The sequence below is a fragment of the Maniola jurtina genome, chromosome 18, assembly GCF_905333055.1.
Source record: "Maniola jurtina chromosome 18, ilManJurt1.1, whole genome shotgun sequence".
In the NCBI taxonomy this organism is placed as follows: Eukaryota; Metazoa; Arthropoda; class Insecta; order Lepidoptera; family Nymphalidae; genus Maniola; species Maniola jurtina.
Window position 1 is genome coordinate 12105918 of NC_060046.1, and position 71270 is coordinate 12177187.

General features: G+C 38.2%; 7 protein-coding genes across 12 annotated transcripts in view; 4 read left to right on the plus strand and 3 right to left on the minus strand.

The window, feature by feature from the left end:
• LOC123874295 (adipokinetic hormone/corazonin-related peptide receptor variant I-like) overlaps positions 1–646 on the plus strand; it is a 34631-nt gene extending 33985 nt beyond the window's left edge. Inside the window, exon 8 of the mRNA XM_045919543.1 lies at positions 444–646. Within this exon, the coding sequence (XP_045775499.1) occupies positions 444–545 (102 nt within the window). The 3' untranslated portion in view covers positions 546–646. The remainder of the gene's footprint in view (positions 1–443) is intronic.
• An 18625-nt stretch (positions 647–19271) lies between these two features.
• Positions 19272–26386, plus strand: LOC123874644. Its single transcript, XM_045920135.1, has 4 exons — positions 19272–19520; positions 23814–24071; positions 24164–24527; positions 24949–26386. The coding sequence occupies exons 1-4, from the start codon at positions 19272–19274 to the stop codon at positions 25146–25148; spliced, it is 1071 nt and encodes a 356-aa protein (XP_045776091.1). The 3' UTR covers positions 25149–26386.
• A 225-nt stretch (positions 26387–26611) lies between these two features.
• On the minus strand, positions 26612–28607 carry LOC123874300 (putative nuclease HARBI1). Its single transcript, XM_045919552.1, has 5 exons — positions 28050–28607; positions 27698–27966; positions 27454–27609; positions 27202–27358; positions 26612–26958 (listed from the first exon to the last, which is right to left on the minus strand). Exons 1-5 carry the CDS (start codon positions 28298–28300, stop codon positions 26715–26717), a joined length of 1077 nt encoding a protein of 358 aa, XP_045775508.1. The 5' UTR covers positions 28301–28607; the 3' UTR covers positions 26612–26714.
• Positions 28608–31394: 2787 nt separating this feature from the next.
• Positions 31395–57752, plus strand: LOC123874299 (alpha-(1,3)-fucosyltransferase C-like). Of its 5 annotated transcripts, none has more exons than XM_045919551.1 (3): positions 31395–31524; positions 54943–56058; positions 57223–57752. In XM_045919551.1, the coding sequence occupies exons 2-3, from the start codon at positions 55136–55138 to the stop codon at positions 57488–57490; spliced, it is 1191 nt and encodes a 396-aa protein (XP_045775507.1). In that variant the 5' UTR covers positions 31395–31524; positions 54943–55135; the 3' UTR covers positions 57491–57752. The 5 variants fall into 5 exon arrangements, with proteins under 5 accessions (XP_045775507.1, XP_045775503.1, XP_045775502.1 ...); XM_045919547.1 differs by lacking the exon at positions 31395–31524 and adding an exon at positions 46331–46648; XM_045919546.1 differs by lacking the exon at positions 31395–31524 and adding an exon at positions 46331–46576.
• A 5109-nt stretch (positions 57753–62861) lies between these two features.
• On the minus strand, positions 62862–67125 carry LOC123874298 (alpha-(1,3)-fucosyltransferase C-like). The gene is made up of 3 exons (XM_045919545.1): positions 66078–67125; positions 62935–63201; positions 62862–62897 (listed from the first exon to the last, which is right to left on the minus strand). The coding sequence occupies exons 1-3, from the start codon at positions 66998–67000 to the stop codon at positions 62894–62896; spliced, it is 1194 nt and encodes a 397-aa protein (XP_045775501.1). The 5' UTR covers positions 67001–67125; the 3' UTR covers positions 62862–62893.
• A 6-nt stretch (positions 67126–67131) lies between these two features.
• Positions 67132–69476, plus strand: LOC123874303. The gene is made up of 3 exons (XM_045919560.1): positions 67132–67602; positions 67768–67871; positions 68778–69476. The coding sequence occupies exons 1-3, from the start codon at positions 67320–67322 to the stop codon at positions 69393–69395; spliced, it is 1005 nt and encodes a 334-aa protein (XP_045775516.1). The 5' UTR covers positions 67132–67319; the 3' UTR covers positions 69396–69476.
• On the minus strand, positions 67870–70128 carry LOC123874296 (protein ALP1-like). 2 transcript variants are annotated; one of them, XR_006797883.1, is made up of 3 exons: positions 69518–70128; positions 69225–69350; positions 67870–68694 (listed from the first exon to the last, which is right to left on the minus strand). XR_006797883.1 is itself a non-coding variant. In XM_045919544.1 (2 exons), exons 1-2 carry the CDS (start codon positions 69953–69955, stop codon positions 67885–67887), a joined length of 1248 nt encoding a protein of 415 aa, XP_045775500.1. In that variant the 5' UTR covers positions 69956–70128; the 3' UTR covers positions 67870–67884. The 2 variants fall into 2 exon arrangements, 1 of the variants encoding a protein (XP_045775500.1); XM_045919544.1 differs by lacking the exon at positions 69225–69350.
• Between the last annotated feature and the right edge of the window lie 1142 nt (positions 70129–71270).

A 71270-nucleotide genomic window follows, 5' to 3' on the forward strand; every position in this document is an offset into this window, starting at 1 on the left:
ATGTCCGTCTGTCCGTCGGTCGTGTCTGTCAAGAAAACTTATAGGGTACTTCTCTTTGACCTAGAATCATTTTGGTAGGTAGGTCTTATAGCAAAAGTAAAGGAATAAATTCGAAAACCGTAAGTTTGTGGTTACAGCACAAAAAAAAATGACGTGTTCATCAACAAATAATTAGTATTTTCAATTTTCAGAGTAAGATCTATACCAAGTGGGGCGTCATATAAAAGGGGGTTATCTATATATTCTAAAACAGGATTTTATTTATTATTATTTGCATAATAGTTTTTGATTTATCTTACAAAATGTCGGAAAAAACCTGAGTACAGAAACCTCGGTGCATGAGTCTGACTCGCACTTGGCCGATTTTTCACATCGTATTTTCATGAATCATGAAAAAGAACCGAATACAAATGAGTGCACAAACACCCTTACTTGTTTTGTAGAATGCACGCGTAAGACCGCGCCGTGGTGTGCGGTTTGCGGAGACGTCGCTAACTGCGGTTCCTGAGCGCGTGGACGTGCAGAAACCGCGCGGGCCCGCCTGACATCCGCCCGCCCGTCTGCACTGCGCGCACCACGAGCGATGCCGAGTGCTGCACGAGTATTACAAAACCAAGTCTACCGCTGTTTAGATTGAACTGGCCTATTGATATGTGACTGGACTTTATTGGTTTTCGTCTGGACTCATCATCCTGTCTGGACTGAAATAGTGATAGTAAAAGACATAAAAATTTGTTTAAATCTTTTTAAAAGTTTACTGTTAGTGCTTAAGAAAATGTGACATAAATATTTAAAAAAAAATCAATCAATGACATTTTTTATTGTAATGTGTTGTACTTGTGTTATGGATAAACGTAACCTGCATTGTATTTTGTATTTAAACTTTTAACAACGCGTGGGCCCACCCGACATCCACCCGCCCGTCTGCACCACGAGCGATGTTGAGTGCTGCACTAGTATTACAAAACCAAGTCTACCGCTGTTTAGATTGAACTGGACTATTGATATGTGACTGGACTTTATTGGATTTAGACTGGACTCATCATCCTGACTGGACTGAAATAGTGATAGTAGGTAATAAGAACTGGAAAATGGTTCAAATCTTTTTAAAGCATACTCTAAGAAATATGGCATAATAATATATCAGCAGCTAATTTTATAAACTTATATGTACTTACTAGCTGATGACCGCGACTTCGTCCGCCTGGATTTAGGTTTTTAATTTTTTACGAATAAAAAGTCGATTTAAAAGTAAACTATATTGGCGTTAAGGTGGGACTTTTAATTTTTTATATTATAAATAGATCGTTTTGTGCGATATATTATATACTTATAAGGAAATGATACATGAAATTTATGTATTTGTATCCATATAAGTAAGTGTAGTTATAAAAAAACTGGGAAAGTATTATTTGTATTTTAAGACAATTAATATTGATAAAGAGAATTACTTACTGAATGTTTATGCTTGTGTTTAGAATTAATTTAAAGTTTAATAAAAATCGTTCCAGAAACAGGTATTTTTATTTTAAATGAAATTAAATGAATTTAGTTATTTCATATCGGGTGGCATGTGCCATGATTTTATGTATACTATGATAAATTAAGACTCTACAACCGGTTCGGAAACTAGATTCTACTGAGAAGAGTTGATTTATACTCCACGAGACAAAGCCCCAGCCCAAATGGTCCAACACGAGGCTTCGCGACAGAATTAATCTAATTATGGTAATTAGCCAGGTAATTAATTATTCAGTTATCAGTGATTACACTTAACTAGGCCCAACATAATGGTAATTATTCTCATTTGATTATAGAACGATTGCTGATTGATTTATGCCCGCCCGACGTTAAATAAAATTAGTTTTAGGGGTCCGTACATCAAAAGGAAAAACGGAACCCTTACAGGATCCCTTTGTGGTCTGTCTGTCTGTCCGTCTGTCGTGTCTGTCAAGAAAACCTATAGGGTACTTCCCGTTGACCTAGAATAATGAAATTTCGCGCTACATCATAGGCTGCATGACACTTACCAGCAGGTCTTATTGCAGGCAAGCGCTAGTCTATAAAAAACCTACAATATCAATTTACCATCAACAGCTCCAAATCCCCACAGGTTAGGGTGCAATTCTCTGAATCATCAGGATTGAGAGTTGGGACTTGGAGTTTAATCATAAAGTCGTTGCTTGGCACCGAATTGAGAACCTTTCCACCTTCCTTATTAAAAGTCGGTTAAAAATATGTAAGCCCCTATTCCCCTATTCTGTGGGTACTAATAATATGATTATAAATATTTCCATTCCATCGCTTTTTCCTGTTTTTACTAACGTAACTTTATACACGGTGTAACCAGAACGCTAGCAAAAACGAAGACAAGTGATGGTACTAATGATTATATTTTATAAGATACCATAACACACACTACGAAAAAAAATTAAAAATAAAATATCTGACTGACGCTAGAGATCAACGAATAGGTCACTCGAAGTAAATGCCGCATCGTAGGTGGGGCATTGTACAGAGTTTTGCACGCTAAACAATGCGGGTTTGAAAAAAAAAATCACTAAAACTACAAGATAAGGCAAATGGTTATTGGCATTGGATTGATTTATCACATCACACTTCACACTTCACACTATTATCACATCACACTAATATTATGAAGGCGAAAGTTTGTGTGTGTGTGTGTTTGTTTGTTACTCCTTCACGCAAAAATTATTGGACGGATTTGGCTGAAATTTGGAATGGAGATAGATAATATCCTGGATTAGCACATAGGCTACTTTTAATCCCGGAAAATCAAAGAGTTCCCACGGAATTTCGAAAAACCTAAATCTACGCGGGCGAAGTCGCGGGCATCGGCTAGTGTAGTTTAATAATATCGCTAAGTTTTTGCTAGTGTTCTAGTTACACCTGTATATGACAAGCATGTTGCGTGACTTGGTTACTATCCGGAGATGTGTTAGACAACTTGCCGCCTACAAGTATAAATTTCGAAAAAGTAATTTCCGGTAACTTCTGATTCAACACCCGAAAACTATTCGTTTCCATGAAAACATACTTCAACGATGAAGGGAAAGATCAATACTTGCTGGTGACAGTTAACAGGGCTCCCTCCGTCACTTACTCCATACAATCGTAGTTCCAATTTCATTTGAATTTAAGCAACCAAAGTCCATGAAATTTTGCAGACATATTCTAGAAACTAATATTTGTGCCTGTGGTGTTTTGGATTTTTCTAAAAATATGTAGTTTTAAAATTACAGGGGCTCAAAGATTTGTGTGTAAATTTTTAAGACCGCGTAACTTTGAAACCGAATATTTTAACAGAAATCGGGAAAACTAATTAAAGATAAAAGAAATAAAGGCATAATTAAAGATATTTTTATAGAATAATCTGAAAACCGTGAATTTGTGGTTACATCACAGAAAAAAATATTAAAATGTGTTTTAATTTTCAAAGTAAGATAACTACCTATACTAAGTGGGGTATCATGAAAGGGCTTGTATACCTGTATATTCTAAAACAGATTTTTATTTATTTTTATGCATAACAGTTTTTGATTTATCGTGCAAAATGTCGGAAAAAGTACCCGACTACGGAACCCTCGATGCGCGAGTCTGACTCGCACTTGGCCGCGTTTTTTTTTTTTTCAGTAACTTTAAGAATATTGTTACTAAAACTGTTATAGTTACAATACCTCAAATTTACAAAGAAATATATGTACTTCGCCTCTAAATAAAAAAATAAATACCCGCAACACCTTTTAATTTGGAAGAATAAGGTCTTCACAATCTAACTTTTATTATTCTGATGAAAGATAATCTGTATGGATGATACCTAACTTTATCTTGGTTTCTTTGTCTATGAATAGTTTCATTAGATAGTTGCAACCTTACTTGACGACGGATTCACACTTTTTGTGAATAATAGAAAAAAGCGGAAGCTACGTAATAGCAACAAATGTGGCACTGCGACCGATCCTAGTAAACTAAAAGTAGCACAGTTACCCGAGGCCATCTATTTGTCGAGACTGGAGACTACGTGTACTGTTGAGCACGTCAAGGAGCACATAGAATCTAAGGGAGCACAAGCTATTGACGTTTTGATGCTACCCCAAAGGAAAGAATTAGATTTTAGGTCCTTTAAGATCATCGTTGCGAAACAGAACCTAGATACATTTTTAAGCACGGAGTTCTGGCCTGCAGACTTGGTTTTTAGGAAGTTTAGAGAACGTTTTTCTAACGTAATTAAAACAAATTAATATGGATAGTACACCAAATAAGATAAAAATGATTACGTTTAATTGTAAGAATATCAAGACGTCGATGCAACAAATACGGGATTTGTGTGGTGAGGCGGATCTAGTCGCCCTACAGGAGACCTGGCTTTTGCCGCATGACCTCGGCATGTTGGATAGCATTGATAAGGATTTTAGCTGTGTGGCAAGGTCTTCGGTGGACCTCTCTGCGGGAGTCCTGAGGGGCCGTCCCTACGGCGGTCTCGCGCTGCTCTGGAGAAAGTCTAAGTTCCCTAACGTGTCTATTGTGAACTGCTCTAGTGATAGGGTGATAGCTATTCGAGTGGCCAATGGTGCACAGCCATTTATGGTGTTTAGTGTATACCTACCAACTGATAAGCAGGATAACGTTCCCGAATTTACAGACTGCCTGGCGCGGGTGAGTGCCATAATCGAGGAAAATGACATTCCACTAGTTTATATTTTAGGTGATTATAATGCTCACCCTAGTGCCAACTTTGGAATTCAATTATTGACTTTTTGTGAAGAGCAAGAACTTTTATGTGCGGACATTGACGTGTTAGGTATAAACTCGGACACACATACGTTTGTTAGTGACGCGCACGGCTCTCGTAGGTGGTTGGACCATTGCGTTACGACTCAGGCGGCGCGCGACACTATTGTGTCTGTCGAAGTTATGTACGGAGTGTACACGTCCGACCACCTGCCATTGTGCGTAGAGTGTAAGATCGACCTCAGTGGTGGTCTAAACCCAAGCGAGAGCCGGGCACTGACTCATTATTATAAGATACGTTGGGGGAGCAGAAATGCTAGTCAAATTGATGGTTATTACGAATACTGTAAGTGTGAACTTGAGAAGGTGAATATGTATGAATGTATACGTTGTATAAATATGTGTAGTAGTTGTGTAAGTTGCGATAGTGACGACTGTTTTAAAAATATTGACGAATATTATGATAGGATTATTAATGTTTTACAAGTATGTGCCGTTAAATGTTCAAATGTGCGTCCTTCCATAAATAAAAATCGTAAGCCTGTAACCGGATGGAACCTCCATGTCAGGGAGAGTCACCGAGTGGCTCGCCTTGATTATAAATGCTGGTTAGTGACTGGCAAGCCGTCCACGGGGTATATATATGACAGAATGGTGGGCAGTAGAAAAGTATTTAAAAATAAAGTGAAATGGTGTGTTCGTAATGAGGAAATGATTAAGATGGACATACTAGCTATGTATAGAAGAGAGAAAAATTTTCCGAAATTTTGGACTGCAACAAAAAAATTGCAGCACAAACAAAGCCTGCCTGTATCCGTGGATGGCTTGCAGGAGCCCAGAGAAATAGCAGAATTATTCGCCTCGAAGTTCAAAATACACTCGATGTCAGCTCAAAGCCCGCGGACGCCAACTCGCCCTGTCGTTGCTGCGCAACCAGTGGTGCAGTTCACAGTCGACGATGTAGCCAAGGCAGTACGTGGAATGAAGCGAGGCAAGTCTCCTGGCCATGACGATCTTAGTATAGAGCACATTCTATATGCGGGTGAAGTCCTATGGTCCAAGCTATGTGTGCTTTACAATTTATGTGTGAAGCATGCATACCTTCCTGATCCTCTCATGAAAACAGTAGTCGTGCCCATCGTCAAGTGCAAAACAGGAGACTTGGGCTCGTCTAACAACTATAGGCCTATTTCTCTGGGCACCATAGTGGGCAAGGTGTTTGAGCGCCTGTTGCAGCCCGAACTGCTGCAGAAGGTGTGTATAGATGACGCACAGTTTGGCTTCCGTCCCGGTGTCTCAACAGACTCTGCCATCGTCAGCCTCAAGCACACGGTTGACTATTATGTCAGCCGTAACACGTCAGTTTACGCTTGCTTTTTGGATCTGAGCCGCGCTTTTGATCTAGTGAATTATGAAATCCTCTGGAGCAAATTGCGCGGCTCAGGTGTCCCTAAATCAGTGGTAGAGGTGTTGAGATACTGGTACGGGGGACAAACAAATCACGTAAGGTGGGGCGACACGACCTCTGATGCCTACAGATCAGAGTGCGGGGTTCGTCAGGGCGGACTGACCTCTCCGGATCTTTTTAATGTGTACGTCAATGACCTGATCGGCGGCCTGAGGAGCACTGGAGTCGGCTGCCATATCGATGGTGTTTGTTTTAACAACCTGAGCTATGCGGACGACATGGTGCTCCTTAGCCCGTCGGTCAAAGGTCTCAGAAAGTTACTGTCAGTCTGTGAGAATTATGCTAAATCTCACGGACTGAAGTACAATGTCTTGAAGACTGAAATGATGATTTTTAAAGCAGGGAAGGGTCCGGAGAGGATTCCCGAAGTGTTTTTGGACGGGACAGCGGTTCGGGTTGTTAGGCAGTTCAAATATCTTGGCCACATCGTCACTGACGATTGTAAGGACGATCTTGACATGGAGCGAGAAAGGCGGGCATTGTCGGTTCGGTGCAACATGCTCGCGCGCAGATTTTCTAAATGCAGTAAAGAAGTAAAGGGCACCCTCATCAGGGCTTACTGCCAGTGTTTTTATACCTGTCAGTTATGGTACCGGTACAAGAGGGCGTCCTTTAGCACCATAAGGGTGCAATATAATGATGCATACCGCATCCTTATGAAGCTTCCAAGATACTGCAGCGCATCGAGCATGTTCGCCGAGGCGGGAATGCCCGATTTCTTTGCTGTTATCAGGACGCGGATATCTTCCTTCTGGGCAAGATTGCGTGGCTCTGATAACAGCATCCTCCAGGTGGTAGGCCAGGACCTACGCAGTCCAATAATAGCTCATTGGAGGTTGATGCATCGAGATTCAAACAGAAAATAGCTCAAAATTGCTCACCTTCAGTGTGCTATTTTGAATTTAATTTAAATAATATTATTATTATTATGTAATATTATTTCATTTTTGTACATTTTTGTTTTTGGGTTTTTACCCTAATAAAGAAACTTATTATTATTATTATTATTATTTCCAAGGCAGTTCAGGCCGTAGCCAAGGTCCTAACTACTCCCACACGTAGGAAAACTGTGTATTTTAGCTTAAAATAACATCAATATCAACCCGGGCTCTGAGTATGTTATTCTAGTACACTGGACAGCAAATAAACCGGGCCACCCGCTACCTCAAAACTCTGATTCGATTTTCTCAAAAGTATAAAACCTACAACTACCAAAATTATACCTTTTTTTTTTTTGTTGACGCTGGGGAATGCATTTACGCATCCCTCCGGAAGCTAGCCAGCCAGCCGTGAGGCAGCCAGCCAGCTGAGGGAGGGTATGTGGGACTCGCCGGCCGAGAGGCGACCGGAATACCCACTAAACCTGGGGTTTAGTGGGTATTCCGGCGCTACTGCGCGTCGCCTGGCGACTGGGTCACGGGAACGCCGAAGCAAACAACCGCGACCCAGCCAGCGACGTCTGCCGAGGCAGACCCTGCACCGGGGACCTACTCGGTCCCCACCACCGCACCTCCGGGACGCACCAACGAAGTGCGTCCCCCGACCCCGGGACACGCACGTCGCCCGCATCCCATCCTACGCTTCGTCCACTGTGCCCTCTGACCAAAATTATACCTGCAGAAAGTACGTTTTATGGTGATTAAAATGAATATAAAATTGGGATTAATCAATTGATTAAGGGTTTATTAAGTGTTTTACATAAAAGAGTCGTTTTTCTGCCGTGTTAATCGTTAGTAATCATGGAATGGAAAAAATTTTGAATGTCAAAGTCATGGTCAAAGTCATAATGGTCACTAAACATATAGGCAGGTGGTCTATTATAGAGATACATCCTAAATTACCAGGGCGTTCAATTCGGTAGCACTCTCACTCTAAACAACTTTGTATCTAGGTTTTGAATGTCAAAGTCAAATGGTTCTAAATGAACAGGCGAGCGGTTCATTACAGATATATCCCTATTCCCAGGAGAGTTCAGTCCTTAGCAGAGTAGATTGCAAATTGCGATTAATTTAACGTCCCTCACACTGGGCAAATGTGTGTCATAATATCAACATATATCAATGTCAAATGGCTCAGTCTATAAACAAGCGGGCTGTTTATTAAAGAGATACATACATCCTTATTCCCAGGAGAGTTCGGTCCGTTAGCAGAGTCTACTGCAATTAATTTAACGTCTCTCGCACTGAGTAAATGTGTGTCTAGGTTCATAATATCAATGTCAAATGGGTCAGTCTAAAGTCTAAACTCTAAATACACAGGCGGGCCGTCCTTATTCCCAGGGTAACGTAGCGTGGTTCCCGGGTAACGCGAGGCTAGTTTTTTAAGCGACTGAAATAATATACTAGATAGCAAGATACTGAAGGTAAGCGCTGCTAGTTAACCCGATCATATATCTGAATATGTCGGAACTTTGCTTAATTCAGACTTATTTTCTGATGCAAATACCTAACTTTTCCCCAGAGTATGCGCCAAAGAATATTGAATCAAATGATAGAAATGGTATCAACGGGCCTTTTCCGTAGTTAAGTGATTAGAGCCCGATAGCTCAACGGTTGAGGAGCGGACTGAATTCCGAAAGGTCGGCGGTTCAAACCCCACCCGTTGCACTATCGTTGTAACTCGTACCCACTCCTGGCACAAGCTTCACGCTTAATTGGGGTATTAGTTATGATAAGCATGGCTAATATTCTTCCAAAAAGAAATTGTACTCATACTAGAATTCATCTGTGTGAATCGCGCCTATAATAACACCGAATGCTACTTTAAGCTCATTTTTGACTATGGTATATATTATATTACATTATATAGTCCGGTCAAAATAGACATTATCTTAGTGCAAAGAAATTTTTACGAGACATTTCACCGCGTTTAATAGCCTCATCGGGTGACAGGAGGGCTGGCTCATTTTTTGCGCAACGGATCAGCCTGGCTGTCCAACGCGGAAATGCAGCCAGTATTCTTGGCACCATTCCACGCGGGCATGATTTGTATAGTAATTAGATAAGGCTAGCTTTAAGTTTTATTGTAATATTTTCATTAACAAAAACAATAGACATTCAAGTTCACAAAAATGGGTGTTTAACAGGGCTCTCTCCGTCACTCGTTTCCACTCGTTTCATACAATCGTACTTCCAATTTCATTTGCATATTAAGCAACCAAAGTCCATGAAATTTTGCAGACATATTCTAGAAACTAATATCTGTGTCTGTGGTGTTTTAGATTTTTCTAAAAATATGTAGTTTTAAAATTACAGGGGCTCCAAGATTTGTATGAAAATTTTAAGACCGCGTAACTTTGAAACCGAATATTTTAACAGAAATCTGGAAAACCACAGACACAGATATTAGTTTCTAGAATATGTCTGCAAAATTTCATGGACTTCATGAAATTTTGCCCAAAGCCCAATCAGCTTTACAGGTAGGTACAGAAAGCTGGGTAAGATATTTTCGCTCCTTTCAAAAATAAGATTTCTGCGGCAGGTGGGCACGGTACTTACCTATATTTTATTATCGCTGAAGAGAAGTGAGAAATATGCTATAATATTTCCCATTTTACATTGCCTCTCGGATTTCGCATTTCTCTTACACCTATACGGTTTCCACGTGCACAGTGCACACATAACATTGCCTGTTACCTATCAATGAATATGCTCAAAGTTGAGAGCAATTCAAACCCACCGCACACGACAGCAAGACAAAGGTGTTGTACGATTGTATGAGCAGAGGTCATAATATAAGTACCTACACATATTATAAGAAACCGGTCAAGTGCGAGTCGAGCCTCACTCTATTAGGGTGGCATCGTAGCTCCTGAACTAATGAATCAATTGTAATAGTTTAGTTTGTTTGAAAGGTGGCTTGATCGAGAGTGTTCTTAGCTGTAATCCAAGAAAATCGGTTCAGCCGTTTGCAAGTTATCAGCTCTTTTCTAGTTACCGTAACCTTCACTTGTCGAGGGTGTTATAAATTTTTAATTTACACTAGTCTTTATTGTTCTGAAAGTGTTATTGCGCCTCGGCACGTGCACGGCGATAAGTCCAGTGGAGCATAGTTGTAATTAGTTCGAGCGTACACAATTGGAGCAAGTAGCAATACGCCTAGGAGCAGACTTTGTCTCACAGTGATATCTGCACGCTGTAATGGTTGTCTTCCCGCGGCAGAACGAGTCACCCTCAGTAATACTATTGAAACATAGAGTTGACAATGAAAATGAAAATAAAATTATCTATACTAATAAATAAAATTGAAGTGTTTTTTTGAACGGGCTAATCTTCGGAATGGCTAAACCTATTTTAACGGGACTTTCACAGACAAGTAGAGAATTAACCGAGGAGTAACATGAACTACTTTTTTAACCCACTTTGAAAAATGGAGGAGTTGTGTTTTTCTACCTAAGTAACACTGGTATCTCCGAGATTTCTGAACCGATTTGTGTAAATTTTTTTTTAATCGATTAAGGAACTTTGTAACATTGTTCCATAAAATGCTGCCCTGATGCTGCAGGGGATCTGACCAATCCACGCGGGCAAAGCTGCGGGCATCATCTAGTTAATGTTAAACTTAATAAATAGAAATGTTTTGAAATGATTAAAAAAAAATCATCAACTGGAAACCGTGATAAAAAATACTAATTAACTGGACATGCGTAAATAGTTGATACAGTAGCGTAAATAGTAAGTAAATCCACTCTGCCGATAAATTGAAAATGTTTAGAGCAAAACCGTATGAAAATTTAGACAAATTTACTGCCATGCTTAAATTTGTTGTCAATGCGAACCAGCCCTTACCTCATTTGCGGACCCAATGGTCATACTTTATACCTAACAGATAGAGAAATAAATGTAAAGCGTCTCCCTCTACAAGAAGGTTCGTGTTGCTTTTTGCATCGCGTTCGCGCCGTTTATTCTGAACATCCATTGAAAAATATTAAAGAATTTCATTTCCTGTTAATCAGTAGATTTCCCTGTTGTCTTTTTTATACATTTTCAATCGTTTTAACTTTTTTAAAACAAGAGACGCTTAAGTTTCATCCAGTCCGTCTGTTTGACTGTTTGTCACAACCATTATAATAATAAACTAAGGAGGTATAAGAGCTGTAAAGCTGTTTTCTTCTTCTCTCTTCTTTAGAGTCGTATTCTTTATTGAGGGATCACTATCCCTTTCCAATGATGACAACGGTTTGCTGCACGTTGGAGGGAGAAGCGAGAGATTAGGTATTGGTTTCGTTAAATTAAAAAAAAAAAAGATTCCGACGAACTGAGAACCTCCTCCTTTTTTGGAAGTCGGTTAAAAATAAACGTGTTAAATCAAAAAATCAATTTTTCATGAATTCGGAAACCAATAAACCGGAATTTTATTAGCCTTATAAAATCACGTGACAGATTGTCGTGGATACAAATTTCATTTCCCTATTTTACGCTACGGAAAAGATTTCTTTCTGTAGGGGCAGGTTGGGTTCTGGTTCCGTACCTTTTATTTAACGCTGGGAAATGCTTTTACGCATCCCAACCGGAAGCAGCGCTGGTTCCGTTCCTACCCGAAGGGTGGCCAACGGATTTTTTTTTAATTCCAAAAATTCAAAACGGCTGCCATAAAATCCTGGCGCTATGTGAGAGTCCCGAGTTCAATTCCTAGTATTTAGATTCGCTAGATATAGATTTGGGAATAAGTAATTTCTAAATTGATATAGAACACCGACAAAGGTTTTGATCCACCAATTTAAAACTAAATTAGAGTTCTGTAGTGGTTAAACTAAAATATAAACCATATTCCTTCCAAGTTAGCCCGCTTCCATCTAAATTGCATCACCGTTCGTCACTTAATACCATATTTGACATTGGTCGCTTCTACATCACTGAGTGATATTAATTTATTATTATTCGCAATAATGCGGAAAAGGGTCGCCTCAATTAAAAGCAGGCTGGAGAGAAGTCCCAACATTATCCTGAAGGTGATAGCAGACAGACAAGACAGCGCTCTCAAAGCGCACTGGATGTCTGCATTATTAATTATATTAACTAACATAGAATAAGTTTCTTACTAACATACATTATATTATAATTTAGTTACTAACATAGGTTAAGATGGTTACTAACATAATATTGTGGGCCTTTGTTGCTTGAGAAAATAAAGATATTATTATTATTATTAAAAAAACCTTCAACTGATTTAAAATAGATTTCAAATGAGCCCTAGTGGCTATCATTCAGTGTTTAACACTGAATTAGCGATTGTTAACTGTGTCATTGTTACTTGTAGTAAAACGTAAGTACGGACAAAGTGTCGTCCGCTGGTTTATGTATGTACATGCTCTCAGTGGTGATTGCAATTTGCATACATATTACCTACCGCCCACCTACAAGCACAATACATACATGATTGTACTGACTCGCGTAGTCACGCTCAACTTGACAATACCTATAATCCTGGAGTGCCTGCTCAACAGGTACGAGAATATCGCAGCAATCAAACTATTGCTATATGAAGTCGAGCATCTTACTTACTTTTGGTACTTTTTAACCCTCGACCCAAAAAGAGGGGTGTTATAAGTTTGACGTGTGTATCTGTGTATCGGTGTATCTGTGTATCTGTCTGTGGCATCGTAGCTCCTAAACTAATGAACCGATTTTAATATAGTTTTTTTTGTTTGAAAGGTGGCTTGATCGAGAGTGTTCTTAAGTATAATTCAAGAAAATCAGTTCAGCCGTTTGAAAGTTACCAGCTCTTTTCTAGTTATTTCTGTAACCTTTGCTTGTCGGGGGTGTCATAAATTTTTAATTTACACTTGTTATATAGATTGATAGAACAAAGCCGCCATTTAATACTATGGATTAGAAGACATTAGACTAGTCGTTCATTTTGGTAGAATCAAGAATGATGGTCTGAGGCATATGTTAAGAGGGCTCTCTCCGTCACTCGTTTCATACCATTTCATACAATCGTAGTTCCAATTTCATTTGAATACTAAGCAACCAAAGTCCATGAAATTTTGCAGACATATTCTAGAAACTAATATCTATGTCTGTGGTTTTCCAGATTTCTGTTAAAATATTCGGTTTCAAAGTTACGCGGTCTTTAAAATTTTCATACAAATCTTTGAGCCCCTGTAATTTTAAAACTACATATTTTTAGAAAAATCTAAAACACCACAGACACAGATATTAGTTTTTAGAATATGTCTGCAAAATTTCATGGATGTTGGTTGCTTAATATTCAAATGAAATTGGAACTACGATTGTATGAAACGAGTGACGGAGAGAGCCCTGTTAATGCCAGTGAAAACAAACAATCGAGAGCGGAGAACTTTTAATCGATGAATATTGATATCGATGGAAATGGAATATCTAAAGTTTAGACTTTAGATATTAAATTTTCATCGATATTCATTATGCATCGATGAAGCATCGAAAATGATAGCCAAAATGTTAAATGAACCATCTAATTTCGTGTTTAAAGTCTAAACTCGTTTATTGCACAAATGAATGCTTTTGGTGAGCCGTTTTGGCAATTATTCTACCAATTTACTGTGGCCATGCAGAGTTAATATGGTTTCAAACTACGGTTTTCAAACTGAAAATACGCACACAAGCCCCTATTCGGAAGGTCGGGTACACACTTTTTCTAATTTCTCGAAATTATGTGCATTTTAAGCAACTAGTTATTAGACAAGTGTAAATTAAAATTTATAACACCCCCGACAAGTGAAGGTTACAGTAACTAGAAAAGAGCTGATAACTTTCAAACGGTTGGACCGATTTTCCTGGATTATAGCTAACAACACTCTCGATCAAGCCACCTATCAAACAAAAAAAAAAACTAAATTAAAATCGGGTCATTAGTTTAGGAGCTACGATGCCACAGACAGATACACAGATACACACGTCAAACTTATAACACCCCCCTTTTTGGGTCGGGGGTAAATAAATATCACTTGCTATAACGATGAAGGAGGAAACCTGCATACCTAAGAGTTCTTCATAATGTTCTCAAAGGTGTGTGAAGTCTGTCGATCCGCACTTAGCTACCCATGCTCTGTAGTGAACCGGTGATGGGTTTTGATGATGATGATGATGATAATTCCTATTTGTAGTTCGGGCGTGGTGATATTTTTAACAGTAGGCACATAATTCATTGTTGCCCATTGAAGCTAATATTGTTAGGCTCAGTTGATTGGGGCGAAACTATGAGTGTTCATGGTCATATTTATAGGGACGCGGACGCTGTGGGCGGCGCACGTGTGGGGTTTATAAAGTACTGTTCCACTAATCCGTCTTTTGTTTCCGAACTAATCCTAGAGTCAAAGCTCAAAAATCAGAATAGGTACATAATGTCAGGTGTGAACTAGAGAACTCTGTTTTGATCCTGAATCGAGATCTGTTAATAATAGGCTAGGGGTGACGTGAAATCAAAGATACCCAGTCGTTTCATAGGCTATACCTAGCGTCAAATGTAGGTAACATTTGACGCCTGCCAGCGTAGGTGAAGTCTCGACGTATTGTTACAGACCTAACTGTCGTGGACTGTGGTAGGTGGTAGAGAACAGCGTTATGGGTACGAAAAATACGATACTTTTTGGATCCTGCACCTTTGCAACTTCAGTCTTATTTTCGAACCTTTATAAAAGGCTTGTGATTGGCTGAATTTATGTTGTGGTTGCAACAATGCATTGTAACCAATAGTCAGCGAGCGTCACCCAATCAGAGGTGGTTGCGAACGTTACACTGCAGGAGCTGTCATTTTACCGTAATAAAGCTGCAGGGCTCTTGTTGGCTGACTGTGGGATTAGTGAAAACGACCTGTAATAGTCAATCAAGTTGCAGAACTATCGGGCGAGTGCGATAGACGCTTCGATCACAGTTCTGTCAGAGTGAACGAGTTCCGTGATCGAAGGATAGACGGACGGTGTTGTATTGCATTCGGTGATAGTTTAGACCAGTTTAGATCATTTCACAATGGACAGTTGGATTGGTGTCTTGGCACCGGCCACCGACATACTACATAGCCAATGTAGGCACCTATTTATTTATATATATTATTTAGGTATTCAAACATCTTTAGAATAAAAAAAAAGATTCCTCCTTTTTGAAGTCGGTTAAAAAAACCGGCCAAGTGCGAGTCAGACTCGCGCACCGAGGGATCCGTAGTACAGTCGTAATTTTTTCGACATTTTGCACAAAAAATAATGTTACTCGTATGTATAAAAATCCGTTTTAGAATGTAGATACAGATAAAGCCTTATCATATGACACCCCACTTGCTATATTAATCTTACTTTGAAATCAACCAACCTTCGGCTCCGACCAAAACTTCGGCCCATTGACGGAAGTCGAAGGCATAGACGAAGGTGTGTTTTTCGACCGAAGGTACGGTCGGACACTAGTTCAATTTTCTTTTAAGGTTTGTGTACCCGAACGATGCCAACGGGACCTTATTACGGACGGACAGCCAAGGCTTAGTACCAAATAGGATCCCTATTACTAAGCATCGGCTGTTTATCCGTCTGTCTGTTTCTCAGCGGGCTGTATCTTATGAACTCGGGACAACCCTGCACTTTCCATGGCTCCATCAACCTCTCGGTTATATGGGCTGAATTGTGGGAGTTCGCCCGATTGTTTGTATTGTTTGTATGAAATTTGGTACCGAGGTAGCTTACGTCCCTATAATTAACATAGACAACTTTTTATCCCGGAAAATCAAACAGTTCCCACGGGATCTTTAAAAACCTAAATCCACGCGGACGAAGTCGCGGGCATCCTCTAGTAGTTTTATATCTTGTACCTATGATGGTTCATGTTACGGAACCCTTCGTGTACGAATCCGACTCGCCCTTGCCCGGTTTTTATGGCCGGTATGTGGGCGGCGGGCACCGCTTTCCCGGGAAGCTGTTATTACTTATTACTGAAGTTAGCCAGTGAGTTAAATTGGAGTTTAACTGTTATGTAATATTATATTGTAAGTTGTAACTAAGTACCTACCTACTCGTTCCAAAGTCCAAACTCTGAAGTTCTATGAAAGTCTAGCTGGACGGCATCGAGGCACTGATTTTGAAAGGACAACTTAGACAGTGTGGGCACAGTGGGCGAGGAGTGGCGCTTGGTTCGCAATGGATTTTGTTACAAGTAAGTTATAGGTGATCCACTTTTTATTTTCGATTCAACGGCTAGCTTGAATGTGTGTCCCAGGTGTATGTATGTATAGCCTGGGAGACACATTCCACTATAATTTTCGTCCACAATTTCCAGTGCATGCTCGAGAATAGAATAGGTACATTTTTATTTAAAACTTTTACAAGTGCTTTTGGATCGTCAAAATAATTTACCACTGGGTCGGAATGCCGTTCCTACCGAGAAGATCCAGCAAGAAACTCCGCGGTTGCTCTCTCCAAGTGTTCAATTTACATTAATATTGTGCCATACTATCACAGCATTGGGATAGGATTTCTGTGCATACTATAAGCAATTGCAGCCCCGCGCATTGCTGGAGCGAGTCAAATCCATTCTTTTTAGGGTTCCGTACCTCAAAAGGAAAAACGGAACCTGTCTGTCTGTCTGTCTGTCCGTCCGTCCGTCCGTCTGTCCGTCTGTCCGTCCGTCTATCTGTCTTTCAGATTTTTATTTATTTTTATGCATAATAGTTTTTGATTTATCGTGCAACGTGTTGGAAAAAATACGGTACGAAACCCTCAGTGCGCGAGTCTGAGTAGCCCTTAGCCGGTTTTTATCATTTACATAATCTTCGATTGTATAACATGCATTTTTCAGGAGCATACTTTTAACGAGGATCATTGTCAACGATCCCCCGTCGATTTCCTACGTATGATATTATTGTTCTCATCTCTATCTGCCCTGGTTCGTGTATTCTCGGTTCCTAGATCGGTGCATTTGTGATAACCAATTCTAATTGCTGTGATTGGCTGAATTTACCATGTTCTTGCTGCGACAGTGAGTTTGAGCCACTAGCGGAACAATGTTAGCCGGTCAGAAATGATTGCAATTAGTCAACCTGTATGACGTCCGTGTTCTGTTTTTGATTACAAAAAAGAAAAAATTGTTGTTGCAATCATCAATTTTAGCAAATAGTGAAAGAGAGTCGACCAATCAGAGGTCACAACTACCGTCACACTTTCTATGAAACTATGGCAGTAGGCTTACCGAGTAATGAAAACAATTTTTCATTCTGTAATGTCATGTGGCAAGTAGGGTTGCCACCTGCCTCTTTTTGATTTACAGGCTACCACCATCAAAAATACGGGGTTTAGATTTGAAGAAATTTAAAAATTTGAAGTATTTGAAGAAATAGGCGGTGGTTCTCTCTGAAATGCATGGAAAGCCTATTTAGATATTTCAGTTTATTTGTAAGTTTTGTATTTTTTCTCTGTATGTTGCCGTGTCTTGATTGGTGAACTGTGTTTGCAATGTGATTTTAAATAAAAGATTTATTTATTTAAATAGCTTTTAAAAACTCTAGTTTTGTAAAGCAAAATGTTATACATTTCATGCATACAATCTTTGCATTTTAACTTAAATTTACATTTAACTTGTAATTCCACCTTCACAGTATCAATACTATGGCCGTAGCCAGGAATCGATTTCGGGAGAGGTTTTATCAGGGCCGGAACTGAATCCTGTCATGAGGAAAAAAACATTCGCTCAACTTTATGGGCTAATTACCTGGTTAGTGGAATTTCGCCTTTCAATTTGACAGTGAGATAAAATACAACAATAAAAAAGCGCGAGCGCAGTGAGCGTAAGTGTTTTTGGTTCAATTACAGAAAGAATTAAAGTGAAAGGGAAACGAGTTTAGCCATAGCAAGATTTTATTTTTAAAGCTCCCTATCCATACTAATATTACAAATACGACAGTATATCTATTTGCCTATCTATTTGTTACCCTTTCACGGCCCATCTTCTTTACCAAAATTTTGGTACTTACTATTCAGAGGTAACTTGCATCCGAATGCAATAAAAAGTATGTATTACGTGACAATCTTGTTCATGAAAAATTAGATAATTACGATTGGACTGAACTTCTGGGTATACGTTGCCCAGTGTTATTATTTAGCAAAATTTACAATGTTTTTACGAGTGTTTATAGTGATAGCACTATACAAAAAACTGTAAGACCGTTTCGAATAACACAACCATGGGTAGATGAAAAGTTATACAGCATGATTCTAAAGAGGGATAGATTGTTCCGGGCATGGAAATCGTCACCTGATTGTATGTGTAAACGCTTAGAGTATACCAAATTTAGAAATAAAGTAAACAAGTTGATAAATAACGCTAAAAATAATTATAGAAGGCAAGAAGTTAAAAATTGTGAAGGGGATTATAGAAAAGTGTGGTTAACTATTAATAGCTGGTTAGGAAGGTGCAAGCCGAATGTAGATAGTGTCATTAAGAGATATTTAGGTAAAATAAATAGTATACATTGTATTTGTAATGAGTTTTCTAAAACATTTACTCAAGAAATAGAGAAAATAAAACATAATTGCAGTGTTAAATTTTTAGAGAGAAACACATATGTCAAAAACAGTGAGGTCTCGTTTAGATATATAAAAGTTAATGATAAAGATATAAAAAAAATAATTAGGAAGTTAAGTAGTGAAAAATCTCCAGGCTTTGATAAAATTAGGGTACAAGATGTAAAGGCTATGTCAGACCGGTTGAGCCCAATATTGGCTTATTTTGTGAATTTGTGTGTTCAAAATGGCTTATATCCTCAAGAGTTAAAAAAAGCAATCATACGACCTATTTATAAAGGTGGTAGCCATCTTGAATACACAAACTATAGACCGATAGCCATACTATCTATAATTAATAAAATAGTTGAGAAAGTAATTGTGGGCCAGATATCAAGGTTCTTAGAAAAATATAACATATTGACAGACGCACAACACGGTTTCAGGAGAGGCAGGAGTACAGTTACAGCCCTCACTCAGTTTGCAGACGAAGTAAATGCCAATTTAAATAGTGGTAGGCAAATTTTAGCTCTTTTTATTGATTATAAGAAGGCTTTCGATACGCTGGAAAAAGAAGTGCTACTCTTGGCCATGCAGGAGTGTGGCATTGCAGGTCCCACCAATGAGTGGTTCCGCAATTATTTGTCGGAAAGAACCATACGCACCGATATTGATGGGACTCAGGGCGACGAGTGGCACGTAACCCTGGGAGTACCGACTGGCTCAATATACGGGCCAGTGGGTTACCTGATGCTCGTTAATAGTGTAGTCAATGTGATTAAAAAATGTCGAGTATATATGTATGCTGACGACATGTGTCTGCTGTACGCGTCAAAGGACGTGAGGGAGGCGCGCGATCATATCCAGTCAGACTTTGAAAATGTGATTAAATGGGCGCATGATAATGGTATAATTATTAATATGGAAAAGACGAAATGCATGCATATATACTCGCCATACAACAGACGGGCTAAAATGGTTCAGTATAAAGATATAGGTATAGTTGGCCACAGCTATGACTGCTTGCATGGTGCTAAAGACTCGTGTGTATGTCCACAGCTACAATATGTAGATAATTATAAGTACCTAGGTTTGATCATAGATCAAAATTTTAATTGGAAATCTCACATAGGAGCTGTGTGCAACAAGCTAAGGTCAATATTGGGAAAATTTTATCACCTAGACCGAGTTTTAAGTAAACATACAAAACTAGTAGTATACTATGCGTTAGCAGACTCAGTAATTAGTTATGGCTTGAGTATTTATGGCAGAACATTTAGTACCTATCTCACAGAAATTAAAAAAATACAAATTAGACTTTTAAAACATATTTTAGGAAAAAAAGAGAAAAAAAAATACAAAGGACAATATGACAGTATTTTTAAAGACTTACAAATTTTACCTATCAACAAAAAAGTAGAATATTTAATAGTAAAAAATAATTTTTTCTCAACTATTTATAAAAAAAAGGTTAAAATGGGGGATAATCCTAGAATAAATAGGAAGGTGAGATTCTCAATGCCAAAAACCTATAACTACTATGGCAAAAGAATAAACGCATATATAGTACCCAAATTATATAATGTAATCGGCTGGGCTGAGGAGGACAGCGATGGGCTCAGTGAGGGAGTCCTTAAGAAGAGGTTAAAGGAACACCTACTTAGGGACTCCCTAACGGAGTAGGTAGGTTTAAATAAATATTTAGTCGTAGTATAGTTTATTATAAGTATAGATTAAGGTGTAATGTAATGTGTAAGTTAGTTATATAAGTTAAAATAAGAGCGCCACCTCGCCAACAAACTGGCACACCAGTTTGGCGAGCGATAATATTATAGTTTCTTGTGAATTTTTTTTGATTAAATAAATTAAAAAAAAAAAAAAAAAGACATAAACTTTTTAGCCCGGAAAATCCCCCACGGAATTTTTAAAACTCTAAATTCATGCAAACGAAATTGCGGGGCTTACACCAAGTAATACAAATTCAAAGCGCGAAATGTTTGATATATTTCCAAAAAAAAATTGGTAAGCAAATGCAAGAAATAGTGTAAGTATTATTTTAGGCTTAGGTTTTTGACGGCTTCCCAGGCGCAGTCGCCATTTCTAAATTACTGGTCTGGTGGGAGGCTTCGGTCATGGCTAGTTATATGGTTAGTATGGCCCTAACGGCCAAGAAATTAGACTGCATCATCACTTACCACTAGAAAAGATTAAAGTCACGGGCTAACTTGTATAAAAAAAGGCTAACATCCTCAAACCAAGCCCCGCCGCCTTGGCTACGACCATGATCAATATCGAGTGGGTTTCGGCTACGCATTGCCGCAAAAGGAAAATATTCTTTCTACTGGACATAACGTCAGTGTTCGGTTTCGCCAGCCAAGTGCGAGTCAGACTCACGCACCGAGGGTTCCGATTCGGGTATTTTTTTCGACATTTTACACGAGAAATCAAAAACTGTTATGCATTAAAAAAAATATGCATAAAAATAAATAAAAATCTGTTTTAGAATGAACAGGTAAAGCCCTTTCATATGATAACCCACTTGATATATGTAGTTATCTTACTTTGAAAATTGAAAATACTAATATTTGTTCATGAACACATGACAGACGGATAGAAGGACAGATGGACAGACGGACAGACGGAAAGACAGACAGACTGATAGACAACGAAGTGATCCTATAAGAGTTTTTTTTGCTTTTGAGTTACGGAACCCTAAAAATATTTAGTTTTATTTGCCCCGTATTTTATTTTCATAATTACCGGTTTCTCTATCCTAACATACGGGGTAACCAGTAAAATACGGGGCCTCTGGCAACCCTATTCGGAAAACACTGTCACATTCAAGTTAATGTCAAATATTTTGTTTTCAATTACAGAAAGCTGCATCAATCATTATTACAATATTTTCTTTGTTGTGATTGGCTGAATTTTTGAGTTTCAGCCAATAAACAGACTGTTTGCCAATTAAACGTCATAACAATATAAATGCCAGAAAGTTTAACCAAATAAAACAAACTTAATGAGAACCTAGTGAGAATGCAAACGGCACACAATTTATAATACATATTATGTTAGTCGTATATAATAGATATTATAGTAGTCGTTCACTTTGGTAATAGTCAGATTGTCATCAGTAAAATTGATATTGGTCGATGTATCGTAAATTATTGTTTCGGTGACAAATATTTTTATTATCTACTAGCTGTGCCCGCGACGACGTTCGCGTGGAATAGTGACTTTTCGCGCTTTATATAGCCACGGACGCTCAGGCGCGAGGCGCCGTGATTCTTTAAATTGACATAACTTTTTTATTTATGAACCGATTGACATGAAATAAACACTAAATCCTAAGTGAAGCTTACTACAATATATTAGTGAAAACTATATCTAAATCGAATAAGCCGTTTCTGAGATTAGCGTGCACAAACACACAGACAAACAGACAAACAGACAAACAGACAAACAGACAAAAAAAAAATTAATTACAATTTCGGGTTCGGCATCGATATAATAACAACCCCTGCTACTTTTTTTTTATATATTTCCATTGTACAGACACCACTTTTCTACAATTTTATTATATGTATAGATTTATCTTTGAACAGAATGGAATAGAATGAAATGGAATGGAATACAATGATAAATTTTTATTCCTGTAAACTTTTAGGTAAACTTCAAAGTGTTTTTGGATGGTCAGAAAAATTTACCACTGGTTCGGAATGCCGTTCCTACGTTTTCTAGGGTTTCGTACCTCAAAATGAAAAACGGAACTCTTATAGGATCACTTTGTTGTCTATCTCTCTGTCTGTCGTGTGTGTCAAGAAAACCTCTAGGGTACTTCCCGTTGACTCAAAACCATGAAATTTGGCAGGTAACCTAACTGCGTAATTTTGGGTAGTTTTTTTAATCGATAAAGAAAGTTTGCGACATTGTTCAATAAAAAATTTGGATTCCAACTCCTCAATCCTGATGTTGCAGGGGACCTGACTACTAAAGTTTAGTAAAGTTACTGTCGAATTTTTCTAACAGTGTAAGCAGCAGAGCTGAGTTTACCATCAAGTGTTGATATGTGGGTGTTCCATAGAAGCTTTGCATCTAACATTATACCGAGAAACACGGGGTTCTCCTTTATTTTCAACATATGATTATTTATCAATGAATTTATGTCATTTAAGGTCCTGGTATTGGGCAGTGTGAATTCAACACACTTAGATTTCTTTGCATTTGGAAGTAAATTGTTAGCAATAAATCAGAGAGTGACCTGTGATATGGCATTACATATAGTATACATTGTCAAAAATTATAATATTAAAGCTGTGCGTATTGCGTGAGGAATAGGTTGCAAGAGAGTTGCAACTTGCAGGGTTTGATGCATGCGCTATTGCCAGCAAACGTGAGACATATTTTTATCTACAGGCAACGTCTGAGTAGGTAACGCATACGTCTAACGCAAGTTGAAATGTATTTAGTTAGACCTATCGACAAGTTTGGAGTCGGGTGCAGTCTAACGCCCAAAATTAATAATGAATCTTCTATCCAAGATTAGGATCGATCTTGGATCATTGCGTGTCGCTCGATCGATCTCTGATCCGCATGCCAATAACAAATTTTTACAATCCAGTTTTTTTTTGACGCCGGATCACTAGCGATCTTTTCCCTCTTGGACGTTCCGTTCTCAGTACTATGTTTGATTTATGCAATATATTTGACTCTTCGTTTTATAAAAACAAAACACTCTTAAAAGAATATAATTAATACTCAAAATATTTTCCATACAAAACCAAGTAATTGCATGTCTTGAAACGTGTAATAATAATACTGGAAATAATATTTTATGAATTAGGTATTACAGTATTAAGTAAACATACTTTAGGCGAAATGGAACGTATCTTGGCCTACTACTAGACTGCTGCGGCATTGTATACATTGCAAACGGGAGACAGGAGCCAAGTTATTACTTTGATAATTAATAACCAATTTTGTATAAATTTTAACAAATACAATCTTAAAGTTAAAACAATGGATTCTGAAATCGTAAGTATCTATCATGTACCTATTTGTTATTTCATAAAGTGACGCTGTTCATTGGAAGGAACGCATAATTTCGCGCCTAAACTTTATTTTTATTTCTAGGCAAAAGGCAAGCCTCTTACAAAAGAGGAGTCTAAGTTTTTATTAGACCTTATAGAAGGCAGCAAGATAATTACATCTAAAACCACAAACGCCTTCAACAACAAGATGAAAAACGATGAATGGGTTAGGTTAACCGAGAGGTTTAATTCATCAGCTACAAATTGCCCAAGGACACCGCAGCAGCTACGTCTAAAATGGGAGAATTTGAAAAAGAATTCACGCAAACGTAGCACTAAAATAAGGATGAACCAAATTAAGGTTAGCTAGTAGTTATTCATGCCTACTTATATTTTAATCGAACCTCAATACCTATGTAGTGACTTACTTACCTACACTAATTATTTTTTTAGACTGGTGGTGGTCCTGCTGATTATATACCCCCAGATGATATATTGGACAGAGTATCGGGCATGCTCGGAAGCACGGGCAGTGGGTTCACTGTCCCATTTGGGGGTGACAAAGAATCAGGGGTGTATACTGCTGGCCCGAGTGGTGATGGCAGCAACAGTTGTGATGGCAGTATTGGTGACAACGCAACAGTATCAGCGGAACTTGCCAAGGAACCTGATCTGTTGCCAACATCAATTATTAACAATGATATTGAGGTTGTGGTCTGCAGTGGTGATGGTGGTAGTATTATCACTGATTGCCCAGGGTTACAAAATGTAACACCAAATAAGCCACAAAGACTTACACTCGCTACACCTAGGACAGGTAATAGTTACTGTAAATTTGGTTTGTTTTTTGATAAAGTAATATCATATATTCTGAACTGGTTCTTGTGACTTCATTTGCATAGATTTATGATTTTTAAGATCATTCTGTTTCAAATTTTTCACTCCCCTACCTACTCATTTGTCTATAGGTCCACCATTTGTCCAGTGTTTTGTCTGTCAGTCATAAAATTATTTTATAAAAGTACTTATTTTTGAAATAGCATAACACAAATTAAAGAATAAGCCAATAGCTAAAATCTTGTGATTTTAAATATAAGTGTATATATCTCTATAGTTAAGATTCAGCTAACTCCACTCTTTACATTTCAAGTAGGTAGGTACTTATTAAGATTAAAATAGGTCTTAAAAAATATTGACATATTATGTGCCCATCAATGTAACATTTGATCATTTTTCAGTGAGAAAGAAACGAAGACCTGACGACAGCAAGACTGCCAAGAATAATGCAATAGCCGAATATTTTGCAGTCAAAAAGCAGTGCTTGGATGCAAAATTAAATAACATTTTATTAGAAAATGAAAATTATAAGCTAAAAAATGCCCAGCTCCAGTTGGGAATCCAAAAACTAGAGTTAGAAATAGAAAAATTAAAGAAATAGTATAGTAGTAACCCACTTCGGCTTCCATGCACCTACAATTTTCATAAGAATCTCAAATTTTTTGAAATTGAATTAATATAGCCTCATATTGTAGATTTATACTGGTTAAAGAATTTTCAAAATCAGTTCAGAAGTTCCAGAGATTAGCCCCTTCAAACAAACTTACAAACTTTACCTCTATAATATTAGTGTAGATTGATTTGTTTTGGTAGACATAGTTTTTTTAAAATAATTAAAGCCTTATTATATTATTAGCCTAAATAGACATCTAACATTGCATCTAAGTACCTACTGTAATATAGCTATCTTGAAAACTGGGAAGTTTAGTGCATAAAAGTAGTAGTTTACACTTATTTAATTTGATAACAAATACCCTTAATATTGCCAAAAAAATAATACTTTATTGTAAATCATTGATTTCCTAATAAAAATAGTTACATTATTTCACGATAATCATCACATGTATAAATACTTAAAATATGTAAATTTATGATATTTTAATCTTAAGTTTTACTTAATATTAATGTACATATAATTATATGTAGTTATTATAGTGGTTAGGACTGGTCTCCTATTTTGGGGTCACAGGTTCAATCTGGGGTATGCACAGATGACTTTTGCAGTTATGTGTTTTAAGCCATTGTATATCACTTTCTTTAATGGCGAAGGAAAAACGTCATGAGGAAACCTGCATATTTAGAGTTTTCTATAATGTTCTCAAAGGTGTGTGAAGTCTACCAATCCACACTTGGTCAGTGTAGTGGCCTATGGCCTAAACCCTTTTTACTGTGAGGGAAGACTTATCTGTGCGATGGGTTGTTAATGATGATGTATGTATGTAGTATTTAAAATATTGCCTTTTCATGATAGACATTTAGTAGGTAGCAAGTAGTTCTTTTAATAGGTAATAAGTAATGTTTGTACTATAATGTTTAGAATAATAAGTGACTCATTTTCTAACAATTCATTATAAATTATATATAGTAGTTATTAGTTATTTCAGAATTTAATTTTTAAAATTTTGATTCCTGTTTAATCTCTTTCTGTTTGTTTTTGAAGTTTCATAATATTTTAATCTTAAGTTTTACACAATAGGAAGCAGATGAAAGGAGTAATAATCTTACAGCAATATCCTCTTTTTTAATATCAAATACTGTGTATCATACTGTTATCAACCAATCAATGATTCAAAATTTCTTTTGTTAATGCTAAATATGTTACGTTAAATGTAATTATTATATTGATAAATATTGATATTAGCAATTGAAATAAAATATGTGAATCAAAATACAATTCTTTATTATTTATTAAAGTTACTGTTTACTAAGCTATTACACTGATCGCGAGCAATTCGCTCTTATCCATTGAGGAGTTCTGTTCTCCATCTCCGAAGATATTCATCAGATCTTCAACAAATTTATATGGGACCACCTGCACAGTATACCCTTTCAAACAAAAAAAATAATTGTCCAAATCGGTTCAGGGGTCTTTGAGTAATCGACGAATTGAGAACCTCCTCCTTTTTTTGAAGTTGGTTAAAAATAAATAGGTTCACTTCAAAATATGCTACTGAAAATAATTACTAATAAGGACAGCTCTTTCTTGGACATTTGTAACTTCACTATTTAAATCCTCAAAAATTCTATCTTCCGGTGGTAAATCTACTTCTGCAGGAAGCTCCTGTAAGTTATTGTTTCTGCAAATATTGTGTAATACAGAAGTGGCAATTATAACCGCTTGGGCTTTTGGTAAAGATAAGCGCAATGTCAGTGCCACAACAGGAAATCGTCGCTTCCAAACACCAAAAGTTCTGAAATAGCAGAAATAAAACAAATACATTCCACAATAATTAAGGTGGCTTCACTACATAATATTATATTCATTTATATTATATATATAATATGATGTTATGTTGCCCCCTAGCCTTACTGGCCCAGGCAGGTATTACAATAGTATTGGAGACAAATTGTAAATAAATTAACCTTAGTTACTGTTTGGGTAAGGAATACACTCCTTAGGGTAGGATTTTAGATTTAAGGTTTTAAAAAATTACCTTTCAATGGTATTCCGGGTTTTAATGTGTGCTTCATTGTATCGCTGTTCCGCTTCAGTAACAGGATTTAAAACTGGTGTTAATAAATAAGATCTATTTGGATAAGCACTGTCACCAAGCATCCAGCGGTTACCAAACAGACCTGCTTCACATTGAGCTGTAGACAAGTACATCATATTATGTGTAATGTATGTATATTTAAAAAGATTCATAATACAGCAAATTAAAACATTCTACAGCATAATTAGCTACCTCTAAGAACAGAATTGTTGAAAATTGTGGCATCATGTGTTGAACCTGGCCATCGAGCAACTACATTCATGAATCTTAAATCAGCATCACATATTGCTTGGACATTCAAGGAAAAGTAACCCTTGCGGTTTCTAAATTCTTCTCCAATAACATGACCTGCAAGAAAAAAAAGGTAATTTAAGTACTTACCTAGTTAATTTAATATTATGAAACTCAACCGTATATTATGCTATCAAACACTCACATGGTGACTGGATACGTATATGAGTGCAATCAATTGCAGCAAGAACACGAGGAAACCGTGCAATACGGTAGAATTTTTCAGCACTTTGTTGGTGAACAACAACATATTCATCATACAAGCTAGCGATTGCTATGGATATATCGCGTACAATTCGGCCTGCTGTTGATGCAGAGACTCCAACAAAGTCGGCCACAGATATCAACATAGTACCTAATGCGTAAAACCTTAAAGTTAGCAACAATTGATGCAGTGGTGCAACGCCGTGATTCCTTTAAAATAAAAACATTAGTTTTAAGTTAACAGTAACATTATAAGTCATACATAAGATTATACATAGTTTGGTACAGCCTACCTTGTGGAGGTTACACGAACTAATGGCATCAATTGTGTTAATAGCGTATTCACTGCAGATTTAGGTAGCCGAAACCTGAAGGTGAACTCGGCATCATCCAGACTTTGCATATAGTTCACTCTTTTAATTCTCCGAACACTAGCGCGTTGTCTGCCTTCAGACTCGCTGTCGGTTTCAGTATCCGAGTCCGATAACAAAGCTAGTAGCTCCATATCACTATCGTCACTATCGCTAAATAATAACATTGCCATTTTTCCTTATTTCTATACTTAACTTTTCTTCAACAAAACTTGGATCAAAACAAACCATGGAATGTAAAGGATTGCAATCTGCGATAGTTTACAGCGATCGAAGTAAATGTCAAACTGGACGGATTGGTTATTAATACGCCCAAACTGTCATTCTCGAACAGAGGCCTATCTATAATCTGTGATCCGCCCTCCCGACGATTGGTTGCTTTTTAAGATAGCAAACTTAATCCGAGGATCGCTTATTGGCGTGATCTATCCCAGAAATAGATTAAAACATCAATCTCAGATAAGAAAAAATGGATCAGGATTGATTATTAATTTCGGGCGTAAATGTGGCCCGTGTGTTTAGACTGTCCGTTTCTGTCAGTTTCACGTGTCGTCCCCCGCACTTCACCACCCCGCTTGCACAAATCGAGACAGCACGAAATTTTCAAGATTTCTGGGTGTAATTTCTGGTTTTCGTAGTTCCCACATAATTATAACAATATAAAATATATAACGATAATTTTTTTACTACATAATATTCATTAAATTTTCTAGGTCTGTGGTTTTTCCAAATTTCATTAAATTGCTTCGTTGTCTAGAAAAACGAGCACAAAGTTGGGCCTTTTTTTAAAGAAAAATACAAATCTTTGAGCCCCTGTAATTTTAAAACTACATATTTTTAGAAAAATCTAAAACACCACAGACACAGATATTAGTTTCTAGACTATGTCTGCAAAATTTCATGGACTTTGGTTGCTTAATATTCAAATGAAATGGGAACTACGATTGTATGGAGTAAGTGACGGAGAGAGCTCTGTTAAAATTGTACAAAGAAGAATTATAAATGACAAATTTCAATAAAGCCACAAAATCCTTTCACAATTTTCGTGCTGAATAGACGATAATCCGATGGACGGAAGCGTTCGCACGCGTCCGTAAACCGATTACTGAAACCCAGAACCGACCGAAATGAGGAAAAACGGTTTATAGTTAAAAATTACATTAACTATAGTCAGGTTCGGTAACACAGTGTCGGTACACCCGCATCAGGCCCCTTATTTTTTACCCCCAACCCAAAAAGAGGTGTGTTACAAGTTTGACGTGTGTAACTGTGTATCTATGTATCTGTGTATCTGTCTGTGGCATCGTAGCTCCAAACCTAATGGACCGATTTTAATTTAGTTTTTTTTTTGTTTGAAAGGTGGCTTGATCGAGAGTGTTCTTAGCTATAATCGAAGAAAATCGGTTCAGCCGTTTGAAAGTTATCAGCTCTTTTCTAGTTTTCTTGTAGAGAGAGGTTTTTGTGTCGGAGTTTTTTAAATTTTAAGTTATTTTACTTTTATTTATTTTAACTGTTTGTTAATTTATTTATTTTTAAAATTTATAGACTAGCGCTTGGCTGAAAATCAGTCCTGCTAGCAAATGATGATGCAGTCTAAAATGAAGCACGCTTGCCTAGAAGTTGCCTATTCACTCTTGACTTGAAGGTACCCATATTAAAAGTGGAAGGGAAAACTGATGCCAGAAGGGCGTTCCATATCCTAGCGGTTCGGATTAGAAACGAGGAAGCAAATCGCTTCGTACGCGTCCGCGGAATTTCAACTACGTACGGATAATAATAAATGTTTTCATTTTCTAAAAAAAATAGAATGCATTTTTTCTTATAATAAATTTGTAATAAATCGATTTTGAAAATTCTTTTACCTGTAGAAAGCTACATTATCCCAGAGAAGCAAAGACGATAATAAGCTATCCATACGAAGCTGGGGCGAGTCGCTAGTAACCAATACGAGGGTTCCAAACGCGCCCTGATCTGAGAAGAAGCTCACAACAAACTCAGCTTTAGAATTCCATGGCTAAAATAAGTAATAACCCTCCTTTTGATATTCCTTTCCTGCTCAATAAACTAAACGTGTTGGTAAATTAAACTCCATAAAATCGCCCCGATAAACTATAATCACGGATTGAAAAACAAAGCACACAATCGGTATCGGATCGGCAACGAAATTGAATCGCTTTGAAGTAGGCAGGTATACCTATATGTACTGTAGGGCTGTCAATCTGTTAAGATCTAAACTGCGGTTTGCACTGCATCTTTGTCAGCCCGCACATTAACACGGCTCTCTCCGTCACTTACTCCATACAATCATAGTTCCAATTTCATTTGAATATTAAGCAACCGAAGTCCATGAAATTTTGCAGACATATTCTAGAAACGAATATCTGTGCCTGTGGTGTTTTAGATTTTTCTAAAAATATGTAGTTTTAAAATTACAGGGGCTCAAAGATTTGTATGTGAATTTTTAAGACCGCGTAACTGTGAAACCGAATATTTTAACGGAAATCTGGAAAACCACAGGCATAGATATTAGTTTCTAGAATACGTCTGCAAAACTTCATGGACTTTGGTTGCTTAATATTCAAATGAAATTGGAACTACGTTTGTATGAAGCGAGTGACGGAGAGACCCCTCTTAAAGCGCATAAAATCCGCGATTTTGTTTTATGAAAAAATTATGTAGGTACAAGTAATACTCGCACCATCAAGACATATCTAATGACTTGATCATTTATCAAAATCGGGTAGTTGACCAACGTTGTGGACTGTGCCCGTCTAAGCCCGTCTCATTCTGAGAAGAGACCTTTGATAAGTTGTGCCACTCATCACTTTATACCTAAGGGTTGGTTACCCCGGTGGCGCGGCCCTTACTCTACGCATTAAAGCCAAAATTCCTCGAGCAGAAAAAGCGCAAGAATAAACTGTGTCATGTGTGGCAGAACCCGAAAAATGCGGCGTGCAGGTTATAGAGGCATAAAAGCGCTGCTTACCCTGATTCAAAAAGTTCAATGATCATTTTTCAACATGACAGCTAGTAAATAAGCTTCTACCTAACTTATGCCTCCCCTGGCTACAGACCTGTGCACGAGGGGTATTGTAACTCAGCTCAGACAGTATGCAGAACCCTGCCTGGTCGTTCGTTCCCCAGACTCCCTCCAAATTAGGATAAAATCGGGGATATAGGTAAGTATCACGTCCATCCCGGACGGATGGCAACCCTATATACCTACAGAATATTGTTTGATTTGGTTTCTTTGTTGCATTCGTGAAGTCCAACCGTGCCAGTGTGGATAGCTTTAACCACGTTTTAACGTTTTTCAAGCCTTTCGGAATTATTAGATTAAGTTGAAACGAGTGGTCAGGAGTTTCTCTACGTAATCAAATCGGAGATGAAGAAATTAGTAGAACTAGATAAGCAACATAGCTCAATGATTTACAAAGAAAAGGAATCTACCTAGTTTGAAAAACGGTCAAGTGCGAGTTGGACTCGCACAGGAAGGGTTCCGTACCATCGTACAAGAAATAACACTTTTTTTTTTAAATTTTCATAGCGGCAATCACAAAAGTTTTAGTAGGTAGATAGATCTATTTGTTGTTATAGCGGCAATAGAAATACACATTCTGTGAAAATTTCAGGTCTCTAGCTATTATGGTCAACAAGGTAGGTACAGCCCACTGAAAGACGAACGGACGAACAGACAGAGTTTTACGTATGGATCGTAAACTGTGGTACCGTTGGCACCCATCGGATACAAAACCCTAAAAACCAAACAACTCTTCATCGCCGGCTGAGTGACTTTTGAGTCAGTCTGAGCTTTTTAATCTTATAAGGCCTATAGTTAGCGACCATGGATAAAATCCTCGTCTTATAAATCATGCTTCCCAGGAATCAAATCCACTACCTCCCACTTATAAGACAACACTTACTATTGGGCCAGGGAGGTGACTTCCATTGTGTAAGAAAAGGAGGAATGATATTATAGCTGTTTCATTTTGTACCAAGGCCAAAATATGATGTCACCTACCAAACATTGTTGCGAATTCTGTTGTACACAAACTCCTAATTAAGGCGCACTAAACGGGTCTAACCGCGAAATTCAAATTTAATTTGGTTTTTGGTAAATTAATACGACAAAGTAGGCTTATGGTATTTTAATTCCGCCAATGGAAGTATCATCTTCACAAGATTACATAAAAATCTTTACTTGAAAGTGTTCATTTTAAGAAATTAGTCAAAATAATGAGTTTGACATCAGTTACTCACAAATTAGTCGATACTATAACTAATTTCTTAAACTGGACCCTTTCAAGTAAAGATTTTTATAAAAACCTGTGAGGATGATACTGCCATTGGCGCAATTAAAATGCCATATGCCTACTTTGTCGTATTAGTTTACAAAGTAGTGCCGTCCTTTTCCGAATAGACCATTGTGAAGAGGATGGCAATGCTACCTACTGAATTAGCACTAATCAATGGTTTAATTGGTGAAGCGGTGATGTCACGCAAGGTTACCGCCTTAACAAAAGTGGCCTAACCGTAAAGATCATTTTTTTAATTTTTGGGATTCCGTACCTCAAAAGCAAAAAGGCACCCTTGCAGGATCACTTCGTTGTCTGTCTGTATGTCTGTCCGTCTGTCATGTCTGTCAAGAAAATCTATAGAGAAGTACCCTAGTAGTACTTCCCGTTGATCTAGAATCATGTTTGTTAGGTAGGTAGCACAAGTAAAGGAAAAACTCCGAAAACCTCCTCCTCCACTCCTTGTGGTTACATCACAAATAAAATGTGCTCATGAACAAATAATAATAATAATTAGTATTTACTATTTTCAATTTTCAAAGTACGATAACTATACCAAGTGGGATATTATATGAAAGGGCTTTACCTGTACATTTTAAAGCAGATTTTTATTTATATTATAATAGTATAATATACATAATGGTTTTTGATTTATCGTGCAAAATGTCGGAAAAACATACCCGAGTTCGGAACCCTCGGTGCGCGAGTCTGACTGGCTGGTTTTTTTTCTGTTTGAGTTACGGACTGTCTGTCTGTCTGTCTGTCTGTCCGTCCGTCCGTCCGTCTATTGTGTCTGTCAAGAATACCTAGCTATGTCAAGAAAACCTAACACCATAATAATATGACCGATTTGCAATTTTCCCCCTTAGCAGTAAGAAACCATGTAGGTAGGCAGTACAGAACTAGCACATGAGTAGTTAGTAAACTTCGATGTAACAACACTAGTTATTTTTAACCACGAAACTTGCCACAAATTGGGTGAAAGAGGTCGAACCGTGTAGGTATTTCTATTTTGTTCAAGACGTCCGCGGCCGTGTCCGCGGCGCCCGGCATTACAAACATAGTAAAGGCAAGTCCACACCGAATGTAATTTAATCAATGATTTCTAGGAACGCCAGGATACAGGTTACCTAGTGTGGAGACCACAAGCAATAACTTTTTGAAAAGTTTTTTTTAATTATTTTTATTAGATACTTACAGCTGTACGGCTAAGGGCGCGTTCCCACTCTATTATGGCGATAAATAATCGTGCAGTTTACAGCGTCTAGGCTATATTTGAATGGAGGTGTTCATTGTGCACATATATAACGGCACGATTAAGCTGTCGTCCACAAGCACAACAGACGGAAACCGAATCCAGCCCAGAGAGAAGAACTGTCGTCCACGACACTGAGGTAGTATTATTAGTTCAATGCGTCCACGACCCTTTTCTAACAACTATACAATGATAAATAACGGTGACGACATAGTGGGGATGCGCCGTTACACCACGGTTACACATTGAGAGTCCCTACACCGATGCCCCGTTCCTATAAACAAGAAATCGTTATTCTACAAGAGCTACCCTACCTTTTGGAGTTGCGGGTAATAAACCATAAAAGGCTTTCAAAAAAAAATTTGCGGCGCGGCGCGGTCTACCTGAGGCGAGCGGACGTTAGTTATTCGCATTCTCATGTAAAAAGTCCTAGGTATGTGTCCATTCTCTCGACACGTGGTCGTCACTCATACCGTAACGTTAAACAATGACGCAATGTTTAGAATTACAAAACAAATGCCTGTTTTATAATTATTTTTTTATTTAAAAAAAACCCCTACGAAAATCGTAATATACTAACCGTGCGAAGCCGGGACAGGTCGCTAGTAATAAAATAAAACACAAAAATACTCCACCTGAAAGTAGTCACTATCCTTATGACGATATGAGGGACAGAGAAGCTTTTCATACAAGAGGGCCACCCGCATAAACACGCAAACGTTTTGATTGACCTTCGAATGTCAAAGACCCGTAACCTAAGAACTTGCCATAGTGGCTATGATGTAACGATTATTGCTTCATAGTGACTCATACACAGTTACAATCGCCAATACTTACGGCACTTCTGAACTTAGCCGTGTTTCAATGTGTACGTCGCAGCGAAATGGCATAAACCGTTAGTTAGCCAACTCCCTTAGTGATATGGCTAACGCCCGGGAGATGTTAAAACGACTGCGGCCGGGCACATGGATATTTATGTTGTAATCTAATTTAACCTTACTTTAGACTTTGGTACTCAGATTTCGTTCTGAACTACATTCGATGTAATCGTAAAATCTCAGAGGAAGAAGGGCGCCAAAATCTAGTTTGGTTAGGTTAGGTTGGAACATAAATATTCACACGCACTTAGGTTATATATTGGGAAATATTATCTAAATATTATCAAATGCTCAGTATTTATTATACTATATATAGCTCGATTACCACTCACTCACTGACTGACTCATTGACATAATTGTTCTCCTAGAAAGAGACGGAAAATGATATAGTGATGTAGGGGAGATGTGTTTGGTTTCGGGAACCCTCTGGGGAAAAATTATGACATTTCAGAAAAACAAGATGGCCGCCGATGTGATTTTTGCAGCTCTGTTGTTTTCCAACGGATTTCGTTGAATTTTGCAATCTTTAAAGTAATTGGTTAAAAATTAATAAAAAAAGTAGAAAAAATTGAAAAAACAAAATGGCGGCTGAGCTGGAGCGTTTTCAAAATTTTCATTTTTCGACCCTTAACCGCGGCGCCACAGATCCCAAACGGGGTAGTCGAGGATAATTATTTTTCCGTGATTCACCCACGATTATCCTGAATTTTGACGGAATGGGAGTGGTTTTTAAGAATTCAAGATGGCGGCTGTCGTGGCGGCCATTATGTTAGAGGTACGAAAAAACGCAATTTTAAAAGTTAAATATCCCAAAGTTGGCAACATCGGAGCGATTTGACTTCTATGACGCGATTGTATGTTTGAACTTGAGGTATAGATTGGTGGGGAAAAATTACCCCATTTTTCGGGAAATTTCAAGATTTTTGTGAAAATGTAAAAAATCGAAATACGGACTTTTCGCAAAATCCGAGTATGAGCGATTATGTGTTTTGCTCGCACAAATGACATTTGCGTATTTTTGTCGCCGGAGACTGGCAACACTGGAATTTATAAAAAAAAAAGTGATTTTCGACATTGTCTTTTTTCAGGGACGATCATTTCGCGTGGGTGCGAGCGAGAGGAGAGATTGAAACGTCATCGGGAGCGGTATATCCTGTAGTTAATAGGAAAGTTGTAAAATTATCTAATTTGCTTCTGCAAAAAGAGTTGGTGGCCATTTTGTATTTTCTTCAAATTTTCCGAAATTTTGATCACGTTTTTGAGGCAGTTGGCAACATTTTGGAAAGTCGACATGTATCAATCGATTGTGTGACTCAACCAGCAGTATCGAAATATGTAAACAGTGTTGCCACATTTGGGGAGATTTTCGAGATTTTCCCCAAAAACTCCTCCTGTAAAATTTTGTATGAAATTTTTTTTTTTCACTGATGGTTTCGTATAGAAAACAAAAAAAAAATCGAGGAAAAATTTGGAAATAGCTGATGATCGAGGATGTCGGAGACGGGTGAAGGGTCCGCTCAAGGTATTGAAGATAGGTGGGGAGTGCTCGACCAAATGTCATTCATGACATCATCCAATTGCCAAAAAGCTGAAAAAAAATTCAAAATGGCGAAGAAAAGATGGCCGCCATACAAATTTCGCCGGCGTCCAGCCCGGAGGGTATAAAAGATGGAGGTGCGGTTTCTTGGCAAAAGAGGATCAGGATCCAAAGGTCTACTCGATGAATAGAAAAAAAATTCAAAATGGCGGAATTTATTTTCCCATACATTTTGTATGGCGAATATTGAATGTCTCATTCTCCTAGAAAGAGACAGAAAACGATACATTGATGTATGGGAGATATGTTTGGATGCGTGATATGAGTAGGGGAAAATTATGACATTTCAGAAAAACAAGATGGCGGCCTATATGATTTTTGCAACTCTTTTGTTTACCAACCGATTTCGTTGAAACTCGCAATCTTTGAAGAATGTAGTAAACGATTAATAGAAAAAGTGGAAAATTTTGGAAAAACAAGATGGCCGCCGTACAAATTTCGTCGTTGTCTATCTCGGAGGCTATAAAAGATGGAAGAATGGTTTCTTGGCAAAAGATGATCAGGGTCCGAAGGTCTACTCGGTGGAACAAACTCTGAATGCTCGCGGACCACTTTAGTGGTCCGCGCACCCACGCACCCTACTTTATTAACCTCAACTACCCCGTTTTTAAAAAAAATTATATGGATGTCGTTTTCAGAGTTTTCCAGGGCGCTGATTTTGATAACGACATTTATTTTGGAATCCAAGATGGCGGGCGTGCACTTTTTAGAAAAAAAATGATAAAGGTGTCGTTTCATGGGGTTTTCGGGGTGGATTGTCTATCTCAATAAAAAAATAACATTGCCACGTCACGCGAGCTGCTTTAGCAGCTCGCGCACCGAGCAAAACACTAGTTATACTATATATAGCTCGATTACCACTCACTGACTCACTGACTCATTGATACAATTGTTCTCCTAGAAAGAGACGGAAAATGATATAGTGATGTAGGGGAGATGTGTTTGGGTGAGGGAGATGACTGGGGAAAAATTATGACATTTCGGAAAAACAAGATGGCGGCTGACGTGATTTTTGCAGCTCTTTTGTTTTCCAACCGATTTTGTTTAAACTCGCAACTATTTAGGAAAGTAAAAAACAGTTAATAGAAAAGGTAGAAAAAATTGGAAAAACAAAATGGCGGCCGAGCTGGAGAGTTTTCAAAATTTTCATTTTTCGATCCCTAACCGCGGCGCCACTGATCCAAGACGGAGAAGTCGAGGATAATTATTTTTTCGTGTTTCGCCCACAATTATCCTGTATTTTGACAAAACGGGAGTGGTTTTTAAAAATTCAAGATGGCGGCTGTCATGGCGGCCGTTAAGTTAAAGGTACGAAAAATCGCAATTTTAAAATTAAAATTTCTCCCAGTCGACGACGTCAGACCGTTTCGGTTTCTATGAAGCGGTTGTACGTATAGACTCGAGGTATAGTTCGGTGGGAAAAAATTACCCCATTTTTAGGGAAATTTCAAGATTTTCGGGAAATTGTAAAAAATCGAAATAAGGACTTTGTGCAAAATCCGAGTATGAGCGATTATGTGTTTTGCTCGTACAAATGACATTTGGGTATTTTTGTTGCCGGAGACGGGCAACACTGGAATTCATCAAAGAAAAAGTGATTTTCGACATGGTCTTTTTTCAGGGACGATCATTTTGCGTGGGTGCGAGCGAGATGAGAGATTGAAACGTCATCGGGAGCGGTATATCCTGTTGTTAATGAGAAAGTTGTAAAATTATCGAATTTGCGTCTGCAAAAAAAGTTGGTGGCCATTTTGTATTTTCTTCAAATTTTCCGAAATTTTGATCACGTTTTTGAGGCAGTTGGCAACATTTAGGAAAGTCGACATGTATCAATCGATTGTGTGACTCAACCAGCAGTATCGAAATATGTAAACAGTGTTGCCACATTTGGGGAGATTTTCGAGATTTTCCCCAAAAACTCCTCCTGTAAAATTTTGTATGAAAAATTTTTTTTTCACTGATGGTTTCGTATAGAAAACAAAAAAAAAATCGAGGAAAAATTTGGAAATAGCTGATGATCGAGGATGTCGGAGACGGGTGGAGGGTCCGCTCAAGGTATTGAAGATAGGTGGGGGGTGCTCGACCAAATGTCATTCATGACGTCATCCAATTGCAAAAAAGCTGAAAAAAAATTCAAAATGGCGAAGAAAAAATGGCCGCCATACAAATTTCGCCGGCGTTCAGCTCGGAGGGTATAAAAGATGGAAGTATGGTTTCTTGGCAAGAGATGATCAGGGTCCGAAGGTCTACTCGATGAATAGAAAAAAAAATCAAAATGGCGGATTTTTTTTCCCCATAGAAAATGTATGGCGAATATTGAATGTCTCATTCTCCTAGAAAGAGACAGAAAACGATATATTGATGTATGGGAGATATGTTCGGATGCGCGATATGAGTACGGAAAAATTATGACATTTCAGAAAAACAAGATGGCGGCCTATATGATTTTTGCAACTCTTTTGTTTTCCAACCGATTTCGTTGAAACTCGCAATCTTTGAAGAATGTACTAAACGATTAATAGAAAAAGTGGAAAATTTTGGAAAAACAAAATGGCCGCCGTACAAATTTCGTCGGTGTCTATCTCGGAGGCTATAAAAGATGGAAGAGTGGTTTCTTGGCAAAAGATGATCAGAGTCCGAAGGTCTACTCGGTGGAACAAACGCTGCATGCTCGCGGACCACTTTAGTGGTCCGCGCACCCACGCACCCTACTAACTTATTATCCTAATTTACAAAAAATAATATGGATATCGTTTTCAGGGTTTCTGCGGTGCTGATTTTGATAATGACATTTATTTTCAAATCCTAGATGGCGGACTTACATTTTCTACAAAAAATAGAAATGCCTGTCATTTTATGGGGTTTTTCGGGGTGAATTATCTTAATAAATCAATTTGGTTTTATATAATAAAAGTTAACCTTACCAGACTCACTGACTCATTGACATAATTGTTCTCCTAGAAAGAGACGGAAAATGATATAGTGATGTAGGGGAAATGTGTTCGAGTGGGGGATTCAACTGGGGAAAAATTATGACATTTCGGAAAAACAAGATGGCGGCCGACGTGATTTTTGCAGCTCTTTTGTTTTCCAACCGATTTCGTTAAATTTTGCAATCTTTGAAGAAAATAGTAAACGATTAATGGAAAATGTCGAAAAAATTGAAAAAACAAAATGGCGGCCGAACCGTAGCGTTTTCAAAATTTTGATTTTTCGACCCCGAACCGCGGCGCCACAGATCCAAGATGGGGTAGTCGAGGATAATTATTTTTTCTGGTTTCGCCCACGATTATCCTGTATTTCGACAGAACGGGAGAGGTTTTTAAAAATTCAAGATGGCGGCTTTCATGGCGGCCGTTTTGTTCGAGGTACGAAAAAACGCAATTTTAAAAGTTAAATATCTCAGAGTTGGCAACATCGGAGCGATTTGGCTTCTATGAAGCGGTTGTACGTATAGACTCGAGGTATAGATCGGTGGGAAAAAATTACCCCATTTTTAGGGAAATTTCAAGATTTTCGGGAAATTGTAAAAAATCGAAATACGCACTTTTAGCAAAATCCGAGTATGAGTGATTACGTGTTTTGCTTGTACAAATGACATTTGGGTATTTTTGTCACCGGAGCCTGGCAACACTGGAATTTATCAAAGTAAAAGTGATTTTCGACACGGTCTTTTTCACGGTATCCCCTTTCGTGTGGGTGCGAGTGAGAGGAAAGATTGAAACGTCATCGGGCGCGGTATATCCTGTAGTTAATAGGAAAATTATGAAACCGTGTAAAATCTTTCTGTGAAACAAGTTGGCAGCCATTTTGTAATTTTTTGAATTTTTCGAAATTTTGATCACGTTTTTGAGGCAGTTGGCAACATTTTGGAAAGTCGACATGTATCAATCGATTGTGTGACTCAACCAGCAGTATCGAAATATGTAAACAGTGTTGCCACATTTGGGGAGATTTTCGAGATTCTCCCCAAAAACCCCTCCTGTAAAATTTTGTATGAAAATTTTTTTTTTCACTGATGGTTTCGTATAGAAAACAAAAAAAAAATCGAGGAAAAATTTGGAAATAGCTGATGATCGAGGATGTCGGAGACGGGTGAAGGGTCCGCTCAAGGTATTGAAGATAGGTTGGGGGTGCTCGACCAAATGTCATTCAAGACATCATCCAATTGCCAAAAAGCTGAAAAAAAATTCAAAATGGCGAAGAAAAGATGGCCGCCATACAAATTTCGCCGGCGTCCAGCTCGGAGGGTATAAAAGATGGAGGTGCGGTTTCTTGGCAAAAGAGGATCAGGATCCAAAGTTCTAATCGATGAATAGAAAAAAAATTCAAAATGGCGGAATTTATTTTCCCATACATTTTGAATGGCAAATATTGAATGTCGCATTCTCCTAGAAAGAGACGGAAAACGATACAATAATACAGGGGAGATGTGTTCGGATGGGGGAGGCGAGTAGGGAAAAATTATGACATTTCAGAAAAACAAGATGGCGGCCTATATGATTTTTGTGACTCTTTTGTTTTCCAACCGATTTCGTTGAAACTCGCAATCTTTGAAGAACGTAGTAAACGATTAATAGAAAAAGTGGAAAATTTTGGAAAAACAAGATGGCCGCCGTACAAATTTCGTCGGTGTCTATCTCGGAGGCTATAAAAGATGGAAGAGTGGTTTCTTCGCAAAAGATGATCGGGCTCCGGAGGTCTACTCAATGGAACAAACTCTGCATGCTCGCGGACCACTTTAGTGGTCCGCGCACCCACGCACCCTACTTTATTAACCTCAACTACCCCGTTTTTATAAAAAATGATATGGATGTCGTTTTCAGAGTTTCCCAGGGTGCTGATTTTGATAACGACATTTATTTTGAAATCCAAGATGGCGGTCATGCATTTTTTAAGCAAAAAATCGATATGGGTCTCGTTTTATGGTGTTTTTGGGGTGAATTTTGAATCTTAATAAATAAATTCGTTTTAATACTTATCAACCTAACCACGTCACGCGAGCTGCTTTAGCAGCTCGCGCACCGAGCAAAACACTAGTATATATTATACTATATATAGCTCGATTACCACTCACTGACTCACTGACTCATTGACATAATTGTTCTCCTAGAAAGAGAAGGAAAATGATATAGTGATGTAGGGGAGTTGTGTTCGGTTTCGGGAACCCTCTGGGGAAAAATTATGACATTTCAGAAAAACAAGATGGCGGCCGAGGTGATTTTTGCAGCTCCTTTGTATTCCAACCGATTTCGTTGAGTTTTGCAAACTTTGAAGAAAGTAGTAAACGGTTAACAGAAAATGGGGAAAAAATTGGAAAAACAAGATGGCGGCCGAGCCGTAGCGTTTTGAAAATTTTCAATTTTCGACCCCGAACCGCGGCGCCACAGATCCGAGACGGGGTAATCGAGGATAATAATTTTTTTTGGTTTCACCCACGATTATCCTTAATTTTGACAGAACGGGAGTGGTTTTTAAAAATTCAAGATGGCGGCTGTCATGGCGGCCGTTTTGTTCGAGGTACGAAAAAACGCAATTTTAAAATTCGAATATCTCAAAGTTGGCAACATCAGAGCGATTCGGCTTCTATGAAGCGATTGTACATATGAACTTGAGGTATAGATTGGTGTGGGAAAAATTACCCCATTTTTCGGGAAATTTCAAGATTTAGGGGAAAATGTAAAAAATCGAAATACGGACTTTTCGCAAAATCCGAGTATGAGCGATTATGTGTTTTGCTCGTACAAATGACATTTGGGTATTTTTGTCGCCGGAGACTGGCAACACTGGAATTTATCAAAGTAAAAGTGATTTTCGACACGGTCTTTTTCACGGTATCCCCTTTCGCGTGGGTGCGAGCGAGAGGAAAGATTGAAACGTCATCGGGCGCGGTATATCCTGTAGTTAATAGGAAAATTATGAAACCGTGTAAAATCTTTCTGTGAAACGAGTTGGCGGCCATTTTGTATTTTTTTTTATTTTTCGAAATTTTGACCACGTTTTTGAGGCAGTTGGCAACATTTTGGAAAGTCAACATGTATCAATCGATTGTGTGACTCAACCAGCAGTATCGAAATATGTACACAGTGTTGCCACATTTGGGGAGATTTTCGAGATTTTCCCCAAAAACTCCTCCTGTAAAATTTTGTATGAAATTTTTTTTTTTCACTGATGGTTTCGTATAGGAAACAAAAAAAAAATCGAGGAAAAATTTGGAAATAGCTGATGATCGAGGATGTCGGAGACGGGTGAAGGGTCCGCTCAAGGTATTGAAGATAGGTGGGGGGTGCTCGACCAAATGTCATTCATGACGTCATCCAATTGCCAAAAAGCTGAAAAAAAATTCAAAATGGCGAAGAAAAGATGGCCGCCATACAAATTTCGCCGGCGTCCAGCTCGGAGGGTATAAAAGATGGAGGTGCGGTTTCTTGGAAAAAGAGGATCAGGATCCAAAGGTCTAATCGATGAATAGAAAAAAAATTCAAAATGGCGGAATTTATTTTCCCATACATTTTGTATGGCGAATATTGAATGTCTCATTCTCCTAGAAAGAGACGGAAAACGATACGATAATGTAGGGGAGATGTGTTCGGGTGGGGGAGGCGAGTAGGGAAAAATTATGACATTTCAGAAAAACAAGATGGCGGCCTATATGATTTTTGTGACTCTTTTGTTTTCCAACCGATTTCGTTGAAACTCGCAATCTTTGAAGAACGTAGTAAACGATTAATAGAAAAAGTGGAAAATTTTGGAAAAACAAGATGGCCGCCGTACAAATTTCGTCGGTGTCTATCTCGGAGGCTATAAATGATGGAAGAATGGTTTCTTGGCAATAGATGATCAGGATCCCAGAGTCTACTCGATGACACAAACCCTGAATGCTCGCGGACCACTTTAGTGGTCCGCGCACCCACGCACCCTACTTTATTAACCTCAACTACCCCGTTTTTACAAAAAATGATATGGATGTAGTTTTCAGAGCTTTCCGGGGTGCTGATTTTGGTACCAACATTTATTTTGAAATTCAAGATGGCGGACATGCACTTTTTAAGAAAAAATTGATATGGGTGTCGTTTTGTGGGTTTTTGTGGTGAATTGTGTATCTAATAAATAAATTTGGTTAAATATAATAAAGTTAACATAACCACGTCACGCGAGCTGCTTTAGCAGCTCGCGCACCGAGCACAACACTAGTATACTATATATAGCTCGATTACCACTCACTGACTCACTGACTCATTGACATAATTGTTCTCCTAGAAAGAGATGGAAAATGATATAGTGATGTAGGGGAGTTGTGTTCGGTTTCGGGAACCCTCTGGGGAAAAATTATGACATTTCAGAAAAACAAGATGGCGGCCGCCGTGATTTTTGCAGCTCCGTTGTTTTCCAACCGATTTCGTTGAATTTTGCAATATTTGAAGAAAATAGTAAACGATTAATGGGAAATGTCGAAAAAATTGAAAAAACAAGATGGCGGCCGAACCGTAGCGTTTTCAAAATTTTGATTTTTCGACCCCGAACCACGGCGCCACAGATCCGAGACGGGGTAGTCGAGGATAATTATTTCTTCGTGTTTCGCCCACGATTATCCTGTATTTTGACAGAACGGGAGTGGTTTTTAAAAATTCAAGATGGCGGCTGTCATGGCGGCCGTTTTGTTCGAGGTACGAAAAAACGCAATTTTAAAAGTTAAATATCTCAAAGTTGGCAACATCGGAGCGATTCGGCTTCTATGAAGCGGTTGTACGTATAGACTCGAGGTATAGATCGGTGGGAAAAAATTACCCCATTTTTAGGGAAATTTCAAGATTTTCGGGAAATTGTAAAAAATCGAAATACGCACTTTTAGCAAAATCCGAGTATGAGTGATTACGTGTTTGTCTCGTACAAATGACATTTGGGTATTTTTGTCACCGGAGACTGGCAACACTGGAATTTATCAAAGTAAAAGTGATTTTCGACACGGTCTTTTTCACGGTATCCCCTTTCGTGTGGGTGCGAGCGAGAGGAAAGATTGAAACGTCATCGGGCGCGGTATATCCTGTAGTTTATAGGAAAATTATGAAACCGTGTAAAATCTTTCTGTGAAACGAGTTGGCGGCCATTTTGTATTTTTTTTCATTTTTCGAAATTTTGATCACGTTTTTGAGGCATTTGGCAACATTTTGGAAAGTCGACATTTATCAATCGATTGTGTGACTCAACCAGCAGTATCGAAATATGTAAACAGTGTTGCCACATTTGGGGAGATTTTCGAGATTTTCCCCAAAAACTCCTCCTGTAAAATTTTGTATGAAATTTTTTTTTTTCACTGATGGTTTCGTATAGAAAACAAAAAAAAAATCGAGGAAAAATTTGGAAATAGCTGATGATTGAGGATGTCGGAGACGGGTGGAGGGCCCGCTTAAGGTATGGAAGATAGGTGGGGGGTGTTCGAGCAAATGTCATTCATGACGTCATCCAATTGCCAAAAAGCTGAAAAAAAATTCAAAATGGCGAAGAAAAAATGGCCGCCATACAAATTTCGCCAGTGTCCAGCTCGGAGGGTATAAAAGATGGAAGGTTGGTTTCTTGGCAGAAGAGGATCAGGATACAAAGGTCTACTCGATGAATAGAAAAAAAATTCAAAATGGCGGAATTTATTTTTCCATACATTTTGTATGGCGAATATCGAATGTCTTATTCTCCTAGAAAGAGACAGAAAACGATACGATGATGTTCGGGAGATATGTTTTGGTGCGCGATATGAGTAGGGAAAAATTATGACATTTCAGAAAAACAAGATGGCGACCGACGTGATTTTTGCAACTCTTTTGTTTTCCAACCGATTTCGTTGAAACTCGCAATCTTTAAAGAATGTAGTAAACGATTAATAGAAAAAGTGGAAAATTTTGAAAAAACAAGATGGCCGCCGTACAAAATTCGTCGGTGTCTATCTCGGAGGCTATAAAAGATGGAAGAGGGGTTTCTTGGCAAAAGATGATCAGGGTCCGAAGGTCTACTCGGTGGAACAAATTCTGCATGCTCGCGGACCACTTTAGTGGTCCGCGCACCCACGCACCCTACTTTATTAACCTCAACCACCCCATTTTTACAAAAAATGATATGGATGTCGTTTTCAGAGTTTTCCAGGGCGCTGATTTTGATAACGACATTTATTTTGAAATCCAAGATGGCGGACATGCACTTTTTAAGAAAAAAATTGATATGGGTGTCGTTTTGTGGGTTTTTTGGGGTGAATTGTATATCTTAATAAATAAATTTGGTTTAGTATAATAAAGTTAACCCAACCACGTCACGTGAGCTGCTTTAGCAGCTCACGCACCGAGCAAAACACTAGTTCTATGATATAAGTAGATTTGTTTATTTGAGTAAATAGATAGTAAATAGCTAATTGAGTTGTCGTTTTGACATCTCCCGGGTGTTAGCCATATCACTAAGGAAGTTGGCTAACTAACGGCTTATGCCATTTCGCTACGACATGTGTAACGTAAAGAGTGATAATGAACGTCTTTCGACGTTGGCCTCTGCTTGAGACGTGGTGCCAAGAAGACTCCTTGGCGCCACTTCGCGAACAAAGGCTATTGAAAAAGGGTCCCGGATGGATTGGAAACTAGCCGGGCATACTCCGACTAACACGTGGGTTCACAGACATGGCAGACGAGGCTGACATACATTTTTAACCCCCGACCCAAAAAGAGGGTTATAAGTTAGACGTGTGTATCTGTGTATCTGTCTGTGGCATCGTAGCTCCTAAACTAATGAACCGATTTTAATTAAATTTTTTCGTTTGAAAGGTGGCTTGATCAAGAATGTTCTTAGCTATAATTCAAGAAAATCGGTTCAGCCGTTTGAAAATTATCAGATCTTTTCTAGTTACTGTAACCTTCACTTGTCAGGGGTGTTATTTTTTAATTTACACTTGTGCACCTACATCTACAATCATCCAACAATTTTTTAAATCCATAGAATTTGAAGATTCACAGATTTACATAATATGTAGTACCTACTTACTTACCTATAGATTAGGAAAAATTTTTTTGATAATTAAAAAACTTACTTGAAAAACTGACTAAATTAAAGAAAAAAAAAGTCAGCGTGAACGCCGCACACGAAAATTGAGTTCGAGTCGACACCATAATAACAACATGAACACAGGTTAGTTGTAAGTCGGTGATTGCCCCAAAAGGACGTGTAACGTGTTAGCCTTGTAATCTTGAAAAAAGTATCTATCTATTATGTGAAGTGCTAGAACAAATAGAATAAAGCAAATACCACTTAGATATTAATATTAAGTAAGTAGAATTGTGGTTTATGGTGTAACTTATAAGTCAATGGCAATAGCACAGTGTTTGGAACTTTGGAGTGCTTTTTAGTGGCGTACCCATTACACTGTAAAAGTGTAAACAAGATTTTCAATGGTAAATAAAGCTCGCCTTTGCCTTTAGGAGCAAAACTTATTCATCAAAAGTTCTTCAAAAGTTTTTCCAACGGTAAATACTTAATATGGTTCTTATTATTATCATAGCTAACGACTTCTAATAGGTAGGTACTAGGTATAGGTATAGACCGTCCGGCAACCATATTTAGAAGTCATTGCTCGTAAAACTGCCATCCGTTTTATATAAAAACCGGCCAAGTGCGAGTCGGACTCGCACACTTTGGGTTCCGTACCATCTTACAAGAAATAACACTAATTTTTTAAATTGTAATGGCGAACATTTTGGAGTTTCTATTATTTGTTGAGCGGCAATAGTAATACATACATAATATTCTGTGAAAATTCTTCCTATTACGGTTCACGAGATACAGCCCGCTGACAGACAGACGGACGGTCCGACGGACACCGGAGGCTTAGACATAAAAGTCCCGTTGGCACTTTTTGGGTACGGAACTCTAAAAAGCCCTCTTTTTGCAGTTAAGGTGGATGTGACGGGTCGGCCCGCGAAATTCAAATTTTATTTAGTTTTTCGCAATTTTTAAACTAATACGACAGTATCATCCCCACCTATTTATATAAAAAGCCTTACTTAAAGGGTCCAGTTTAAGAAATTAGCTCTAGTATCGACTGTAACTCACAAATTAGTCGATACTAGAGCTAATTTTTTAAATTGGACCATGATTGGACCTTATCAAGTAAAGATTTTTATATAAACACGTAGAAATGATACTGCCATTGTCGCAAATAGAATGCCATAAGTCTGCTTTGTCGTATTAGTTTACAAATTGCGAAAAACCAAATTAAATTTGAATTTCGCGGGCAGACCCGTCGCTTGCCCCTTAACGGCTTTTTAGATAGGTTATATTATAGGACAACAACTAAAGCAAAGGCACAAGGTGTTACGACACCTGTTCTATTACTTATCTACGTATCTACTAATGGCAATTGTTTGTTTATGTTATCGATAAACGGCTGGGGTCTGTCACTGTCCATATTATGTACCTACCTATCAATAACTGTCTACCGGATCGTTACCGTGGCCATGTATAATGTAAATAATTGGTATAATAATATTTTTATGGTAGTATTAAAGGCCTTTAAGTTCTACCTACTTCAGGGTACCTACCTTCTAAAATTTGACTAAAGCGGAATTTTCATTACGAGATTAGTGGCACGACACTGTAGAGGCACTAGCGAGTAATCATTTTAGAGGCTACGCGTGCGACGACGTAGCGTAATTCGTTAGTTGCATCTAGCCCGTTGTAGCGTGTAGTACTTTCCAAAGAAATTGTAACTTTAAATAGTGAATTATAATATATATTTTTTTAGTGTTCATTTCTTTTGTTTTTATTACTACCCTGGTAGAGAACACGGCGCTACTATATATCCAGCAACATCATATATATATACATCAAATATCTGTACAAATATACCTGTACATTGGTGACTCGGACTTTGAACTACCAGGGTAGCGCGTGTTAATTTTCTTAATTAAAATAAAGTAAAGTAACGTAAGCTAGGGCAACTCAAATTAACACGTAGGAAGTCAAAAACTAAAAAACTTTAAAAATGGCGCAACCTACGACAGTAGTGAAGGACGAAGACACGTATCTAGCGTCGATATCTCTCACGTCGAAGATCCCGGAGTTTTGGACCGACCAACCTAGGGTCTGGTTTATCCAGCTGGAGGCAATATTGGCACCACAAAAACAAGGAGACGCATCCAAGTATAATATTGTGGTATCCAAGCTGGGTAAGGATGTCATACAACAAGTGACGGACATCCTTATCAATCCTCCGGAAGTGCGTAAGTACGAGGTACTTAAAGAAAGGTTGCTGAACATATATGAAGAGTCGGAGAACCGCCAAATACAGAAGCTCATCGGGGAGATGGAACTGGGTGATCAGAAACCCAGCCACCTCCTCCGAAAGATGCAAGATCTGGCCAGGGGTAAAATTAATAATGAGACCCTAAGCGTTTTATGGCAGAATCTGCTACCAGCAGCAGCACGAGGCGTTCTGGCTGCGACAGAAGCCAAAGATCTAGACAGACTAGCCGTGATTGCTGACAAAGTAATGGAAACTATGAAGTCCCAACCGATAGCAGAAGTGGCAGTTAAGGAGGCGGTACCCGGAACTTCGTCTATGGCAGCTGAAATAGCCAGGATCCATGCGAGGTTGGACCAGCTGGACAGGTCCAGACACAGTTGGCGAGGTAGGCGAGGTCGCGGAGGTTTCCGTGGTCGTTCGCGTTCCCGAGGACGAGAGGAAAACAGATCCAGACGTACCCCGGATAGCCCGGACTGGCTCTGCGTGCATCATTTTAGATACAGGCAGAGAGCTAATCGCTGCGAACAGCCGTGCACCTGGAATACGAAGCAGGAAAACTAGTGGAGATGCAGGTGGAACCGGTGGGTACCTGCGTCGAATTAGGGAACCACCGTTTATGTATTACAGATAAGGACAATGGCATACGTTATTTAATAGACACAGGTGCGAACATTTCAGTGTTGCCTAAAAGTTATAAATCAGTGTGTGACAGTGCAATGAATAATAAATACAAACTTTATGCCGCGAATGGTAGTGAAATACAAACTTTCGGAACAAAGACTCTAGTGTTAAATTTAAGATTGCGTCGTGCGTTTAAGTGGACTTTTGTAATAGCCGACGTTAAACAACCCATTTTAGGTGCGGATTTTTTAGCTAAGTATAATTTGTTAGTAGACTTAAGAAACAGACGATTGTTAGATCAGGAGACTAACATGTATGTAATTTCCACTATAGTAAACTCGGAGTATTCATCTATTTTTACTATAGCCGAGTCGCATCCATGTTATTCTCTTCTAAGTAGGTTTCCGGAATTGACAATGCCAGCGACGTTCAAAGAACCACCACGTCACAGCGTAAGACACCACATCGAGACTTCAGGTCCTCCGGTGCATGCGCGTCCAAGGCCGCTGCCGCCGGACCGATTTAAAAAGGTAAGAGAAGAATTTCGCCTTATGCAGGAAATGGGTATTTGCCGCCCGTCAAAGAGTGCGTGGGCGAGTCCTCTACACGTTGTACCTAAAAAAGATGGTAATATAAGGCCGTGTGGAGACTATAGAGCGCTGAATGCAATTACGAAGCCTGATAGATACCCAATTCCTCACATAAAGGATTTTACGTTTATTTTAGCCGATAAGAAAGTATTTAGTAGGATTGATATTAACAGAGCGTATCATTTTATTCCGATAGCAGAGGATGACGTGGAGAAAACAGCAATCATTACACCTTTTGGTTTATTTGAATGGCCATGTATGTCTTTCGGTTTAAGAAACGCAGCACAGACGTTTCAACGTTTCATGAATAATTATGTTTTACAGGATTTAGAAGCAAATTTTCAGCAAAATAACCCGGATTGCGCGAATTATAAAACTGAATTTGTTTTTTCATACTTAGATGATTTAATAATAGCTAGCGAAAATAGTTCGCTCCACGAAAAACATTTAGAGACCGTTTTTGAAAGATTACAACAAGTTGGGCTAACTATTAATTTAGCAAAGTGTGCATTTTCGCAGGATAAAGTTGAGTTTCTGGGTCATGAGGTCTCAGCCAGTGGCTTAAGGCCGTTGCCAAGCAAGGTCCAAGCAATTGTAGACTTTCCCAGACCGAAAACGGTAGAGGAACTTCGTAGATTTCTAGGCATGGTAAATTTCTATAGAAGTCATTTGCGTCAGGCAGCCGAATATCAAGCTGAATTAAATAAGTATCTTCACGGAGCAAAGAAACGTGACAAAAGTAGTATAGTGTGGACAGAAAGTGCTGTTCAAGCTTTCGAACAATGCAAGTTGAATTTACAGAACGCTGCTTTGTTAGCGTATCCGATAACAGGTCAAGTGCTTGCTATAATGGCAGACGCGTCAAATAGTTGTGTTGGAGGCGCATTGCAACAAAGAGTAAATAACGAATGGGTTCCGTTAGGTTATTTTTCGAAAAAATTGACTGACACGCAACAAAAGTACAGTACCTACGACAGGGAGTTACTTTCGCTTTATTTGTCAGTGCAATATTTTAGGAACATGTTCGAAGGTAGAGATCTCGTTTTGTATACAGATCATAAGCCGTTAACGTTTGCGTTTAAAAAGCTAAGTAGTAGTAAAGAAACGCCGCGAAGGACCCGTCAGTTATTATTTATTAGTGAGTTCACGACGGATATACGCTATACAAAAGGCGAAGAAAACGCGCCCGCGGACGCGTTATCGCGCGTTGAAACAATTTCGTGCCCGTCTGTACTTGACTTCACAGAAGTGGCTATTGCGCAAGCGAACGATAAAGAACTCACAGAATTGCTAGGAACAAAAAACGGTAATACGAGACTAATAAAAATTGACTTGCCGAGTGTAAATAAGCCGATTGTTTGTAACTTGCGAGGCGATAAGGCTAGACCTTACTTACCAAAACAGTTTAGGCGTATCGCATACGAAACAATACATAACCTCAGCCATCCAGGCATTAGAACAACAAGGAAAATGGTAACTAATAATTATTTTTGGCCTGGGATGAATAAAGATGTAGGTATTTGGGCTAGGTCGTGCATAGAGTGTCAAAAAGCAAAGGTTCACAGACACACTATGTCACCTTTAGGGCAATTTGCAAAAGTAGATAGAATGTGTCATTTACACATTGACATTACAGGCCCATTCACTATTTCAGAGGAAGGCTACAGGTATTGTCTTACAATGATAGATAGAGAAACAGGTTGGCCGGAAGCATTTCCAATTAAAGATATTTGTGCGAAGACAGTAGCCAAACTCGTGTATGAAGGATGGATTACTAGACATGGGTGTTTTATTAATTTGAGCTCAGATCAAGGAAAGCAATTTGAAAGCAGTCTCTTTAGACAGTTAATGAAATATTTAGGGGTTCATAAGTTCAGGACGACACCGTACCATCCACAAAGTAATGGCATGATCGAACGATGGCATCGTAGTTTTAAGGCCGCCTTAATGGCGAGATTAAAGGACAATAGATCGTGGGTTGAAGAAATGCACACCATTATGATGGGACTACGTGCAACACCACGCAGTGACACAGGGGTAAGTGCCGCGGAATTAACCTTTGGGCGAACTCTGAGGCTCCCTGGAGAATTTTTCGAACCATCGGATAGTAAGATAACGGACGGTGAGGAGTACCTAAAGCAGTTGAAACAGGTAATTAGTAATTTAAGACCGAAACCCGAGACACAGAGAGACTCTCGAACTATTTTTGTGCACCCTGCTTTAAAAGACTGTAAAAAAGTTTTTGTTAGAAACGATGTAATGCGTAAGTGTCTACAACCACCATATGACGGTCCCTATGACGTCATAAAGCGGTTGGAAAAAGCATACTTAGTACAGTTACCCAATAGACAAGCACTTATTTCTATTGACAGGTTGAAACCGGCTTTTGTCCTGGATATCGAAAATCCACGACAAACGCCGGGTGAAACGTCATGTAAGAAAAAATGTAGATTTAGTGACGATGACGTTTTGCCGACTCATACAATCCGTACTACTCGGAGTGGGAGAGTCAGCAAAACGCCCGTTAGGTATCAGTAGAATAATTTGAGTATCAACTAGCAATTAAGCAATAAGCATTACGAAATAAGTATTGTAAAATGGCCCCGATCCGCATATATTATTTTTCATTAGAAGACATAACTAAACCTTATTATTGGGAGTGTTAGAGTGGTTGACGATTGTTATAGTTTATTGGATAGTGTGTAAATGTAAAATGTAATGTAACAAACATTCGAAGCGTTGAGTGCAACGAAGGCTGGATGGCGTGGGAATAGCAACAATTGTAAGTGGACTTGCCACAGCGACCCCGTCGCCACCCGCTCAAGTTGTAGTGACTCATCTCAAGTATGATGTGTTAAGAGATGTACCATGTATCGAATCAAAGGAACACTTTAACTGGGTGACGTGTTTAAATTATGATTCGTTGGGTAAGCGGATCGGAAACATTGCTAGGGTTGTCGAAAAATAAAGAACGAATATTGTGAAATAAAATTAAGGTTGCGGAAATTTGTATTTAGTTAATTTTTATTAAGATAAAAATTTGGGGTGGTGTGATGTAGAGGCACTAGCGAGTAATCATTTTAGAGGCTACGCGTGCGACGACGTAGCGTAATTCGTTAGTTGCATCTAGCCCGTTGTAGCGTGTAGTACTTTCCAAAGAAATTGTAACTTTAAATAGTGAATTATAATATATATTTTTTTAGTGTTCATTTCTTTTGTTTTTATTACTACCCTGGTAGAGAACACGGCGCTACTATATATCCAGCAACATCATATATATATACATCAAATATCTGTACAAATTCAAACATTAATTTCATCATGAATTGCACGTGTAAACGTCTAATTTCGTAATGCATGTATTAGACATTTACACGTGCATTAATTGATAGTGAAACTAATTTAGTGCCACTAATTTCGTAATGTAAATTCCGCTTTAGGTACCTACTTACCCCCTCAAGGAATTTTGTTAAGTAAATAGGAATTTTAGTAGTGCTTCGCACCGAACTGAGACCTCGCGGTATCCCATAATCCCATAAGATAGTTTTAACTATATGTAAGTATTTATTTTAATAGACGACATCGACAGTGCCATCTACTAAAATTATTCTGAAGTTATGTGAAAAATACTGATGCCAATTACCTCTGATTGGTTGACGCTCGCTCACTATTGGCTAAAATCCATTGTTCCAACGAGAATACCGTTTAGCCAATCACAATAATTGCGATTATAATAGTCAATGATTGGTGTAGAGTTTCCACAGTCGAGCAGCGGGAGTTTCTGGCACGCACTTGGTTGAAAAAAAAATTAATTTTTAGGGTTCCGTTCTTCAAAAGGAAAAACGGAACCCTTATAGGATCACTTTGTTGTCTATCTGTCTATCTGGCAAGAAAACCTATAGGGTAATTCCCGTTGAACAAGAATCATGTTTGGCAGATAGGTAGGTAGGTCTTATAGCACAAGTAAAGGAAAATATCTAAAATCGTTAATTTTTGTTAAGTAGGTACATCACAAAAAAAAATTAAAATGTGTCTCAATTTTGAAAGTAAGATAACTATACCAAGTGGATTATCATATGAAAGAGCTTTACCAGTACGTTCTAACAGATTTTAATTTATTTTTATGCATAATATTTTTTGATTTATCGTGAAAAATGTCGGAAAAATCCCGAGTACGGGACCCTCGGTGCGCGAGTCTGACTCGCACTTGGCCGGTTCCTTCCATCTGGCAACCCTAACTACTGGCAGTTTGGTATGGGGGCGTCATGGGGTCGACATTGTGGCGCCGAATTTGACGCGCATGCCCTGTTGGCTGTGTTGTACCTACCTACTTACGTAGGGATAATTTATATTCAAATAAATCCTTAGCATTACGGCTCGTTAGCCGAAAATGATTGAAATATTTCATACTAGCCGATGCCCGCGACTTCGCCCGCGTGGATTTAGGTTTTTCGAAAACTCGTGGCAATTCTTTGATTTTCCGGGATAAAAAGTAGCCTATGTGCTAATCCAGGATAAAAAGTAGCCTATGTGCTAATCCAGGATACTATCTATCTCCATTCCAAATTTCAGCCAAATCTGTCCAGTAGTTTTTGCGTGAAGGAGGAACAAACACACACACACACACGCACGCACGCAGGCACGCACGCAGGCACGCACGCACGCACACACACACACACACACACACACACACACACACACACACACACACACACACACACACACACACACACACACACACACACATACACACACATTAACTATCGCCTTTATAATATTAGTGTGATTTGCATCCGGCAAAAAGCATGCATGAAGCTTCAACATGGATATACTACCAACACCAATATGGACACCAAACTAGCACCTAGGTAGACCTGTACTGTTTTCTTTTATCTCATTTGCATTGGGCTCTAATAAAATCGTTGAGGTCATACACCTACGAAATGGATGGTGTTCAAACAATGCTCTATGGCCATGAAATAATAAGTCATTGCGATAGAACTTTATTATGATCTAATTTTGATAAAATATATAACAGTCCATTTTTAGGGTTCCGTACGCGAAGAGTGCTAATAGGATCCTTATTACTAAGCCTTCGCTGTTGATCCGTCTAGTCTAGACAAACGTCTAGACTCTAAACGTCTGTCTGTTGTCAGCGGGCTGTTAATCTCACGAACCGTAATAGGTAGAGTTAAAATTTTCAGATTGCGTAATTCTACAGCGCTGTAACAACAAATGATATGCTTACTCAAATTTTAAAATGACGCTGACTGTTACGTTGTTGATATTAGAATTTTGTTTCCAGGCATAAATATCCATCGTAAATAATAATTAAAACATCCGATGAGTCGAAATGAATGTTGACCTTCGAAAGTCAGTGGAGTGTGCCTAGATGACGCCAAAAACAGATGTTCATGATTTGGAGCGTAGGAAAACAGCCCGATAACAGAGCGTACAAAAATAAATAATGTGCCTTTTAATGTAAACGTCCATGCACCATGAACACAAGAATGTGTTTCCTAATAACCAGACTAAATGCTTCCCGAATAATATTTATATTGATCCTTTTCTACGCTGCTTCCCTCATGTACACCTACAATGCAAGACTCTACTCCATAAGGTCACAGAGAAAGGACATCTCGTATCTGAACCATAAGAGCTTCAAGTATATCCTGCAATGGACAAGTAGATTCAATTACCCTCTCATCCCAATGGGCCAAGGCAACTCTGTTTTCGTTAGAGGCAAGTGCAATTTCACCAACTGTTTCATTACCGATGACAAGAATTATTTCATCGATCAAACTGAATTCGATGCTGTGGTATTTGGCGGAATGGACGCCATGAAACTCTGGTCGTTCCAGCTACCGTATAAAAGGTCCCCGAAACAGAAGTACATTTTCGCTGCGTCCGAATCCGCAGATAACTATGCCGTATGCTCGCCGATGTACAACGGATTTTTCAATTGGACGTGGACGTATCGAATCGACTCAGATATATTTTGGGGATATATAGTCATCTACGATTTGCAGGATAACATCATTGGACCTGCCCTTAATATGAAATGGCTGGACAAGCTTGATCCTATAAATGAAGAACTGAAGTTGAAATTGTCGAGTAAATCAAAAACAGCTGCGTGGTTCGTGTCCCATTGTACCACAAATAGTGGTAGGGAGGTTTTTGTAGATGAACTGAAGAAGGAGCTGAAACAGTATGGACGTACTGTCGATGTTTACGGCCGATGTGGCACTCTGAGTTGCACGAGGGATAATGAGGATTCTTGCTTTAAAAAGATAGAAGTTGATTACTACTTTTACTTATCGTTTGAGAATTCGTTCGCTGCGGACTATGTGACGGAGAAGTTGCTGAGTGCACTGAACAATTATGCCGTCCCTATTGTCTACGGTTCAGCAAATTACTCAAGGTAAAAAAAGAAATTATCCTTTTTTATAAATATAGCGCATGAGTAGGCTTGTGCGGCAGTGGATCGGTGCGGGAGGACTTACTATTGTCATTAGTACTGTTGACGACACAGTTTGACGGGTCACTGCGGCTTGATTGTGGTAGAATAACAGCTACAATGTCACGATTGCAATTACCTCTGATTGGTTGACGCTCGCTAACCATTGGCTACAATGGATTGTTACAACAAGATTAGCATAAAAGCCAATAACAATTGCGATTGTAATGATGATTGATGCAGGTTTTACGGAATCGAGCTCGAGCGGGTGAGATGTGACAGATGTCACAAGTCGAGGAATCACTGAGCTCTCGCGTCGCGTCATCACACCCCTCCCGCACCGCTCCACTACCGCAGGATCCTGCTCAGTTATGCGCTATGCCTGTACTTATGTATTGTTGTAATATTTTAGGCAAATTCGCTTCACCTTGAATGTAGAGGCCACGAATAAGTCGTTTCTTCACAACTGACTTCAATGTTCCAATATGGTTCCAATCATTTTTCTAGATACTTATACCTCGATCAAATTATCCAAAAAAAAACCTCTTGTTCTAGAAATAAAGTACGGCTTGATATTGTATGGGATTGGTCAGTTTTAAATGATCTGTGGTTAGGACACCCAGTTTTCGATATATTTTCTAAAACAATATAGGCCGCACCTGTAGACCGCAAAAAAAAATATAACGGGAAAATTGTGATTCATACTTTGATACGGAAATTGGAAACCTTTTAATCGATTGGCACGGGGCCACTCTAGAGCACAGGGTATCGAATTATCGATAATGTGCAAACCTTAACAATGCAAGTAGAACTGCACCTGCACTGTAAGGTTTCGTACCTACCTCAAAAGGAAAAAAGGAACCCTTATCACTTCGTTGTCTGTCTGTCTATCGTGTCTATCAATTCAAGGGAATCAAAACCTATAGGTACTTCCCGTTGACGAAGAATCATGAAAGGCAGTTATAATAGCAATGTCTTCAATACTTTTCAAACGATTAGGTAGATCCGAAAAGTGATGAATTAAGTATCTATATGCTTAATTCAACACTTTTCGGATCTCGACACATATTAAAGATACTGTAAGTAAGTAATTATATTTTTTTAATAAGTATCCATTTTTTTTTTCAGATTTCTTCCCCCTGGGAGCTACCTCGACGCGTTGAAATTGGGCCCAAAACAGCTGGCTCGTCGGATGAACGAGATCATCAACGACAGTACCAAGTACCACGACTTCTTCCGCTGGAGGAACCACTATAGGTACCGAGAGAGCTATCCCCTGGATGAGGTGTGTAAACTGTGCAAAGCGCTGAACGACGAAGAGAGGGTAGCTGAAGTGACCGTGTGGGATGATTTCAGGACTTGGTGGAATGGAGAAAGTTTAAAGGACAAGTGTTGATAGTTACAACAAGTTAAATTATAAAGGGTTTACAGTACTAATACTTCATAAGTCGCAGAAAAACGCAACCTATCACCGACCAGAACCGAATGTACACCAATGAAATATAGACCTTATTGATAGATATTAAGATTTCAAACACAAGAACAACGCAGATTCATGCTATCTCGCTCATAATTCGCGCATACAAAACATGGCGCGTAGGCGGCAACCAATAGCAGACGGACGCGCGCTATGATTGGCTGAGATATTTTCGCGCCATTCAAAAATAAGATTTCGGCGCAGGCACATCGGCTAACTTCTGAAAGTGGTAGTACGGTGGGTACTTTTCTTTTGGGATATGACTTAGGATCCCCTTTCAAATGTCTTAGTATTTAAGTGTTAACCATAAATATATATAATAATAACCAGTATAATAACATCTTCAGAATAATGTTGGGACTGCCTCGATACTGTAGCGCGTCCGGTATGTTTGCGGAGAACCGTGTAGACGGTTTCTTCGCAATAATGCGGAAACGGATCGCCTCAATTAAAAGCAGGCTAGAGAGAAGTCCCAACATTATCCTGAAGGTGATAGCAGACAGACAGGACAGCGCTCTCAAAGCGCACTGGATGTCTGCATTAGTTAATAAGTATATTAATTATATTAACTAACATAGAATAAGTATCTTACTAACATACATTACATTATAATTTAGTTACTAACATAGGTTAAGATGTTTACTAACATAATATTGTGGGCCTTTGTTGCTTAAATAAATAAAGATAATATATATATATATAAATGGTACCCTTGTCACCAAATATGTTAGTATTATTGAACTTACGAAAATATTTTTTTATATAACACATTTAAGTAGGTATATTGTTTAAGTTACAGTTTTGTTACCTTTCTTACCCGACTATTTGCGCGATAGCAAAATCAGGGCTATATTTTTCAAGACTATCTGGATATTTTGCATCTGGAATTCTTTATACCCTCAAAGTATCCCAACGAATACGTACTTGGATTTTAATCAATGAAGTGTATATCGGTTCGTCTAAGTAGTGGAATGGCATCTAATTTTTAGTTATAAAACTATAATGGCTCCCGTAAATAGTTATATAAAATGGCGGCAGAGACGAAACAAAAATTGCGTACCGTAAACGATTGGCATACATTGGTAAAAGTTGTGTAAGTAGGAATACATATACCTATTCTTGTTCATTTATTAAATACCCAGAGATGATGCAGTTCAAACCACAGCAGTCGGGTTTTTTGAAATCTTTTAAATTACTTGTTTACGAGCTTGTTTATTGTTATTTGTTACTTACGGTCTACAGATTGTAATTTTAAGGAGGTTTTCCTGTATGAACCTATTTTGTATTAAGATACTCTTGATATTGTTATTAAATAGGCATTATAGTTTGTGAATTATGCCTTACCTAAATACAGTTTTACCATGCTAAATATTTTTGATAATAATAAAATTATTAACTTTAGAGAGGTACTAGAATTTCTCACAGTTTGCTCAGATAGTATAACATTTTATTGAACATTGTTTTATACCTAACATGTTTTAGTAGTATGTCATATAGACACATGTTGTTATACCTATGTATAACAAAAAACAATGTGGACGACGGACGTGTTTTGCATAACAGTTATATAATTTGGATACACCCTAAGGCTGGAGATAGATTTACAATCGATTGCGATTGTCGATTCATTCGTCTTCACAAAAATAAACAACAATTGACAATCGATTGTTCAATTGTTCTATTCATTCGATTATTAAGTAAGTCTATGAATGCGGAGTGCACGGTCTGGATCGAAAATCTAAATCAATTTTGCGCATTGCTTCGATGTTCGATTCATTTGCCCCAGACCCGCGCGCTAAGTAGTCTAAAACGGTCGATTGTTTTTCAATTATTTTTTGTTCGATTGTTATTGAAAACAGTCGATTGATTCCTCTGTTATTTGAATGAATCTCCCGTCACTAATTCAAGAGATGCTGTTATATAACTTCGAAGAGTCAGACGAAATCTTATTACGAAAAAATTATAATTGAGTTCGTATATTTTTTTTTTTAATATATTTTTTATCAGAACGTTTGATTTTAAATATGTAAAGCATTTATGTGTATAAACTGGGTACCTCAGTAATATTAAATGTGGAAAATGTTAAGTCACGTGCACACAAAAATTGCACTTTTCGGCCTGTTGCTCAAAATGATTGTGTCGATGTCTTTAGTCAGTCAAATATACTAATTTCTACATAAGTATCGCACGTGGAGCACGACGAAAATTTTAATTGGTGTGGATGCCATTTTATAAGGTGAAAAGTTGAATGCCTCATGGATGCTTTCTCCGTTACAGCTAATTTATTCTAGAAATAATGTTTTAGAACTACCTACCTAGTACTCACTTTTCTTCCCATTGTTTTTGCTAATAATAATTATTTATTTTTAAGAGATAGGTCAATAAACAGAGATCTCAGTTTAGTTTAGCTCTAGATTAGCTAGGTAGGATCGAAAATTAAATTTTGAAATTATATAGGTACCAATAGGGATGATGACTACTAGTCAAATCAGCGACTTTTTATCAGCGACATTATTAACGTCAAAACATACACAGAAGTGACGTCATGACATTTTACGTAATTTGACTTACTTTTTTCAGTTAAATTGATAATTTAAAATACTTAGCAAAGTTTAAACTAGCAGCTAATGTGAATTTAACGAATTTTGGAGTAACTCTATTTAATAAATACTAAAAAATAATTTATTTTGACCTAGGCATCGTCCCTATTAAAATATTCGTCTGCAGAGCGCTATAAACAAGGAGCTTATTTAAAGTCTCAATAGTTTTAATTATGTGGTTATGTAACATTTCTTAAATAAATTTATACAGAATATTACAAAGTAATACTTTGTTACAAAAGAACATACTTAACACTATGTAATATAAGACATATAGCAGTGCTATACAAATATTGTAGCAAATTAAGCAAGTTAATGATGTGATACTTAAATAATTACAAAAATATAACAAACAAAAATATGATAATTATTATATAACGTTATATAATTACCTATTGATAATTCCTGTATTGAGCAACTTAATAAATAATTGTATTATTGAATAAAGATAGGAGTTAAACTGATTATATTATTATGTCAATTGAGACTGAAAAGAATTTAATTTTCGAATATTTAACAGATTTCAGATATTTCAACCCCCATGGATGTGGGAAATAATAACTTACCCTCTTACCTCATACAATAGTATACATACATCCGTCCATTATATTAGTTTGAGCTGTGCGTTGAAAGATCAGTCGGTCAACTTTTTCTTATAGAAAAAGGATTTTGGTTGATTACAAATATTACCTACCATACAGGTTGTAACCAGGACGCTAGCAAAAATCAAGACAGGCGATAGTACTGATGATTACTGATAAATGATAAGATACCACAAAAAAGTAAGCTTGTATAATAATAACGCTAAGTTTTTGTTAGCGTTCTGGATACACTCTGTATTAAATATTATTTGAAAATACAGTGGACCCCCGGTAATCCGACAAACATTTTGCAGGGCAGTGTCGGACTATCGAATTTGTCGGATTACAGAGTACTGCCTAAGACCCCCTATAGTCCGGAAATGTTTACATAAGAGTACCTTGTAATCCGACAAATTACAGATCCAATGATAAGATTCTATATGTTATATGTATATGTTTACTCTGAAGTACAAATCATACTTCATTATGTATGTCAAATTTAGTAAATTAAACAATATTAACGTCATTAATGCTATAGAACTTACAAAAAATAATAACTTTACATTAGGAATTAAATATGTACAAACAAATGTACATATTAAAATAAGAAGATTGTCAAAAATATTCAATAATAATACATGTCGCAATGTAATAGACATGTCGGATTACAGGGGGTGCCGGATTAGACAGGGGCCGGATTACCGGGGGTCCACTGTACTAGGTACTACATAGGTACTTAACCTATGTTACGTACAAAATAATATTTTCAGAGCAAAATACATGTTACCTAGTTGATAATAATAATTATATTAATGTGCTCTCAACCTAGGTGCCTTATTATCACCTAGGTTAAAATTAATGGCTGCCTGAAATTCTGTATCTGCCTTATGAAATATAAATAAAAATAATGAAATATTTTGTTTTGAATATTATTTAACACTATAACATTTATGTATTAACAAATCATAGAATAGGTAACTCAAAATTTAAAAAACCCCCGACACAAAAACCTCTATAAGAAAACTAGAAACGAGCTGATAACTTACAAACGGCTGAACTGATTTTTTTCGATTATAGCTAAGAACACTCTCGATCGAGCCACCTTTCAAACAAAAAAACTAAATTAAAATCGGTTCATTCGTTTAGGAGCTACGATGTCACAGACAGATACACACGTCAAATTTATAACAACCCTCTTTTTGGGTCGGGGGTTAAAAACCCATTAAGTACCTAGTAGGTAATTGGTATAATACCTACCTATCCTTAGGACAGGGAAACAGTAACTACTTATAACGACCTTCCTGGCGCCGTGGTAAGCGTTGTGGTCTTATTAGTGGGAAGTCCCGGGTTCGATTCCCGGCAGGGGTTTGGAATTTTATAATTTCTAAATTTCTGGTCTGGTCTGGTCTGGTGGGAGGCTTTGGCCGTGGTTAGTTACCACCCTACCGGCAAAGCCGTGCCGCTAACCGATTTAGCGTTCCGGTACGATGCCGTGTAGAAACCAAAGAGTACTTATTAAAACTGCTATATTCCCCTTCCAGGTTAGCCCGCTTCCATCTTAGACTATATCATCACTTACCACCAAGTGAGATTCCAGTCAAGGGCTAACTTGTATCTGAATAAAAAAAAGCGTGAAGCTACACCATGCAATGGGATGCATCCAATAAGCCGCGGCTAACAGCGGATTGATATGATTGTTTGCACAAGTAATTTGAAATGGAACCAGTGTTAGATTTTATAAAAAAACTCGATTCCACGCTCGACAAAATCCATTTTATGAATCACTGAGCCATCACGACCATGACAATAACAAAACAATTAGACACAGTTTTTGTTTCAAGCGCTGAAATGATGACCTATATCCTCGGTCAAGTGTGACATCGAAATCAGCCTCGCTCTAGGTATACACTAGAAAAGAATAGAATAGATTTTTATTCAAGTATTACAAGTGCTTTTGAATTATCAAAATATAGAGACCTCAATAAAATACAAAGACCGCGACCTCAATATGCTAAGCTATCGAGGTTTTTTATATCGACCTGATCACAGACAGATTTAATATTAATAATTGAATAACTATTAATATTTAATTGTGATTAAATAATATTAATAGTTTTTCACGCTTTCTTATTTATTTTAAATTATCTACAGTGTTCTATCATTCTTGTTTCTCCCTTATTACCTACAGTTCATCTCATACCGTTCACCGTTCCACCACGTCCTGAAATCACTCCACACACTGACTTCAGAGACTTTCTCTTCATTGTTCATCATTTCACATAGCTTGCAAATGTCCTCTTCTTGAGATGTTTCCTTGTACACGTAGTGGTTCCTCCAGCGGAAGAAGTCGTGGTATCTGGTGGTATTTCCTATTATTTCGCTCATTTCTCGCGCTAGCTCTTCCACGCCGAGCTCTCTCGCGTCCAGGTAACTGCCTGGTGGAAGGAACCTGCAACAAGATACAAAATTTAAAAAAAAAGCGGCCAAGTGCGAGTCAGACTCGCGCATCACATTCGTGTATTTTTTCCAACACTGCACGATAACTCAAAAACTATTAAACATAAAATAAATACTTAAAAATCTGTTTTAGAATGTACAGGTAAAGCCCTTTCATATTACCGCACTCGGCATAGTTATCTTACTTTGAAAATTGAAACACATTTTAATTTTTTTTTATGTGCTGTTACGATTTTCAGATTCATTCCTTTATTTGTGCTAATTTTAATTTAAGCCGCAAGGGCATACCAGTGGTGAACTATCCGTTAGAAACTAAGAATATTAGTTATGATAGTTTCTGAAGCAAACGGCTGTAATACAGACGGATGAACACACAGACCACTCTGTGGATAAACATGACGTAACTAAGCTCCCTTCTTTTCTACGAAATCCTAAAAATGCCATTTTACTATACTTAGTTGGTCACTACAGTATACTGGGAGTAAGTAAGTACATTAGGTTCGGTCGGGACTTTGTCTGTGTCGGTGTTAGCTGGCGGGCGTGCTCTGCCTTTTTGGAGTGTTTTTTTTTTGTTAAAACTGACTGGAAAGCGCTCTAAGTGGGTGCCGTGCGTGTGTCGGCGAGCGCCGGCACAGACGGGGTCCATACTTGTATAGTTTATCTAACTTGTTACTTGTTACAAATATGTAACTACAAACTTGTCATTGGCTAATCTTTGTAAAGCCAGACGAGAGAGAAAAAAAAAATAGATTCGGTCGAAATAAAGCCTACTTTGTAGTTTGTACTGTTATATTTTATGCCGCTTAAAAAACCTTAGGTTGATCCTTTCAGATAACCTTGTGGATACAATCATTTATTATATTCAGGTACATTAGGTAACGAGTTTATTTTCATAAATATATATGTACTTAACTAGGTACCTATTAGATGACGCCATGAAAAATCTTAGGTCAAACGGATTATGGATTACGGGCTTTTTGAAAAAACCTACCTAGGTATATACCTACCTGTTAACTCCCAAAGCCACTATGGTCCAAACTTCATAGTAGCTGATCGTTCTTCCCTGTGTTGATGACAATATGCAGATAAACTTTCAGCTCTTATAAAATAACGAAGGCCTGGCCCTCGTGGGCTCTTAGTCCATTAATTTTATTATTATCGATATCGGTTGAACCGTTGAACTGTAATTGTATGTGCCATGTGGTACATACAGGACAAACACTTAACTCTTCTTTTGGCCTTCGCCGCAATCGGGTAAAAATACCCTACAATTTTTGACATGATTGTGAGCACAATTAAATAGAGTAGTCGTATCCTCTTCTTACTAATGTAATATGAAAAAGATAGACACAGTTTGACAGTTTTAATTTAGAGCTGTCAAACCTCGTGGCTTTAGCTGTCAGTCACGAGCCCATCGTTTGAATTTGTGTGCAATTTTTAGAGTCTTCAAATGTAAAATTCATGTTACATCCTTTTTTAGCAATACTAATAACGCAAAATTTAAAAAACCCCCGACACAAAAACCTAACTAGAAAAGAGCTGATAACTTTCAAGCAGCTGAACAGATTTTCTTCGATTATAGCTAAGAACACTCTCGACCAAGCCACCTTTCAAACCAAAAAAAAACTAAATTAAAATCGGTTCATTATTTTAGGAGCTATGATGCCACAAACAGATACACACATCAAACTTATAACACCCCTCTTTTTGGGACGAGAAAAAGTTTAGAGAAAGTCAAGAAAATCGGCGCGAAGTATACCAACGTTGCTAAGTAACCTATCGACAGATTACAGATAAGACTGACGAATACTATGCCAGGAGTTTGCTAACTTTATTAGCACTTGGGAATATTGTTATCTTGCGCTTGTTGAGATGAGATGCTGTACCGCTTACAGTCTTGTGGCTGCAACTTTGCAGTTTATCGGTATTAGGTACTTCAATCTAAAATCTAATTATAAAATTCCGCGTAGTATGTTCCTACGAGTATCTACTTACCTACTTATTATGTTATCCTGTCTATAGCCGTCATTTGTACATATTTCGTGGTGCAATAAAGTATTACATACATACAGACACATAGCCCGTTTTTCCTTAGTTTGCTTAAAAGGTAAACAAATCTCAGAAACCTCGGAGAAACGCGTAAGCGACGCGAGTTGTCCGGTTTAGATTTTCTGCAGTTAGGTACCTACCTTAGGAGTTCTGTGGTACCTACTATGTAAGTAATAAATTCATAGACCAAATTAGAGATCGGACTACTATAATTCACACCTAGGTAATATACGCTGATAAGAAATGCGTAGGCATGCAGTAGGTGCCAGCCACAAAATAATGTGATTCTGATTTACTAGGTAATCAATACAACTGATAATGAAACTATTTCAAATACCAGTATTAAATCATATCTACCTACCAAATAGATAGATAGGTAGGTACTTACATCTTATCCCTGAGGGAGAAGATCTGAAATGAGGCGATTCGCAGAGAACCAAGGTCACTGACATAGCTTAAACTATTAGCAAGCTGAAGTGGCAGGCCGGGTCTGTCGTAGAGGTCGTTGGATGGCGTATAAACAAGCGTAGGGTCGCCATCCAACACGATAGACCGACGATATATGTAAAGAGACTGACTGGATGAGGAAGGCTGATTGGATGTGGTGTGACCCTTTGGGGAAGGCCTATGTCCAACAGTGGACGTCCACAAGCTAATGATGATATTGACATCATCATCAACCCATGGCTGGCTCACTACTGAGCACGGGTTTCCTCTCAGAATGAGAAGGGTTTGGCCGTAGTCCACCACGCTACCCTAAATGAGACCTCTGTCCAGCTGTGGACGTCCATCGGATGACGACGACGAAATAAAAATTACCTGGAGTAATTAGCCGCACCAAACACGATCGGCACAGCATAATTTTCCAAAGCAACCAACAGCTTCTCCGTCACATAGTCCTCACTGAACGAATTCTCAAACGACAAGTAAAAGTAGTAATCATTCTCTATCTTCTTAAAGCAGGTGTGTGTTTCGCTTTTCGGGCAACTCAGTGTGCCACACTTGCCATAGATATCCACTGTCCACCCGTAGCTTACCAGCTCCTTCTGTAACTCATCTACGAAGATCTCCCTTTGACTTTTAGTATCGCAATGTGAAACCAACCACGCGGCAGCTTTGGATTTACTCGACAATTTGACCTTTAGCTCTTCGCTAATTGGGTTTAATTCAGGCCACTTCATGTCTATCGCGGGACCAATTACATTCCCTTTCAAATCGAATATAGTTATGTATCCCCAACGAAAATCTGAGTCGAGTTTATAAGTCCATGTCCAGTTGAAAAATCCGTCGAGGGATTCATCACACGCAGGAAAATTGTCTGGTGACTCCATTGCTCCAAATATGTATTTCTGTTTAGGAGATCGATTGGATGGAAATTGAAACGGCCACAGATTAATGACGTCACGGCCGTTGAATGCGATCGCATCAAAATCGGACTGCTCGACAAAGTAACCTTTATCATCTGTTACAAAACAGTTGTTGTATTTACACTTCTGCTTTATAAACATTGAATTACCTTCGCCCATGAAATCGAATGGCGCGCTGAACCTTCGCGTCCATTGGAGTATGTACTTTATTTTCTTGTGGTTAAGGTACGATATGTCCTTCCTCTGAATTTTTATTTGATACAGTTTCTCGTTGTAAGTGTAGACGAGGAAAACCATGTAGATTGTGATGACTAGAACGATTATACGAGAAGCATTCAAACTGGTTAGCACGTAACACATATTCGATAACGTCATGTTCAGTCATCGATGAGTTTGTAAAACTTTTATCTATTTGCGATTACTCATTGTCAGTTTTTAAGGCATACCTACAAAGTAGAGGCTTGCTTTATATTTCTATACAAAAAAAAAAAAAACCGTCTTTAATTAGCCGGGTCCACACCGGACGATCCATCGCGCTCCGATCGCGCGCGGCAGCAGCGCGATCCAAAGATGCAGGCGGTGTGGACGTGCCGCGCGCGATCCATGCGCACGTATTGGAGCGCGCGCTCCCTACCTCGCGCGATCCGTGTGCGGTCGGTTTTTGTGCCAGCCTCAAAGGTGCCTCAGTTGCGTGATGCGCGCGGTGTGGACGGTTGTGTTGGTTCGCGCGATCCACCTCGCCATGGACATCTCAGAAAGTCGCCGTTTGATATCGCTTTATAAAGAATTTAAATGTTTATGGGATCCCAAAGATTCTAATTACACCAATAGAGGTGTTAGAGATGATGCTTGGTGTCAGATTTCTCGTGAAATGGGGAATAAGTCGATCGAGAACCTAAAGAAAAAAATGCGATCTCTGGCGGGAGGCTACAGAAGGGAGAAACACAGAGAGAAGCAAAGCCGTATAACTGGATCCGGTAAGAAAACAAAGCTACTTTTTATCTGTAGGTATTAAAATTATATATTTTATTATAAGTAATTACATCATAATATTTACTGTGGATTTCACGTGATTTCGCTTTTTACATTTAAGCTGTTAGAAATACACGTGGTTATTTTAATGAGTAACTTGTTTATTTCAGGTGCTCAAGATACATATAAATCAAAGTGGTTTGCGTATGATGACTTCGACTTTATGGCGGATAAAAATGAACCCGGAACCACACGCGATACATTGGAACATATTGTGAGCTATTAGTTTACTGATATTCATTTTGCCAAACTATTGTATGGTTTGTAACAAAGTGTCTTGCTAAGTGGGACCGTATTGTAGTGGCATTTTCTGTTGCTCTTCTTGGTACGACGGCCATCGGTTGTAGCGATTGTGATGGCGGTTCATTTCGCCAGCTTCCAGGTATTACATCTCCATTCTCCTGTACTGTATCAAACGTTCCTGGCGATATAAAGTTAGGATTACTGCGTAAGTAGTTATATAAATGAACCGTTGCCAGCACGACTTTAGTCGCAGTTTCTGGTTCCAAAAGCATAGGTTTACGCAGGACTCTGTAGACAGAACTAAGTACTCCAAACGCGTTTTCAACTACTCTACGTGCTCTTGACAGTCGGTAGTTGAAAATTCTTTCACAAGAACCCCTTTCCCGTGTACCATCGTATGGTTTCATAGTATAATCATTAAGCTGAAAAGCTTTATCACCTAGTATATAATAGGGTACCTCAATTTTATAGGGAACTTGCAATATCTCCGGTGGAGGAATATTTAGCTCTTTTTTTTCAAGTTTTTTATATAAATTTGTGCTTTTGAACACGCCTCCATCTGATATTCTGCCTTTAGTCCCAACATTCACATACAGGAACCTATAATTTGCATCTACTAATGCAAAAAGAACAATACTAGGAAATAATTTGTAATTATCAAAGTCGTTGCCACTATTAAAAGGCGATTGTATAGCGACGTGTTTGCCGTCCATCGCTCCTATCACGTGTGGGAAATTCCACTTATTCTCGAATTGCTGAGAAACTGTACGCCATTCTTCTTTAGTTGACGGCACCTGAAAATAAAGGAGATCTTAATTATAATATAAAGCTGAAAATAAGAATAAGCAGTAAATAGTAATAATAATTGTTGTTACAGGTAGAATCTGATACGACTGATGGGGAACTTGAAGTTAATACTACAGTGAGCGAAAACGAGAACAGTAACATTACTAGTGACACACAACCGGAGAGAGCCAACCACCACACAGATCAGAGTAGAGAGCAGAATGATCAGAATGCACAATCCAGTGTCCAAACAACAAACAAAAGAACAAAAAAAAGAAAGAAAACTACTTCTAATAATGCAGATGACATATCAGATGAAACTCTTTCAGAGGCTTTCCAACTTCTGCAACAATGTGCTCAGCCACCACAACCGGAAACTGATTCTTACATTGCTTTCGGGCAGTATATATCTACTGAATTGCGGAAATATGATGCAGTAACATTAGTTAATGTCAAAAATGCTATATGCCAAGTTATTTTTCAAGCTGACACAGGAAGATATGGGGATAGCAATTATGGATATTACACTAATTCATACCCTGGCACACCAATAGCATCCACTTCATCACAGTCCCAGTCTCTACAACCTCAAAATTATCCAGCTCCAATTCCACAGACATCACCGTCTGCTCATCTAGCCTCCAATTCATCGCAGTCCCAGTTTCTGAAACCTCAGGATTATTCACTTCCACAGTCACCACCGAATTAAATAAGTACCTACCTATATCATGTTTTCAAAAAATAATTAATAATTGTAAACATGTTACTTCTTTAAATTATGATTGTAATACACTACTTTTTTATTGAGTAATAAAGTATGGTTTTACTTACCTTTACATAATCATTTAACAGGTCAATGATGGCTTCACAAACTTCAGGAATAATTATCGATATAGACTGTTTGGAAATGCGGAACAGATACTGCAAACTGACGTACGAATCTCCAGTTGCTAAAAATCTCAATGTTAGTAATAATCTTTCCTTCACAGTAATGGCATCTCTATAATTTGTATCATTCTTTCTTAGCTTGTTATTTAATAATGAACACAATATCTCAAATTGATTAGCATTCATTCTTGCAAAATTGTGTTCAACTTTATCTGACACTAACTCTGCGTACAGCTGAGTCCCAGATTCCAAGCGATTTTTGTAAATTTGTTTCACCCAAAACCGTCGTTTTCTTTTTTGTGATTTTTTGCGCAAGCATTTAAGCAAAATAAAAGTTACTGCTGCAACGGCAAGACGCCGCCGTTGTACGTGTGACTCCATATCGTACAAGAGTTAGACTGGCTGAATCACGGATCGCCTTAGGATCGCTTGGAGCGCATATTTGGGATCGCAAGTTTCCAAGAGTGGATCGGCATAACACGATCCACGATCCACGATCCGCGATCCTGGATCGCGGATCGCGGGATCGATGGATCGTCCGGTGTGGACCCACCTATTGAAGCGCTTTTAAACAAATCTACATATAATTGGAGGTACCTAATATGCCAGTTATAGACAAGACGCTTTTAGCCATAAATATTAGGTAAGTGGCTAATTTTTTTTTTGATATTTTGTTTCACTTTTATGAAGAATTCATTTAATTCCAATCCAATTATAATGTCACTGCACATAAGACACTTTTAGGAAACAAAACAACTCGAAACACAACCAAACTACGCCGCACGCGACTCGATTTAGATTAGACGAACACTCATAATCATCAATAGGTACCTCCCTCAAATCTTATCAATACGTTTATCTATCTATCCATACTAGGGCTTAAAATACGGAAGTGTGTCAGTCTGTAAACCTCTTTACCACTCAACGGTTCAACCGATGAACCGATTTCGACGGGTGCATAATTTACATTGCGAAATTAGTGGCACGAAATTAGTTTCACGACATTAATTTTAATTAGGTAATTAATTGATAGTGAACTTTATGTCGTGAAACTAATTTCGTGCCACTAATTTCGGAATGTAACTTCCGCTTTAGAGTTTAGAGGGACAGTGGACATAGGAGGTAGAATACTATTAATTCACAATTTATGGCTAAAACTCCCCTTTCCCCTCCAATTAAACGTAAATCTTGTGCCAGGAGAGGGTACGGCAATAGTGCAACGGGTGGGGTTTGAACCGCCGACCTTTCGGAATTCAGTCCGCTTCTCAACCGTTGAGCTATCGAGGCTCAATTAGTCGATGGCTTTACACAATTGCACTAACTACACGGGTATAGTTATCTTGCTTTGAAAATTAAAACATTTTTTTTAAAATGATGTAACCACAAATTCGGTGTTTTCAGATTTATTCCTGTACTTGTGCTATAAGAACTACCTACCTGCCAAATTTCATGATTCTAGGTCAACGGGAAGTACCCTATAGGTTTCTTGACAGACAGACAGACGGACGGACGGGCGGAGATTTAAGATTTAAGAAATCCCGTTGGAACTCTTTGATTTTTCGCGATAAGTGAAATTGCAATAGATAGACACGCTTTCGCATTTGTAAGTATGAGTGTGGTTAGGTAAAATTTAAAGTTTACAATACTGCACGTGCTATGAATTTATTAAATTCTGTTGGAGTTGCATTTGGTTGTA

What these genes read in the sequence shown, in the direction of transcription:
- LOC123874644 (XM_045920135.1), top strand. Translation starts at nt 19,272, where the DNA reads ATGCAGGAGTGTGGCATTGCAGGTCCCACCAATGAGTGGTTCCGCAAT. An exon ending in TAAGGATGAACCAAATTAAG is followed by an intron (nt 24,072 to 24,163) that starts GTTAGCTAGTAG and finishes TTATTTTTTTAG; the next exon opens with ACTGGTGGTGGTCCTGCTGA. An exon ending in ACTCGCTACACCTAGGACAG is followed by an intron (nt 24,528 to 24,948) that starts GTAATAGTTACT and finishes ATCATTTTTCAG; the next exon opens with TGAGAAAGAAACGAAGACCT.
- LOC123874300 (XM_045919552.1), bottom strand. Translation starts at nt 28,300, where the DNA reads ATGGCAATGTTATTATTTAGCGATAGTGACGATAGTGATATGGAGCTA. An exon ending in GTTCGTGTAACCTCCACAAG is followed by an intron (nt 27,967 to 28,049) that starts GTAGGCTGTACC and finishes TTTATTTTAAAG; the next exon opens with GAATCACGGCGTTGCACCAC. An exon ending in ACCCGGAATACCATTGAAAG is followed by an intron (nt 26,959 to 27,201) that starts GTAATTTTTTAA and finishes CTGCTATTTCAG; the next exon opens with AACTTTTGGTGTTTGGAAGC.
- LOC123874299 (XM_045919551.1), top strand. Translation starts at nt 55,136, where the DNA reads ATGAACACAAGAATGTGTTTCCTAATAACCAGACTAAATGCTTCCCGA. An exon ending in GGTTCAGCAAATTACTCAAG is followed by an intron (nt 56,059 to 57,222) that starts GTAAAAAAAGAA and finishes TTTTTTTTTCAG; the next exon opens with ATTTCTTCCCCCTGGGAGCT.
- LOC123874298 (XM_045919545.1), bottom strand. Translation starts at nt 67,000, where the DNA reads ATGACGTTATCGAATATGTGTTACGTGCTAACCAGTTTGAATGCTTCT. An exon ending in GGTGCGGCTAATTACTCCAG is followed by an intron (nt 63,202 to 66,077) that starts GTAATTTTTATT and finishes ATCTTGTTGCAG; the next exon opens with GTTCCTTCCACCAGGCAGTT.
- LOC123874303 (XM_045919560.1), top strand. Translation starts at nt 67,320, where the DNA reads ATGCGCGCGGTGTGGACGGTTGTGTTGGTTCGCGCGATCCACCTCGCC. An exon ending in AAGCCGTATAACTGGATCCG is followed by an intron (nt 67,603 to 67,767) that starts GTAAGAAAACAA and finishes TGTTTATTTCAG; the next exon opens with GTGCTCAAGATACATATAAA. An exon ending in GCGATACATTGGAACATATT is followed by an intron (nt 67,872 to 68,777) that starts GTGAGCTATTAG and finishes TTGTTGTTACAG; the next exon opens with GTAGAATCTGATACGACTGA.
- LOC123874296 (XM_045919544.1), bottom strand. Translation starts at nt 69,955, where the DNA reads ATGGAGTCACACGTACAACGGCGGCGTCTTGCCGTTGCAGCAGTAACT. An exon ending in TGTTAAATGATTATGTAAAG is followed by an intron (nt 68,695 to 69,517) that starts GTAAGTAAAACC and finishes CTTTATTTTCAG; the next exon opens with GTGCCGTCAACTAAAGAAGA.